This window comes from Triturus cristatus, chromosome 6 (assembly GCF_964204655.1).
Source record: "Triturus cristatus chromosome 6, aTriCri1.1, whole genome shotgun sequence".
Lineage (NCBI taxonomy): Eukaryota > Metazoa > Chordata > Amphibia > Caudata > Salamandridae > Triturus > Triturus cristatus.
The window spans coordinates 1,567,167,868-1,567,239,956 of record NC_140589.1 but is presented as its reverse complement, the minus strand read 5'-3'; the positions used below and the strand labels follow the sequence as shown (position 1 = coordinate 1,567,239,956).

General features: G+C 46.1%; 1 long non-coding RNA gene across 1 annotated transcript; it reads right to left on the bottom strand.

The window, feature by feature from the left end:
* Positions 1-41,835: 41,835 nt before the first annotated feature.
* LOC146821672 (uncharacterized) lies at positions 41,836-70,573 on the bottom strand. The gene is made up of 2 exons (XR_014962752.1): positions 70,209-70,573; positions 41,836-44,986 (listed from the first exon to the last, which is right to left on the bottom strand). It is a non-coding gene; the product is annotated as an uncharacterized LOC146821672 (long non-coding RNA).
* Positions 70,574-72,089: the final 1,516 nt, after the last annotated feature.

Below are 72,089 nucleotides of genomic sequence, written 5' to 3'. Positions count from 1 at the left end.
GCCACACTCCACTAGAGATGACTGTCAAGAAGGGTGACTATCATGTCATGGGAGTGATGCTACATGTTATATGCTCCATGGTGAGAAGACATGTATGCATGGTACCACATCATGCACAGAAGCAGGCCCACACATTCCCAACCCGTACCACCACCAAAAACCCTTGCTGCAATCCTTACCCAAACTGACATTTCTCATGTCCATGCATGTAACGCTGATTCAGCACACGTTGCAATCCTCATGAGGAATGGCAGGAGGACAACGATGACACGAGCAGACAACATGCGCAAAAACCTGGGAATGACAGACACAGAAGAAGTCACCTAAAACAATTCTCGCCGCACACATGGACATTTACAAAACATGAACAATGTTGGACACATGTAAATTTCAAAGAAAGTCTCTCTGCCAAACTGTGTGGCATGACATCATCACTAGATTGAACAACAACAAGAAGACACTGTTCCTATAACAGGGTGCAAAAAGTCACCCATGTTTTGGGGTGCAAAAGTCACCCATATAAAATTAGGGGAAGAAAAAGGAAGAGAAAAGGAAATCCTAGGGATGAAGAGTCCATAGAAAAGGAGAAAAGAAAATTCATTCTTTGTCCTTTAGTGCCCTCACACACCCCAAGGGGTGTCATGCTTCATCATCGGGCAATTGCTCCTCGTAGGGCCGGCGCTGCAATTCCCTACGGGTCCCCCGAAGGGTCACTTTGTCGGAGATCTTTTCAGGACTGCCGGATGGTGCATGAGGGTGTGTGAAGGAGGGGGTCTTCTGAGGGTAAGAGAGGTGCATGCAAAGTGCTACAAAAAATAAATAATAAAGGGTAAACTTGCAGCTTAGTTGTAGACATTTTACCCTTTGTAGTAAAAATATATCGCCCCAAAGGCACACTATGCCTAGGTGTCTGAGGTCATGGGTCAACATGTTTCGCGCCTGGATCGCCATAAAGGTCGGTGGCGCTTCTTCAGGACCAAAATCATAAAAAGTGTAGTGCACGTGAACCAATATACATCACATTAAAATACCCTCTTTTTTCTTCTTGAGTCAGGGCAGTGCAGAAATCTGTATACTCTCATTGTGACTACAGCTGTGTGGTAGAGACTGCTCCTGACCGTGCCTAGGAAAAAGAAAACGGAATCAACCACAGATGTGGGCATCAATAAATATTGATGCATTCATAATGTGCTACCACTGTGTGCACATCGATTAGACAAAGGAAAAGAACAGACACACAAGACAGATTAATTGTTGGTGCTCCAATGAGCCCCAATCATGTATGGTATCATAGGTACTGTGACGAGACCTTACTCCGTGCATAAGCTATTTTAGCCAAAAAGTACCATGCTCGGGTAGCGGTGCCGCCACTCTAATGTTGCTGAGTTGATAACACACAACTATCTATTGTAAAGGGAGTGCTTACCTAGCACTGTAAAAATGTAAATCCCCTTGGCAAGAGCAATGGATGCCCGCATATAACCGGGCTGTAGAGACAAACAAAGACATTTTATCGTCAAACCAAAATACTCAATGCACTGAGCAATTGCTCAGAATCTTACAACACATTTAAAAAGCTTTTATAAATACTTCACTTACAATTTCACAAGGGTGTTCCCTCCTCTGAACCTACCCCGTCCATGCGTATGCCGAAAATGCGCTCATCATGGCCAGGCGCGATATTAATGAGGTGGCGGGATCAGGTGTCTGGGCGGATTCCCTTTCCGGGGTGTGCTCTAGGCTTCCAAAACAGGGGGGCGCATGCGCGAGTGCACGGGTGAAATGCGCATGTGCATAAGGGGAGAACTACTCCCCAGTATCTAAATACCGGCTCTCGAGTTAACAATGCGTTGATGGGGCAATACTTAGGCGACAGGTGCTGCCGACAGGAATTCCCACAGTAAAAGACGGTAATGCGTTGTAAGGCTAACTCACGCTAAACAAACCCATATAAAGATTCTATTACTGAGCAAAATCCCATCCCGTATGAAATTCAGGGCAAGTCTGTGTTGTAGATAGTAGGTAAATTAATCAATGAAGTTGGTATTTTCTGTTGAATGAAAATAATGGGGCTATATCTAGGGCCACCAAGACACTGCGTACACCAGTGCCCCCCACCCCATAAATCACCCTAACAATTAAGTAAAAAGGAGGGCTGGAACTTTAGCCATAACAGGTGTTTTAGGGCAAAGTCCGGCCACCTTGTACTGTTAATATGATAATGTCTCGTGTGTCTAAGAAAGGTAAAAAGAGGAAAGAAGCAATAATCTGGTCCCTCGGCTGAGCCGCCGTGCATTATCTGTATCAAAAAGGAGAAGAGGGGGGACCTAGGAGCTAATGAAGGTCCAGTGTCCATGCTCCTAATGCTTATATGAACAACAACAAGAGGACACTGTTCCTATAACAGGGTGCAAAAAGTCACCCATATTTTGGGGTGCAAAAGTCACCCATATAAAATTAGGGGAAGAAAAAGGAAGAGAAAAGGAAATCCTAGGGATGAAGAGTCCATAGAAAAGGAGAAAAGAAAATTCATTCTTTGTCCTTTAGTGCCCTCATACACCCCAAGGGGTGTCATGCTTCATCATCGGGCAATTGCTCCTCGTAGGGCCGGCGCTGCAATTCCCAACGGGTCCCCCGAAGGGTCACTTTGTCGGAGATCTTTTCAGGACTGCCGGATGGTGCATGAGGGTGTGTGAAGGGGGGGTCTTCTGAGGGTAAGAGAGGAGCGTGCAAAGTGCTACAAAAAATAAATAATAAAGGGTAAACTTGCAGCTTAGTTGTAGACATTTTACCCTTTGTAGTAAAAATATATCGCCCCAAAGGCACACTATGCCTAGGTGTCAGAGGTCATGGGTCAACAGGTTTCGCGCCTGGATCGCCATAAAGGCCGGTGGCGCTTCTTCAGGACCAAAATCATAAAAAGTGTAGTGCACGCGAACCAATATACATCACATTAAAATACCCTCTTTTTTCTTCTTGAGTCAGGGCAGTGCAGAAATCTGTATACTCTCATTGTGGCTACAGCTGTGTGGTAGAGACTGCTCCTGACCGTGCCTAGGAAAAAGAAAACAGAATCAACCACAGATGTGGGCATCAATAAATATTGATGCATTCATAATGTGCTACCACTGTGTGCACATCGATTAGACAAAGGAAAAGAACAGACACACAAGACAGATTAATTGTTGGTGCTCCAATGAGCCCCAATCATGTATGGTATCATAGGTACTGTGACGAGACCTTACTCCGTGCATAAGCTATTTTAGCCAAAAAGTACCATGCTCGGGTAGCGGTGCCGCCACTCTAATGTTGCTGAGTTGATAACACACAACTATCTATTGTAAAGGGAGTGCTTACCTAGCACTGTAAAAATGTAAATCCCCTTGGCAAGAGCAATGGATGCCCGCATATAACCGGGCTGTAGAGACAAACAAAGACATTTTGTCGTCAAATCAAAATACTCAATGCACTGAGCAATTGCTCAGAATCTTACAACACATTTAAAAAGCTTTTATAAATACTTCACTTACAATTTCACAAGGGTGTTCCCTCCTCTGAACCTACCCCGTCCATTCGTATGCCGAAAATGCGCTCATCATGGCCAGGCGCGATATTAATGAGGTGGCGGGATCAGGTGTCTGGGCGAATTCCCTTTCCGGGGTGTGCTCTAGGCTTCCAAAACAGGGGGGCGCATGCGCGAGTGCACGGGTGAAATGCGCATGTGCATAAGGGGAGAACTACTCCCCAGTATCTAAATACCGGCTCTCGAGTTAACAATGCGTTGATGGGGCAATACTTAGGCGACAGGTGCTGCCGACAGGAATTCCCACAGTAAAAGACGGTAATGCGTTGTAAGGCTAACTCACGCTAAACAAACCCATATAAAGATTCTATTACTGAGCAAAATCCCATCCCGTATGAAATTCAGGGCAAGTCTGTGTTGTAGATAGTAGGTAAATTAATCAATGAAGTTGGTATTTTCTGTTGAATGAAAATAATGGGGCTATATCTAGGGCCACCAAGACACTGCGTACACCAGTGCCCCCCACCCCATAAATCACCCTAACAATTAAGTAAAAAGGAGGGCTGGAACTTTAGCCATAACAGGTGTTTTAGGGCAAAGTCCGGCCACCTTGTACTGTTAATATGATAATGTCTCGTGTGTCTAAGAAAGGTAAAAAGAGGAAAGAAGCAATAATCTGGTCCCTCGGCTGAGCCGCCGTGCATTATCTGTATCAAAAAGGAGAAGAGGGGGGACCTAGGAGCTAATGAAGGTCCAGTGTCCATGCTCCTAATGCTTATATGAACAACAACAAGAGGACACTGTTCCTATAACAGGGTGCAAAAAGTCACCCATGTTTTGGGGTGCAAAAGTCACCCATATAAAATTAGGGGAAGAAAAAGGAAGAGAAAAGGAAATCCTAGGGATGAAGAGTCCATAGAAAAGGAGAAAAGAAAATTTATTCTTTGTCCTTTAGTGCCCTCACACACCCCAAGGGGTGTCATGCTTCATCATCGGGCAATTGCTCCTCGTAGGGCCGGCGCTGCAATTCCCTACGGGTCCCCCGAAGGGTCACTTTGTCGGAGATCTTTTCAGGACTGCCGGATGGTGCATGAGGGTGTGTGAAGGAGGGGGTCTTCTGAGGGTAAGAGAGGTGCGTGCAAAGTGCTACAAAAAATAAATAATAAAGGGTGAACTTGCAGCTTAGTTGTAGACATTTTACCCTTTGTAGTAAAAATATATCGCCCCAAAGGCACACTATGCCTAGGTGTCAGAGGTCATGGGTCAACATGTTTCGCGCCTGGATCGCCATAAAGATCGGTGGCGCTTCTTCAGGACCAAAATCATAAAAAGTGTAGTGCACGTGAACCAATATACATCACATTAAAATACCCTCTTTTTTCTTCTTGAGTCAGGGCAGTGCAGAAATCTGTATACTCTCATTGTGGCTACAGCTGTGTGGTAGAGACTGCTCCTGACCGTGCCTAGGAAAAAGAAAACAGAATCAATCACAGATGTGGGCATCAATAAATATTGATGCATTCATAATGTGCTACCACTGTGTGCACATCGATTAGACAAAGGAAAAGAACAGACACACAAGACAGATTAATTGTTGGTGCTCCAATGAGCCCCAATCATGTATGGTATCATAGGTACTGTGACGAGACCTTACTCCGTGCATAAGCTATTTTAGCCAAAAAGTACCATGCTCGGGTAGCGGTGCCGCCACTCTAATGTTGCTGAGTTGATAACACACAACTATCTATTGTAAAGGGAGTGCTTACCTAGCACTGTAAAAATGTAAATCCCCTTGGCAAGAGCAATGGATGCCCGCATATAACCGGGCTGTAGAGACAAACAAAGACATTTTGTCGTCAAACCAAAATACTCAATGCACTGAGCAATTGCTCAGAATCTTACAACACATTTAAAAAGCTTTTATAAATACTTCACTTACAATTTCACAAGGGTGTTCCCTCCTCTGAACTTACCCCGTCCATGCGTATGCCGAAAATGCGCTCATCATGGCCAGGCGCGATATTAATGAGGTGGCGGGATCAGGTGTCTGGGCGGATTCCCTTTCCGGGGTGTGCTCTAGGCTTCCAAAACAGGGGGGCGCATGCGCGAGTGCACGGGTGAAATGCGCATGTGCATAAGGGGAGAACTACTCCCCAGTATCTAAATACCGGCTCTCGAGTTAACAATGCGTTGATGGGGCAATACTTAGGCGACAGGTGCTGCCGACAGGAATTCCCACAGTAAAAGACGGTAATGCGTTGTAAGGCTAACTCACGCTAAACGAACCCATATAAAGATTCTATTACTGAGCAAAATCCCATCCCGTATGAAATTCAGGGCAAGTCTGTGTTGTAGAGAGTAGGTAAATTAATCAATGAAGTTGGTATTTTCTGTTGAATGAAAATAATGGGGCTATATCTAGGGCCACCAAGACACTGCGTACACCGGTGCCCCCCACCCCATAAATCACCCTAACAATTAAGTAAAAAGGAGGGCTGGAACTTTAGCCATAACAGGTGTTTTAGGGCGAAGTCCGGCCACCTTGTACTGTTAATATGATAATGTCTCGTGTGTCTAAGAAAGGTAAAAAGAGGAAAGAAGCAATAATCTGGTCCCTCGGCTGAGCCGCCGTGCATTATCTGTATCAAAAAGGAGAAGAGGGGGGACCTAGGAGCTAATGAAGGTCCAGTGTCCATGCTCCTAATGCTTATATGAACAACAACAAGAGGACACTGTTCCTACTAACAGGGTGCAAAAAGTCACCCATGTTTTGGGGTGCAAAAGTCACCCATATAAAATTAGGGGAAGAAAAAGGAAGAGAAAAGGAAATCCTAGGGATGAAGAGTCCATAGAAAAGGAGAAAAGAAAATTCATTCTTTGTCCTTTAGTGCCCTCACACACCCCAAGGGGGGTCATGCTTCATCATCGGGCAATTGCTCCTCGTAGGGCCGGCGCTGCAATTCCCTACGGGTCCCCCGAAGGGTCACTTTGTCGGAGATCTTTTCAGGACTGCCGGATGGTGCATGAGGGTGTGTGAAGGAGGGGGTCTTCTGAGGGTAAGAGAGGTGCATGCAAAGTGCTACAAAAAATAAATAATAAAGGGTAAACTTGCAGCTTAGTTGTAGACATTTTACCCTTTGTAGTAAAAATATATCGCCCCAAAGGCACACTATGCCTAGGTGTCAGAGGTCATGGGTCAACATGTTTCGCGCCTGGATCGCCATAAAGGTCGGTGGCGCTTCTTCAGGACCAAAATCATAAAAAGTGTAGTGCACGTGAACCAATATACATCACATTAAAATACCCTCTTTTTTCTTCTTGAGTCAGGGCAGTGCAGAAATCTGTATACTCTCATTGTGGCTACAGCTGTGTGGTAGAGACTGCTCCTGACCGTGCCTAGGAAAAAGAAAACAGAATCAACAACAGATGTGGGCATCAATAAATATTGATGCATTCATAATGTGCTACCACTGTGTGCACATCGATTAGACAAAGGAAAAGAACAGACACACAAGACAGATTAATTGTTGGTGCTCCAATGAGCCCCAATCATGTATGGTATCATAGGTACTGTGACGAGACCTTACTCCGTGCATAAGCTATTTTAGCCAAAAAGTACCATGCTCGGGTAGCGGTGCCGCCACTCTAATGTTGCTGAGTTGATAACACACAACTATCTATTGTAAAGGGAGTGCTTACCTAGCACTGTAAAAATGTAAATCCCCTTGGCAAGAGCAATGGATGCCCGCATATAACCGGGCTGTAGAGACAAACAAAGACATTTTGTCGTCAAACCAAAATACTCAATGCACTGAGCAATTGCTCAGAATCTTACAACACATTTAAAAAGCTTTTATAAATACTTCACTTACAATTTCACAAGGGTGTTCCCTCCTCTGAACCTACCCCGTCCATGCGTATGCCGAAAATGCGCTCATCATGGCCAGGCGCGATATTAATGAGGTGGCGGGATCAGGTGTCTGGGCGGATTCCCTTTCCGGGGTGTGCTCTAGGCTTCCAAAACAGGGGGGCCCATGCGCGAGTGCACGGGTGAAATGCGCATGTGCATAAGGGGAGAACTACTCCCCAGTATATAAATACCGGCTCTCGAGTTAACAATGCGTTGATGGGGCAATACATAGGCGACAGGTGCTGCCGACAGGAATTCCCACAGTAAAAGACGGTAATGCGTTGTAAGGCTAACTCACGCTAAACGAACCCATATAAAGATTCTATTACTGAGCAAAATCCCATCCCGTATGAAATTCAGGGCAAGTCTGTGTTGTAGATAGTAGGTAAATTAATCAATGAAGTTGGTATTTTCTGTTGAATGAAAATAATGGGGCTATATCTAGGGCCACCAAGACACTGCGTACACCGGTTCCCCCCACCCCATAAATCACCCTAACAATTAAGTAAAAAGGAGGGCTGGAACTTTAGCCATAACAGGTGTTTTAGGGCGAAGTCCGGCCACCTTGTACTGTTAATATGATAATGTCTCGTGTGTCTAAGAAAGGTAAAAAGAGGAAAGAAGCAATAATCTGGTCCCTCGGCTGAGCCGCCGTGCATTATCTGTATCAAAAAGGAGAAGAGGGGGGACCTAGGAGCTAATGAAGGTCCAGTGTCCATGCTCCTAATGCTTATATGAACAACAACAAGAGGACACTGTTCCTATAACAGGGTGCAAAAAGTCACCCATGTTTTGGGGTGCAAAAGTCACCCATATAAAATTAGGGGAAGAAAAAGGAAGAGAAAAGGAAATCCTAGGGATGAAGAGTCCATAGAAAAGGAGAAAAGAAAATTCATTCTTTGTCCTTTAGTGCCCTCACACACCCCAAGGGGTGTCATGCTTCATCATCGGGCAATTGCTCCTCGTAGGGCCGGCGCTGCAATTCCCTACGGGTCCCCCGAAGGGTCACTTTGTCGGAGATCTTTTCAGGACTGCCGGATGGTGCATGAGGGTGTGTGAAGGAGGGGGTCTTCTGAGGGTAAGAGAGGTGCGTGCAAAGTGCTACAAAAAATAAATAATAAAGGGTAAACTTGCAGCTTAGTTGTAGACATTTTACCCTTTGTAGTAAAAATATATCGCCCCAAAGGCACACTATGCCTAGGTGTCAGAGGTCATGGGTCAACATGTTTCGCGCCTGGATCACCATAAAGGTCGGTGGCGCTTCTTCAGGACCAAAATCATAAAAAGTGTAGTGCACGTGAACCAATATGCATCACATTAAAATACCCTCTTTTTTCTTCTTGAGTCAGGGCAGTGCAGAAATCTGTATACTCTCATTGTGGCTACAGCTGTGTGGTAGAGACTGCTCCTGACCGTGCCTAGGAAAAAGAAAACGGAATCAACCAAAGATGTGGGCATCAATAAATATTGATGCAAGTTTACCCTTTATTATTTATTTTTTGTAGCACTTTGCACGCACCTCTCTTACCCTGAGAAGACCCCTCCTTCACACACCCTCATGCACCATCCGGCAGTCCTGAAAAGATCTCCGACAAAGTGACCCTTCGGGGGACCCGTAGGGAATTGCAGCGCCGGCCCTACGAGGAGCAATTGCCCGATGATGAAGCATGACACCCCTTGGGGTGTGTGAGGGCACTAAAGGACAAAGAATGAATTTTCTTTTCTCCTTTTCTATGGACTCTTCATCCCTAGGATTTCCTTTTCTCTTCCTTTTTCTTCACCTAATTTTATATGGGTGACTTTTGCACCCCAAAACATGGGTGACTTTTTGCACCCTGTTATAGGAACAGTGTCCTCTTGTTGTTGTTCATATAAGCATTAGGAGCATGGACACTGGACCTTCATTAGCTCCTAGGTCCCCCCTCTTCTCCTTTTTGATACAGATAATGCACGGCGGCTCAGCCGAGGGACCAGATTATTGCTTCTTTCCTCTTTTTACCTTTCTTAGACACACGAGACATTATCATATTAACAGTACAAGGTGGCCGGACTTCGCCCTAAAACACCTGTTATGGCTAAAGTTCCAGCCCTCCTTTTTACTTAATTGTTAGGGTGATTTATGGGGTGGGGGGCACCGGTGTACGCAGTGTCTTGGTGGCCCTAGATATAGCCCCATTATTTTCATTCAACAGAAAATACCAACTTCATTGATTAATTTACCTACTATCTACAACACAGACTTGCCCTGAATTTCATACGGGATGGGATTTTGCTCAGTAATAGAATCTTTATATGGGTTCGTTTAGCGTGAGTTAGCCTTACAACGCATTACCGTCTTTTACTGTGGGAATTCCTGTCGGCAGCACCTGTCGCCTAAGTATTGCCACATCAACGCATTGTTAACTCGAGAGCCGGTATTTAGATACTGGGGAGTAGTTCTCCCCTTATGCACATGCACATTTCACCCGTGCACTCACGCATGCGCCCCCCTGGTTTGGAAGCCTAGAACACACCCCGGAAAGGGAATCCGCCCAGACACCTGATCCCGCCACCTCATTAATATCGCGCCTGGCCATGATGAGCGCATTTTCCGCATACGCATGGACGGGGTAGGTTCAGAGGAGGGAACACCCTTGTGAAATTGTAAGTGAAGTATTTATAAAAGCTTTTTAAATGTGTTGTAAGATTCTGAGCAATTGCTCAGTGCATTGAGTATTTTGGTTTGACGACAAAATGTCTTTGTTTGTCTCTACAGCCCGGTTATATGCGGGCATCCATTTCTCTTGCCAAGGGGATTTACATTTTTACAGTGCTAGGTAAGCACTCCCTTTACAATAGATAGTTGTGTGTTATCAACTCAGCAACATTAGAGTGGCGGCACCGCTACCCGAGCATGGTACTTTTTGGCTAAAATAGCTTATGCACGGAGTAAGGTCTCGTCACAGTACCTATGATACCATACATGATTGGGGCTCATTGGAGCACCAACAATTAATCTGTCTTGTGTGTCTGTTCTTTTCCTTTGTCTAATCGATGTGCACACAGTGGTAGCACATTATGAATGCATCAATATTTATTGATGCCCACATCTGTGGTTGATTCCGTTTTCTTTTTCCTAGGCACGGTCAGGAGCAGTCTCTACCACACAGCTGTAGCCACAATGAGAGTATACAGATTTCTGGACTGCCCTGACTCAAGAAGAAAAAAGAGGGTATTTTAATGTGATGTATATTGGTTCACGTGCACTACACTTTTTATGATTTTGGTCCTGAAGAAGCGCCACCGACCTATATGGCGATCCAGGCGCGAAACATGTTGACCCATGACCTCTGACACCTAGGCATAGTGTGCCTTTGGGGCGATATATTTTTACTACAAAGGGTAAAATGTCTACAACTAAGCTGCAAGTTTACCCTTTATTATTTATTTTTTGTAGCACTTTGCACGCACCTCTCTTACCCTCAGAAGACCCCCTCCTTCACACACCCTCATGCACCATCCGGCAGTCCTGAAAAGATCTCCGACAAAGTGACCCTTCGGGGGACCCGTAGGGAATTGCAGCGCCGGCCCTACGAGGAGCAATTGCCCGATGATGAAGCATGACACCCCTTGGGGTGTGTGAGGGCACTAAAGGACAAAGAATGAATTTTCTTTTCTCCTTTTCTATGGACTCTTCATCCCTAGGATTTCCTTTTCTCTTCCTTTTTCTTCCCCTAATTTTATATGGGTGACTTTTGCACCCCAAAACATGGGTGACTTTTTGCACCCTGTTATAGGAACAGTGTCCTCTTGTTGTTGTTCATATAAGCATTAGGAGCATGGACACTGGACCTTCATTAGCTCATAGGTCCCCCCTCTTCTCCTTTTTGATACAGATAATGCACGGCGGCTCAGCCGAGGGACCGAATTATTGCTTCTTTCCTCTTTTTACCTTTCTTAGACACACGAGACATTATCATATTAACAGTACAAGGTGGCCGGACTTCGCCCTAAAACACCTGTTATGGCTAAAGTTCCAGCCCTCCTTTTTACTTAATTGTTAGGGTGATTTATGGGGTGGGGGGCACCGGTGTACGCAGTGTCTTGGTGGCCCTAGATATAGCCCCATTATTTTCATTCAACAGAAAATACCAACTTCATTGATTAATTTACCTACTATCTACAACACAGACTTGCCCTGAATTTCATACGGGATGGGATTTTGCTCAGTAATAGAATCTTTATATGGGTTCGTTTAGCGTGAGTTAGCCTTACAACGCATTACCGTCTTTTACTGTGGGAATTCCTGTCGGCAGCACCTGTCGCCTAAGTATTGCCCCATCAACGCATTGTTAACTCGAGAGCCGGTATTTAGATACTGGGGAGTAGTTCTCCCCTTATGCACATGCGCATTTCACCCGTGCACTCGCGCATGCGCCCCCCTGTTTTGGAAGCCTAGAGCACACCCCGGAAAGGGAATCCGCCCAGACACCTGATCCCGCCACCTCATTAATATCGCGCCTGGCCAAGATGAGCGCATTTTCGGCATACGCATGGACGGGGTAGGTTCAGAGGAGGGAACACCCTTGTGAAATTGTAAGTGAAGTATTTATAAAAGCTTTTTAAATGTGTTGTAAGATTCTGAGCAATTGCTCAGTGCATTGAGTATTTTGGTTTGACGACAAAATGTCTTTGTTTGTCTCTACAGCCCGGTTATATGCGGGCATCCATTGCTCTTGCCAAGGGGATTTACATTTTTACAGTGCTAGGTAAGCACTCCCTTTACAATAGATAGTTGTGTGTTATCAACTCAGCAACATTAGAGTGGCGGCACCGCTATCCGAGCATGGTACTTTTTGGCTAAAATAGCTTATGCACGGAGTAAGGTCTCGTCACAGTACCTATGATACCATACATGATTGGGGCTCATTGGAGCACCAACAATTAATCTGTCTTGTGTGTCTGTTCTTTTCCTTTGTCTAATCGATGTGCACACAGTGGTAGCACATTATGAATGCATCAATATTTATTGATGCCCACATCTGTGGTTGATTCCGTTTTCTTTTTCCTAGGCACGGTCAGGAGCAGTCTCTACCACACAACTGTAGCCACAATGAGAGCATACAGATTTCTGCACTGCCCTGACTCAAGAAGAAAAAAGAGGGTATTTTAATGTGATGTATATTGGTTCACGTGCACTACACTTTTTATGATTTTGGTCCTGAAGAAGCGCCACCGACCTTTATGGCGATCCAGGCGCGAAACATGTTGACCCATGACCTCTTACACCTAGGCATAGTGTGCCTTTGGGGCGATATATTTTTACTACAAAGGGTAAAATGTCTACAACTAAGCTGCAAGTTTACCCTTTATTATTTATTTTTTGCAGCACTTTGCACGCACCTCTCTTACCCTCAGAAGACCCCCTCCTTCACACACCCTCATGCACCATCCGGCAGTCCTGAAAAGATCTCCGACAAAGTGACCCTTCGGGGGACCCGTAGGGAATTGCAGCGCCGGCCCTACGACGAGCAATTGCCCGATGATGAAGCATGACACCCCTTGGGGTGTGTGAGGGCACTAAAGGACAAAGAATGAATTTTCTTTTCTCCTTTTCTATGGACTCTTCATCCCTAGGATTTCCTTTTCTCTTCCTTTTTCTTCCCCTAATTTTATATGGGTGACTTTTGCACCCCAAAACATGGGTGACTTTTTGCACCCTGTTATAGGAACAGTGTCCTCTTGTTGTTGTTCATATAAGCATTAGGAGCATGGACACTGGACCTTCATTAGCTCCTAGGTCCCCCCTCTTCTCCTTTTTGATACAGATAATGCACGGCGGCTCAGCCGAGGGACCAGATTATTGCTTCTTTCCTCTTTTTACCTTTCTTAGACACACGAGACATTATCATATTAACAGTACAAGGTGGCCGGACTTCGCCCTAAAACACCTGTTATGGCTAAAGTTCCAGCCCTCCTTTTTACTTAATTGTTAGGGTGATTTATGGGGTGGGGGGCACCGGTGTACGCAGTGTCTTGGTGGCCCTAGATATAGCCCCATTATTTTCATTCAACAGAAAATACCAACTTCATTGATTAATTTACCTACTATCTACAACACAGACTTGCCCTGAATTTCATACGGGATGGGATTTTGCTCAGTAATAGAATCTTTATATGGGTTCGTTTAGCGTGAGTTAGCCTTACAACGCATTACGGTCTTTTACTGTGGGAATTCCTGTCGGCAGCACCTGTCGCCTAAGTATTGCCCCATCAACGCATTGTTAACTCGAGAGCCGGTATTTAGATACTGGGGAGTAGTTCTCCCCTTATGCACATGCGCATTTCACCCGTGCACTCGCGCATGCGCCCCCCTGTTTTGGAAGCCTAGAGCACACCCCGGAAAGGGAATCCGCCCAGACACCTGATCCCGCCACCTCATTAATATCGCGCCTGACCATGATGAGCGCATTTTCGGCATACGCATGGACGGGGTAGGTTCAGAGGAGGGAACACCCTTGTGAAATTGTAAGTGAAGTATTTATAAAAGCTTTTTAAATGTGTTGTAAGATTCTGAGCAATTGCTCAGTGCATTGAGTATTTTGGTTTGACGACAAAATGTCTTTGTTTGTCTCTACAGCCCGGTTATATGCGGGCATCCATTGCTCTTGCCAAGGGGATTTACATTTTTACAGTGCTAGGTAAGCACTCCCTTTACAATAGATAGTTGTGTGTTATCAACTCAGCAACATTAGAGTGGCGGCACCGCTATCCGAGCATGGTACTTTTTGGCTAAAATAGCTTATGCACGGAGTAAGGTCTCGTCACAGTACCTATGATACCATACATGATTGGGGCTCATTGGAGCACCAACAATTAATCTGTCTTGTGTGTCTGTTCTTTTCCTTTGTCTAATCGATGTGCACACAGTGGTAGCACATTATGAATGCATCAATATTTATTGATGCCCACATCTGTGGTTGATTCCGTTTTCTTTTTCCTAGGCACGGTCAGGAGCAGTCTCTACCACACAACTGTAGCCACAATGAGAGCATACAGATTTCTGCACTGCCCTGACTCAAGAAGAAAAAAGAGGGTATTTTAATGTGATGTATATTGGTTCACGTGCACTACACTTTTTATGATTTTGGTCCTGAAGAAGCGCCACCGACCTTTATGGCGATCCAGGCGCGAAACATGTTGACCCATGACCTCTGACACCTAGGCATAGTGTGCCTTTGGGGCGATATATTTTTACTACAAAGGGTAAAATATCTACAACTAAGCTGCAAGTTTACCCTTTATTATTTATTTTTTGCAGCACTTTGCACGCACCTCTCTTACCCTCAGAAGACCCCCTCCTTCACACACCCTCATGCACCATCCGGCAGTCCTGAAAAGATCTCCGACAAAGTGACCCTTCGGGGGACCCGTAGGGAATTGCAGCGCCGGCCCTACGAGGAGCAATTGCCCGATGATGAAGCATGACACCCCTTGGGGTGTGTGAGGGCACTAAAGGACAAAGAATGAATTTTCTTTTCTCCTTTTCTATGGACTCTTCATCCCTAGGATTTCCTTTTCTCTTCCTTTTTCTTCCCCTAATTTTATATGGGTGACTTTTGCACCCCAAAACATGGGTGACTTTTTGCACCCTGTTATAGGAACAGTGTCCTCTTGTTGTTGTTCATATAAGCATTAGGAGCATGGACACTGGACCTTCATTAGCTCCTAGGTCCCCCCTCTTCTCCTTTTTGATACAGATAATGCACGGCGGCTCAGCCGAGGGACCAGATTATTGCTTCTTTCCTCTTTTTACCTTTCTTAGACACACGAGACATTATCATATTAACAGTACAAGGTGGCCGGACTTCGCCCTAAAACACCTGTTATGGCTAAAGTTCCAGCCCTCCTTTTTACTTAATTGTTAGGGTGATTTATGGGGTGGGGGGCACCGGTGTACGCAGTGTCTTGGTGGCCCTAGATATAGCCCCATTATTTTCATTCAACAGAAAATGCCAACTTCATTGATTAATTTACCTACTATCTACAACACAGACTTGCCCTGAATTTCATACGGGATGGGATTTTGCTCAGTAATAGTATCTTTATATGGGTTCGTTTAGCGTGAGTTAGCCTTACAACGCATTACCGTCTTTTACTGTGGGAATTCCTGTCGGCAGCACCTGTCGCCTAAGTATTGCCCCATCAACGCATTGTTAACTCGAGAGCCGGTATTTAGATACTGGGGAGTAGTTCTCCCCTTATGCAAATGCGCATTTCACCCGTGCACTCGCGCATGCGCCCCCCTGTTTTGGAAGCCTAGAGCACACCCCGGAAAGGGAATCCGCCCAGACACCTGATCCCGCCACCTCATTAATATTGCGCCTGGCCATGATGAGCGCATTTTCGGCATACGCATGGACGGGGTAGGTTCAGAGGAGGTAACACCCTTGTGAAATTGTAAGTGAAGTATTTATAAAAGCTTTTTAAATGTGTTGTAAGATTCTGAGCAATTGCTCAGTGCATTGAGTATTTTGGTTTGACGACAAAATGTCTTTGTTTGTCTCTACAGCCTGGTTATATGCGGGCATCCATTGCTCTTGCCAAGGGGATTTACATTTTTACAGTGCTAGGTAAGCACTCCCTTTACAATAGATAGTAGTGTGTTATCAACTCAGCAACATTAGAGTGGCGGCACCGCTACCCGAGCATGGTACTTTTTGGCTAAAATAGCTTATGCACGGAGTAAGGTCTCGTCACAGTACCTATGATACCATACATGATTGGGGCTCATCGGAGCACCAACAATTAATCTGTCTTGTGTGTCTGTTCTTTTCCTTTGTCTAATCGATGTGCACACAGTGGTAGCAAATTATGAATGCATCAATATTTATTGATGCCCACATCTGTGGTTGATTCCGTTTACTTTTTCCTAGGCACGGTCAGGAGCAGTCTCTACCACACAGCTGTAGCCACAATGAGAGTATACAGATTTCTGCACTGCCCTGACTCAAGAAGAAAAAAGAGGGTATTTTAATGTGATGTATATTGGTTCACGTTCACTACACTTTTTATGATTTTGGTCCTGAAGAAGCGCCACCGACCTTTATGGCGATCCAGGCGCGAAACATGTTGACCCATGACCTCTGACACCTACGTATAGTGTGCCTTTGGGGCGATATATTTTTACTACAAAGGGTAAAATGTCTACAACTAAGCTGCAAGTTTACCCTTTATTATTTATTTTTTGTAGCACTTTGCACGCACCTCTCTTACCCTCAGAAGACCCCCTCCTTCACACACCCTCATGCACCATCCGGCAGTCCTGAAAAGATCTCCGACAAAGTGACCCTTCGGGGGACCCATAGGGAATTGCAGCGCCGGCCCTACGAGGAGCAATTGCCCGATGATGAAGCATGACACCCCTTGGGGTGTGTGAGGGCACTAAAGGACAAAGAATGAATTTTCTTTTCTCCTTTTCTATGGACTCTTCATCCCTAGGATTTCCTTTTCTCTTCCTTTTTCTTCCCCTAATTTTATATGGGTGACTTTTGCACCCCAAAACATGGGTGACTTTTTGCACCCTGTTATAGGAACAGTGTCCTCTTGTTGTTGTTCATATAAGCATTAGGAGCATGGACACTGGACCTTCATTAGCTCCTAGGTCCCCCCTCTTCTCCTTTTTGATACATCATCACTAGATTGACACATCAGAACACACATCAAAGTCACTTTGCATTCAGTCAGCTGGACACACACATTGCAACACATGCCACTCAATGCTACAAGCGTGCACACTCATACCCAGTGACTCACCATTATGAGAAGAAGTTGTGTATGAGCTGACTCCGGATATCATCCTCCTCCTCCTCCTCATCACTAGCCTCGTGAGCAAGCCCTTGATCCTCCACGGGTGGATGTTCCTGCTCATCCGGATCCAGGATGAGTGGCACTGCCTTCTCAACTGCCATGTTGTACAGCATGCAGCACACGAGGAAGATTCGGCAGACCTTCTCTGGGGCATAAGGGAGGAACCCGCCTGTCTTGTCCAGGCACCGGAATCGGCTCTTCAGGAGTCCAAACGTCCTCTCAATCACACGCCTGGTCTGCCCGTGTGCATTGTTGTACCGGTGATCTGCAGCTGATCTTCGGTTGCGGAGAGGTGTCAGCAGCCATGGCATGTGGGGATAGCCAGAGTCCCCTACATGGAAACATCATGTAATAAAGTGGGTCAGGAGATGCCGTAAGAGCCAAAGATACTGCAACACACAGGACAAACAGAGTATACCCACCAACAAGACATGCTCGTTCGTTGTGCAGCCGCAGCATCATTTGTGGCACCCTGCTACGCCTCATGATGTAGGCATTGTGTGCTGATCCTGGAAAATGTGCACAGACATGGCAAATCAGCATGTTAGGAAGACACACCACAAGGGCATTTATCGAGTGGTAATGTTTTCTATTGCGATAGGCTTGTTCCTGTGCCTGTGGTGGTACCAAAGCCACATGTGTACCATCAATGGACCCAATTACATGGGGCATCCCTCCCAGGGCATAGAAATCACCCTTGTCAACTCCTCAGGAGAAGGAAATTGGATGAATTCATCAAGGTGCTCCAACATGGCTGCTAAAACATCACGCAGGACACGGCTGAACATTGTCTGTGACATGCCACCAACATCAGCTATGGTGAATTGAAACGTACCTGTGGCAAAAAAATGTAGGGCTGCCATCACCTTCATCTTGGGGGTCTGTGCAGTAGGATACCTGTGTCGCGGTTTCAGGTGTGGTGCCAGCTTGTCTGTCAAGTCCTCAATCAACTTGCATGTGAATCTGTAATGGCGGATGCAGGCACGTTCCCTCATGGCACCCAATTCTGGCATTGTTCTTGGGACAGGCTGTGCCCTGCAAGACATTGTTTGTAAGAATGAAGATTGAGAGTCTGCCAATATCAATGTCAATGAACATATTACATGCTACACTGCTAATACACATCAGGTAACTATGGAGTTGGGTGTGTGCAATACATACAGGACACATATGCCAGCTTGCTGGCATTCCTACGAAAAGCCAGATACACCTGTTGATTATCAAGTCTACATGACAGGCCCTGAAATGAGTTGGTGGCCAGTCTGAGTGAAGAGCCACAGATATCACCGGAGTGACTCACAACCACATAGCTGCATTGGAAGAATGTCATCTCATCCACACAGCTGACTGCAAGGCACACGCACAGGTCACATGGAATGTCAAATGTACATATCAAACACATTGCGATGAAGGGGTACACGTGACAAGAGAAAGACACAGCCATTGAGACAACGCAGACATTTATGACTGGGAAAATATGATGTCCGATGCACACAGACCCTACAGCGGTGGGAATCCACATGTGGTATGGTGTGCGTAGATGTGTTCCATGCCCATCTCCACACAGACCCATGTTGGATGCACCAACAGCAAATGCAGTGGACGGAACACTGACATCAAGCTCATGGGAACACATGACACACACCTGACATAGTCACAAAGGGGCACGCTGATCGTGACATGTCAATTGATAGAGTGTCCCTGTCCCTGGCATCAGGAGACAGGTGCGGGTGTTGATGACTGTGCCATCCCACTGCTGCTGTGCATGACACAGTTGGACTACAGACACACATGTGGCAAGTGTCACGGTGATGTGTGCCACATAGTGCCCCATCACACATGACATGTGTCCACAGGTCATCACACATCAATTGTGCAACTAGATGAGATGGCCTGTGCAATATCACTGGCTGCCACACCTAGGGCCTGCACATGACAGTATGCAATGACAAGTACTTGATGGACATTCTTGTGCGACTCGTAGCCCTCCATTCCTGGCATGTGTGCGCCTGTATTACCATTGTAAGCGTGTAAAATGCATACCCATACGTGTGAACTAGTGCGTACCCGTACGTGTCAAATGCACTGTACTACTAGTGCGTACCCGTACGTGTGAACTAGTGCGTACCCGTATGTGTCAAACGCACTTTACTACTAGTGCGTACCCGTACATGTGAACTAGTGCATACCCGTACATGTCAAACGCACTGTACTACTAGTGTGTACCCATACGTGTGAACTAGTGCGTACCCGTACGTGTCAAACGCACTGTACTACTAGTGTGTACCCGTATGTGTGCAACGCACCGTACACCCGCTATCATCGCGTGTGTACGCTTTGTTTCACCATTGTACTTGTGCCGTAGGGGTACGCGTGAAACACACCGTACACCCACTATCCTCTCGTGTGTACGCTTCGTTTCACCATTGTACTTGTGCCGTAGGGGTACGTGTGAAACGCACCGTACACCCGCTATCATCGCGTGTGTATGCTTCGTTTCACCATTGTACTTGTGCCGTAGGGGTACGTGTGAAATGCACCGTACACCCACTATCATCTCGTGTGTATGCTTCGTTTCACCATTGTACTTGTGCCGTAGGGGTACGTGTGAAACGCACCGTACACCCGCTATCATCGCGTGTGTACGCTTCATTTCACCATTGTACTTGTGCCGTAGGGGTACGTGTGAAACGCACCGTACCTGTGTGTGGATTTCAAAATTACATAGGGGACACATAAGGGACAAGTATTAGGCCCTAAATGCATGCTGGTTGTCATGGAGACAGAGTTTTCAGTTGAAAAGTGTCGATCATGTGTCCTGGAACAGTCAGTTGGCCACAAAATACAATGTTGCAAAGTGGTTGTTGACTTGACATGATGCTCAAAATTTGAACGATGCGAATGCTGTCATTGGTGTATGTTTAAAGTCATTGGTGTATGTTTAAAGGGATTGGAGTAAACGTAGGATGCGAATGAGTCTGACCAATCACTATGTACTCCTCTAAATGAATGCCCCTCAGCAAGACAGATATAAGGCCGCCAGAACCCGTGAGAGGGCACTTGCCTGCACAACTTTCCAGTCGACCACACTGCTGCTGTCTCTGCTTCCTCTGGACCATGTCACGTACTGTGGAGAGAGCCCAGCCATTCACCCAGGAGGCGAATAAGGCCTTGCTGGACTGCCTCCTCCCACAGTACACCAAGCTGTATGGGAGACCAGGGGAGCAGGTGAGTGCTGAGTCCACTACCTTTGCCTATGCACCTGTTGTGTGACTGTCAACATTGTGTCAAGGTGGGACAGACGTGCAATGTTGTTTAGAGTGGTTCCCAGGGGGGGGGACATGCGGATGTCTCTCATGCAGAGCATGATGTAGTTCCTGTGTGCACTCCTCACTTGCATTGTGCTTACTGTGACTTTCACTGCATAGTGCATGACACTTTCAGCCTGGCAAATCCTTGGTGGCTTTTTTCCTATTGTCCTGAGGTGATTCAGTGGTCCCCCCGGTGTGACAGGTGACTGTACCCACAGATGTGTATGAGTTGAGTGGACCTGTGGTGAGAGTGTCCAAATGATGTGGGTGAGTGTCTATATGAAGTGTTGCACCATAGCTGCATGGAGGAGGCAACAGATTAACCCATCTGATGTGACAAGTAAGCCGTGCTGTGTGTCTGACTTGCAGAGCTAACATGACACCTGTGACACCCCACTGGCAAGTGGCACATGTCCAGAGTAAGGGTTGTATCCGCTGTTGTCAATGACAGGCGAGTAATCTGTGCTTGGGTGTGTCTGTCTAGTATGCTAATGGTGCGTCAGTGGAGTGGGACATGTGACTGCTTGGCAGGTGCCTTCAGCCTGCTGTTGCATGTGCTGCACAGTGTGTGGCATGATCAGTGAGTGTGTCGCACCCCTCATGCCAACCTGTTGACTTTCAATGCCATGTAGTGCATTGGGGCTTGCACACAGGCCAATTTCTTATTGTGTATGATGTAATTCCTGTCTGCATCCTATGCCCTGTTCAACATTTCAATGATGTTCAAATGTGTGTCTCTGGGACATGGAGCAGGGGTATTGATGTTGTGTCACTTTGTCATCCTGACAGGTAACTGCCTACGAGAAGGGGGTGATCTGGAAAAACATCGTCAGGGCCATGAGATCTGAGGGGGAGCATAGTCGGCAGCTGCCACAGGTCTGCAAGAGGTGGCAGGACATCCGGTGCTGGACCCGGCGGATCGCCCGGGTCCAACTGGGGCATTCCTCGCCCCCACGGTGGCCGCCGACGCCTGACCCCCCACATGAGACGTGTCCTGGCGGTGGTATTCCCTGAGCTCGATAGGCAGTTACAGAAGAGACTGCAGCAAGGAGGGGGTAGGTACATGGCTGTTTGACGTGTTATGTGTTGCCAGCTTTTTGGAAGTGCTCTGTAGCCTTTGATACACTCCCAGAGTTTATATTTGCAGTGCATTTTCGGTTCCCCAATGTCACCTGGGGCTCTTTTTCATCCCTTCCCCTCCTTGACATGTGTCCCCTGGTCTGTGTGTAATCATATTTGCACATGGTCATCTAGGGTGCCAGTAAATCTAAGTGCACATTGCTTTCTGCATCATGTGGGAGGGTGGTCTGTGACTTGTGTTGGTACCTTGCCTGTGCCATGACCTGTTCACTATGTTGGGGGTCCATATTTGTTGTCACTGATGATGATTCTCAACATAGGAGTGTGAGCTGTCAACTGAACACCCTTGCAGCATGCATGACCAATGTTGTTGCCTCAGACATGATGTGCATGAGTGGGACATATGCATATTGCCATGGCGGTTGAACAAGGCACAGTCAGCTCATTCCAGGACCACGGAGCAGTGTGCCCACTACAGTCCCCTGAGACACCCTGGCCTCCTAATCATGTGTGTCATCCAACACTGTGCACATTCTCTGTGGGTTCAGCATTATTATTATTATTATTAAATTTGTTAGGCGCACAGCTACCCTATTAGGGTTTCCCGGCGCAAAGAGTCTAAAGTTAGACTAAGTAACTAGGCCAATTGCTGGATGAAGAGCCAGGTCTTAATGTCTCGACGGAATTTTAGATAGGAAGGTTCCAGTTTCACATGATTGGGAAGGGAATTCCATAATTTAGGTCCAAGGTACGAGAAGGAGCGTCCGCCCATTCTTGTCAGTTTAAATCTGGGAAGCGCCAAGTTTCCCTGAGTGGAAGAACGCAGGGCGCGAAGCGGCGTGTAAGGGCAAATGAGTTCACGTAGATACACTGGAGCAGCGCCTTGCTTTATTTTGAAAATATGACAGAGAGCTTTGAATTTGATGCGGCTATCAATGCGGAGCCAATGAAGATCATGAAGAAAAGGGGTGACAGAGGCTCTCCTTGCAATATGACAGAGAATGTGTGCTGCAGAGTTTTGGACCATTTGCAGCCTCTTCAAGAGTTCCTTATTGCAACCTAAATAGAGTATGTTCCCGTAGTCCAAACGGGAAATAACAAGAGATTGGACTACGGTTCTTTGTGTAGAGGAAGGGAGCATCCAGATTATTTTCCGTAACCATCTTAGTATGGAAAAACAGGTGCCAACGGTGCTCACAGCTTGTTGCCGCATAGAAAGTTGGCTGTCGATAATAAAACCTAAATTACGGGCTTGGGCTACCGGCTGAGGAAATGAACCCATTTCTTGAGGCCAGTGAAAGTGGTTCCAGAGATGTTTATCTTTGCCCAAGATGATGACTTCCGTTTTATCCCCGTTTAATTTTAGGCAGTTGGTACTCATCCATTCCGAGACTTGAAGCAGACCATTCCTTAAGGAAGATATCGTATTGTCTTTAGAAGAGGATAGCGAAAAAATTATTTGAGTGTCATCTGCATAGGAGTATAGGGTGAGCCCTGCGTCCTCAACGATGGTAGCAAGAGGACGCACATAGATGTTAAAGAGTAATGGACTCAAGGTAGAACCCTGTGGAACTCCATATGCAGATGCACAGGAAATGGAAGAGGAGCTGGAAGAAAAGACCTGAAATGAATGGTCACTAAGAAAGGAGGTCAGCCATAGCAGGGCTGGACCTTCCACACCTGCTAACTGAAGAGATTTCAATAGAATAGGGTGAGACACAGTATCAAACGCTGCGCTCAAATCTAATAAGATGAGCGCCATGGTCTCACCCTGATCTAAACAATGACGTAATTTTTCCGTTACTCCTAAAAGCGTAGTTTCAGTAGGGTGGTGTGTCCTAAAGCCCGATTGAGAAGGGTGCAGGTAACCAGACTTTTCAATATGAGCATTTAGATGGAAATTGACGTGTTTTTCCAGAATTTTGGAAAATACTGGTAGAAGTGAGATGGGGCGGAAATTAGTCAAGATCGAGGGATCAGCATTGGGTTTTTTCAATATAGGAACCACCATCGCGTGTTTCCAATCAATTGGAACATAAGACTCGCGTATCGAGGTGTTAAGGAGGCCTCTACAGAGTTCAATGAAAACCCTATTCACCACATTTCTCCCAACTAAGCATCTGTCAGCACATGCCTAGAAAGATTCCCATCATTAGCCTCCAAGGCTGATATCATCATCTGGGTTTAGTTTTATCACCTTCTTACCCGCACCAATTATAGGAAAAACTTCCCAAGGTGTCGGGTTGTGGTTACCCTTAGTATCAACATGTGCTTCCAGATGCACAGATGGTTTTAAGGTGGTTATAAATGATGGGTTGCAGTGCATAGATTTATTATTGTTGTGATACAGTGATCAGTTAAAAAGGGCTACAATGCTATATTAAAACTTTATTGAAACTAACATCGTGCCAAGATTAAAAATACCTCAGTGTAAGGGCTTTTAACAGAATAAGCCCCAATCCTATAGATAGAAAAAATGGTCTCCTCCATTATCATCTCCGCCCTCCCCGTTGCTCCCGTTCCTTCTGTCCGTGCAGAGGACCACCATGTCTCCTTCGGCCCAGGCACCGCACCCCCTGCCCCTGTCACCCCTGCTGCCCTCAGTGAAGAGTCTGTGGACATACTGCGGCAGTTGCAGGTTGGGAAGGCATCGGTGCTGAATGTCCTCCATGGACACACTAAACTGCTCACACAGATGGTGTCGTTCATGGAGGGCATGTCAGTAACAATGTCTGACCAACGCAGGTTTCTGCGGTCCATGGACTCTTCCCTGACGGCAGCAGTTTCTCTCCTGCAGCTCTCTGTCTCCCCCTCTACCCTGGACCCATCCACACTGTCCTCTCCCATGCCTGCCCAACGCACACCCAGACAGTCACGGGCACGCACCCCACCAGACACATCCAGCACACCCCCAAGTAAGGCGCAGCGCACACCTCCTGGCACACACACTCAGGGGGATGTAGGCACACCCACAGGGTCTGGGGGCAGACGACATACACGCAGCCACTGTCGCAGTCCGCAGTCCTCACAACCCTGTTCCTCCAAGACCACTCCCCTTAGCTCCCCTGCCAAACTCTCACCCAAGAAGATCTATATGTGTGGGCTGGACCTCGCCCCCACTAAGCCACCACCCCACAAGCAGGCGAGGAAGTCCCCAGGCACAGGAGTTGAGTCCCCCACCATGTCCACCCCCTCCCCCAAGAGCGCTGCACCCCATCCCTCACCCACCACACCCTCTGTTGACCCTGGGGAATCCTCAGGTGCAGGGGTTCGGATGGAGGCACTGGCAGTGGTGGTGGAGACATCCCCCCCTGCACCCGCAACACCTACCCTTCCCCTCCTGTCCCTGCGGTGCCTGGTACTGCCAGATGATCCCCCCCAGTCGCCAAACCTTGAGGTTCCTTTGAGCAGGCAAGGTAGGGGTCGACGCGGTCCCCTACGTCCACCCTTGGACTTGAGAAATGGACTGGCCATTGGCCTTTGTACATAGTCTCTTTTTAATTAATATTTTTTTGGTGCTGAATAAAGCCTTTTCTTTTACTTTCAACACTATTGCATTTCAGGTACTTGATGTTGGTGATGAGGCTCCTGGAGTTCGTGTTCTGGTAATGTGTTAGGGTTCTGAGAAATGTTTTTGTATGATGGTCATGAGGTGGACCATGGTATCTGTGTGCCATCACAATGTCTCTGCAAAGAATCATTGGTAGTGTGTGTTCTTTTTGTTTGGAGACATTGTCCCAAGGAGTGTTCCTTCCTCTGTGGCACCTGACATCTTCCCTGCAAACAGTTGCACAATTGTTGTGCTGACCTGTGTCACAATTTCCTTTGTTGGTGAGGGATACCTTCAACAATGGCCATGCCTGCTCACCGATGCCTCCTGCTGAATTGTCTGTGTCATCCTTGCTAGTCACTGTACTTGTGTTTTGGGTATGTAGGAATGCCTTCAGGGACAAATTGGCCCTTTTCAGCACTATGCATGTGTGTAATCACGGCCTACCACACAAATGGTACTTGTTATGCAGGGTATTTGGGCACCTGACTGACAATTGTGGGCATTGTATCTAGTGGAATTTAACCCTATTACTTCCATGAGAGACAACATCTTGGTGGCTGGACCAGCACCTGAACATTCCAATCACTCCTGGGATGTGCGTGACAGTGTGTGTTCCCTTTGGCTATCTTAGTTTTGTATGCAGTTACATGACTATACAGTCTGTTGGCATGAAATCTGGTGTGTGGATTGTGCTGCATCCGCCATGGGTGGGTATGCATGTGTTATATGTCCTCACACCCACATGTGGTGTGTCATGCAGTGTGTGAAAGACATCCATCCTCCTGGGAGTGGGACACTGCTGTCAGTGATGTGTTGTAATAGCACTTAAATCATAGTCCAAAGTTAGGGATGCGTCCATACCACCATTTAGGTGTGGTCATCTGATAATGATGTACACCCCCCCATATCTCTGTCCACTGCTGGGAGTCCTCTGCACCCACCCCTCACATCTCTGTCCACTGCTGGGAGTCCTCTGCATTCCCCCCTCATATTGCAGGCCACTGCTGGTAGTCATATGCACCCACCCCTCATATTGCAGGCCACTGCTGGGAGTCATATGCACCCACCCCTCATATTGCAGGCCACTGCTGGGAGTCATATGCACCCACCCCTCATATTGCAGGCCACTGCTGGTAGTCATATGCACCCACCCCTCATATTGCAGGCCACTGCTGGTAGTCATATGCACCCACCCCTCATATGTCTGGACACTGCTGGGAGTCATAGGCACCCACCCCTCACATGTCTGGACACTGCTGGTAGTCATATGCACACACCCCTCATATGTCTGGACACTGCTGGGAGTCCTCTGCACCCACCCCTCATATTGCAGGCCACTGCTGGTAGTCATATGCACCCACCCCTCATATGTCTGGACACTGCTGGTAGTCATATGCACCCACCCCTCATATGTCTGGACACTGTTGGGAGTCCTCTGCACCCACCCACGCACCCCTTGGAGCAGTACACTGCTGGCCTGGACCTACACACACACCAATATGAAGGTAACATGCTGGGCCAGTCCTCTAAGCCCACATTCCTGGCGTGTGTACGCCTCGAATCCCAAATGTACTGGTGCCGTAACGGGGTACGTGTGACACGCACCGTACCCACGCATTAATTGCGTGTGTACGGTCTGTATCACAGTTATACTGTGCCGTAGGTGTACGAGTGGTACGCACCGTACCCACGCATTCATTACGTGTGTACGGTCCGTATCACTGTTCTACTGTGCCGTAGGGGTACGTGTGGTACACACCGTACCCACGCATTCATTGCGTGTGTACACTACAGTCCGTATCACTGTTCTACTGTGCCGTAGGGGTACGTGTGGTATGCACCGTACCCACGCATTCATTGCGTGTGTACGGTCCGTATCACTGTTCTACTGTGCCGTAGGGGTACGTGTGGTACGCACTGTACCCACGCATTCATTGCATGTGTACGGTCCGTATCACTGTTCTAATGGTGCCGTAGGGGTACGTGTGCAACGCACGTACATGTCCACTTCCGTTGTTGGGGTACGCAGGGGTTGCTGGCCACGCCCCCCCAAGTGACCAGACCCTGGTGGTAATGTATGGCCTCCATATTATAGGTTTGGCTTTGAGTATGGGGTTTGTTTCCTGCTCCTCACCCCCACCCTGGCCCCTGGGTGTTGTTCTCACCTTCTGCGGCGTGTGCGTCGGGTGCGGTGCACCAGGTCGTAGGCCGAGAGGACCGGGATGACACGTACGACGGGGTTCATGGTGGACACCACGTACCGGGGCTCCGTTGCGTAGCAGTTCGCGTCGGATTCTGCTTTTCCGGCTGTGTTTGACTCCCATAAAAAAAGAGCCGTACGAAGTGACATAGGGACGAATCGTACTTGCTGGGCTGGAAACTGCTGCCTGAATACGTCCGGACGTCGCGTACAGGCTGTTCCGGATCAGAATCGTAGTTTTTTTTTACCCGTACGGCCTTTTTCCAGGATTGGAATCGGCCCCCTAATGTGACATACCTGTAAGTTATTTTTTATTATTATGGGTGGGAAATGTTTTTGGTAACATTTGGTTTGCTTGTTTCTTTCTTATTTTAATAATTATAATATGTTATATATTTTTATGTACATTTTAGGGGCTCATTACGATGATGGATGGAAGCCTATCTGTGCTGGTGGCGGTGGTGGAAAACCGTAATGTTTTCCACCCCAGGTGCGGTCATTGTGACCACCAAATCACAATGGACCTACAGAGGCCATTCACCGACGGAGCAAACAGAGCAGGACCGGCAGGTGGAAACACGTTCCATCCGCCAACCAGATCACAATGTTGCAGACAGCCCTTTCCACTGCTGTGTAAAAACCACCACGTTGCGGACGGTGGAAATATAACAACGGAGAGGAAGAGCCAAAACAGAAGCCATCTAAACCCCCGGAGCCAATATGGATCCTGCGCTACAGGCCTTTCCGGTGCACTACCTGCTGCTCCTTCAGCAGATAAGCCGCAGCCACGCTCAACAGCAGAGGTACGTACCAAACATCTCCACTCCTGCCAAATGCAAAGTGCAAGGCCCACCCAATCCCATGAGTGACCCTCAGTGCCCCTGAAGGCAATTGGGGCCAATGACGAGCCCCGCAGTTGCAGAGCGTGCATACCGCAATATCAAAATATGTACGCCGCCGAAGGCTCCCATTGGCTGATGGCTCATTCGAATAGTGTGTGCCACACCACAGCGGCCCGGAAGCTGTGACCGCAACCCTGCGTCATTCAATTGGGGCCAATGCCTGTCATCGCTGCGGATGCTAGCTAACGTGCATGCGAACACATACTGCATTTGCATTGACGCCCTGCGAATTACATCACACATCACCACTCATTTGCCTAAAGTGATTGGTGCACCCCATGTGTAATGTTGTGGGGCACAAGGCCCCCATGCATATAAAGCAACCACACAGACCCCGTACATGTATAGGAGAGCTGGCCCAGGGCACGTGCGTCCGGACCCATTTGCTAGCAGGGCCACATGTCCAGTGACGTCTGTGCTGGGTGGCTGTGGGGTGGGGGTAAGCCAGCCCTCTGGGAGTGGCTGGTACATCAGACCAACTAGAATAGTGACCAGATGCTAACTACACTGTGAAGGGATGAGAGAGTGTGACCTGTGAGCCAAATCTTCACACACATGGAATGTCCAAGGAAAGGAGAGTGAAATTACATATAAAGCCAAGCCTCATGGCCAGATGCACTTAAATGAGGGAAGGAGTCAAAAAGGACAAAGGTCTCTCAGACTGTACCAATGTTGTGTAATGAAACATCCAACCTGTGAACCCCGCTTGAATCTCCCTTGACATCTGACTGGCGTCTCTTGGCCAGGGGTCATCTTGTGAAGGGTCAGTGATGTAGGCGACAATCAGAGGTGTACACTACCTGCAAATCAGACATACGTGTAATCCCTAGCACTCCAACACATGTACTGGTGTGGTGTGCAGTGTGCCTAGCTGCCATTGCCTGTAAATGTTCTCACACACGTCCCGTGTCAGTGCTTCTCCCGACCAAACATCCTCAAAAATCCTGACCACCAGTATGGATGACGTGATTACCACACCTTGTAATCCTCATTGGCCTTCGTGACATTCCCTGTAGACTGTTGTACTTGCATACTTGCATGAGTGATTGTCTCTGTACAATGTGTGCGTGATCTAAAGTACTGTCACACCATACACTAATTTCAGTAGTGCCATACAACAAATGAAATGCACATAAGCGAGTGGGTATGGAGAGATGAGGGGCGCAGGACAAGGGTGGCAGAGAGGGAATCATAAGAGGAGTGCATGAGTTAGAGCATGAGAAGTGTCACTTGCCTGATACTCCCACCTCAGGAAACCTCCTCCTCCCATCAGGAGGACCTTTTATGGAAAAACACACTTCTTGGGAGTGATAACATCTAGAAAGAGGATTCTGAAGGAAATAATGCATCTCCCTGGCCCTTGTGAAACAGAGGAGAGATAAAGGAGGGCCCTGAAGCAGGCCTGGTGAGAGACACAAGTGACAAAGCGGGCACGCAGTGGCCCACCAGAATGCCTCAATGGACCACACAAATAAAGATTCATGGAGCCGGCCCTGCCTGGGAGGCATCCCAAATGTTGATGGGAGCCATTGATGGTACACACATTGGCCTCGTACCACCACAGGCAAGTGAACCCATCTATAGGAACCGCAAACACTACCACTTCATCAACGTGCAAGTGTCATGACAGGCGGAGCAGATCATCTCATATGTGTGTGCAGAGTATCTGGGGTCGGCACATGACTGCTACATCTGGCGGACCAGCAACATTACCCCAGCTCCCAACCCACACATTCCCAGTGACGATGACAGTGGGGAGGAAGAAGGCCTTGACCAGTGTCAACAGATCATCGTCAACAACTTCCGTTGAGTGTGATTCAACAATGAACGACTATGACTCTGTCTGTGTGCCTTGCTATTGTCTCACAGACTTTGACAAATATTCCTAAGATTCCGTACACATACTGGACTATGCACATGATTTGGGAACTTGTGCATATAGGGACTGAGCACCCCAAAGCACACCTACGCGCAGAACACTATTGCCATACTGCCTCACTTGCTTTCCTACTCACTCTGAGGCATTCAAGCGTCCGTACACAAGCAGACAAGTTGAAGACGAGAAAGTTTTCATTACAGTGTCAAAGCATGCAACATACGTGCCACAACAGGTTGAAAATGCATGAGTCCCTAACCAGTAATCACAGTGACATATCCATTCAACATGAAGCAAGATGTCGCATCAATAATCCCTTGGGACGTAGAATCACAAGCATATCCCCCCACCCATTGCAGGAAGAGTTGTATGTGAGGTACCTGGCACTCTTACCTGGGTTTTGAACTTTGCTTCTCTTGTTCTCTCCCCACGAGCCTGCCCGCCCCATCGCAGCCGACTGGGCGCTGCCGGGGACTAGAGCGAAGGCCGCCATCTTTGGTGAGGACGAGGCGAGCGGCACAGCGCTCGGCCCCTCCCACCCCTAATCCTTCAAAATCACCAATTTGGAGCGCGTGCACCGATTGACAGTTGCATGCGATTGCTGAGGTCCTGAGGCGGAAGCCGGGACTTGTGATTGTGTGAGAGAACGGATTTTAAATTACAACTTTTAACAGTATTTTAACTGCTTTTAAGGTTGTTTTAAGTGTTATTGTGTACTGTACGAGACCTGCCTTGGACACAGAATCGCTTATTTTGGGGCACTCTTACCTGGGTTTTGAACTTTGCTTCTCTTGTTCTCTCCCCACGAGCCTGCCCGCCCCATCGCAGCCGACCGGGCGCTGCCGGGGACTAGAGCGAAGGCCGCCATCTTTGGTGAGGACGAGGCGAGCGGCACAGCGCTCGGCACCTCCCACCCTTACGGCCATAAATGCTTCACCCCTGCAGGAAGTGCAGCGGACGAGCGCAGCGGGCGCGTCGATGGCGCGCCGAAGACGCGCCAAAGACAAGCCCGTCTGCGCCCGTCCGCGCCTGCACGGGGCTGGGGGCTACCAACTCTGCCGCACAGACCATCGACAAGTCAAACACATGGCGACTGATGTACACCAAAGACATTTTAATGTCACTTGATACTAAGCCCCTACAGGACCACTCACATTGTGCTAGAGTGGAACCCACTAACATCACGGGCTCATTTGTCTGCTGTACATGCAGCTGGAAAAACAAACCCAAAGACGATCTCTTCAAACTAAATTCTTCCATACTAGATATATCCTGTATCTATCTTAACACACGATCCCTTCCTAAACACGCCGTTGAACTGTGGGACACCCTATATCAATGGCAACCGGACCTAGTGTTCCTTACGGAGACCTGGCTCGACACGCACAGTACTCCTGATATTGCAACAGCACTCCCCACAGGCTATAAAATCCTTAACCTAAATAGACCCAAAAAAAAGGGTGGGGGGGTTGCCCTGCTATTCAAAGAAAAGTTTACCTGCACTCAAGAAGTGCCTGTCCAAGATAGTAAACACGAAGTAATGATTTACTCAGTCTCCTTAGGCACGTACCTACTGATGGGAGGAGCAATTATCTACAACCCTCCAGGAAGTACAGTAGAATTCAGTATGCAGCTTCTTTCTCAGATACTTCCCGTTTGTTTAAAACACAAAAATATTTTAGTACTAGGAGATTTTAATGTTCATTTCGAGTTACATACTAACTCACTTACCAAGCACCTTGCAGATAATATGGAAATCCTGCAATTAACCCAACTAGTCAACCAAGACACCCATAGAGCGGGACACATGTTGGACCTGATATTTACGAATATTAAGTCCGCAACTATCAACAACATTCTGCCTCTCACATGGACTGATCACTTCAGGATTGACTTCACCATCAGCGTCCCCATAAAAAACACGAGACCAATAATACAGGCCCAGGCCACATATAGAAACTGGAAAAAATTTTCATTGGAAAAATTCCAACAGCACTTCCACTTTAAGACCAACCCGGGCTCATCAACTGAGCAAGAAATTTACGGTCTACAAAAAAGCATCGAGGATGCTCTTGAACACTGCTCCATGAACGCTACCAAAACTAAATCTAGACGAACGATCTCAGAAAAGTGGTATAGCCCTGATCTTAAAACTCTTAAAAGAAAATGCACCTCGCTGGAGCACAAATGGAGGTTAAGCAAAACCATGATTGACAGAGACATTTATAAAAAGGAACTGAAAGCTTACAATACAGCCATACGAAAAGCAAAAAAAGATTACTTTTCACAACAAATTTTCGAACATAAACACTCTTCTAAAGCACTCTTTAAAATTGTTTGAGAACTTTGCATTCCCCCTGGCCTTACAACAAATTTGTCACCTTCACAGGAAAGATGCAACGAAATTAGTAACTTCTTTTTTGATAAAATCGATAAAATCTATTCATCCTTTTCAAGTACCGATCCGGTAACGCCAGAGCAGCACACCGATGCAGAGTCCTGCACATTGGCTAGCTGTCCTGCCTTCGGGCCTTTTTCAGAAGAGCAAGTAGCCAAGGTCATGTCTGAAATTAAATCAGGCTCTCCACTGGATCCATGTCCACACCACATATTCCTACAAATAATTCCTCTCATTTGCCCAATAGTAACACAAGTATTAAACATGTCTCTTGACCAGGCGGAATTTCCAATTATTTGGAAAACAGCAGTGGTTACGCCTTTACTAAAAAAAGTAGGTACAGATATAAAAAACCCAGCCAACTACCGACCCATATCACAGTTACCATACCTCTCAAAAGTTTTGGAGAAACTGGTGAACAAGCAACTCTCACAATTTTTGGAAGCTAACAACCTGCTTGACGTTTCACAGACGGGCTTCAGGTCCAACAACAGTACTGAAACAACCCTTTTGGCAGTACTTGACGACATCAGAAACCAGGTGGATAGGGGTAAAACGGTGGCCCTGATATTGTTAGACTTATCAGCGGCTTTTGATCCCGTATCCCACAACCTCCTGATAAAAACATTAGCTGCTAAAGGAATACAGGAAAAAGCCCTGCGGTGGTTGAATTCCTTTCTAACTGACAGACTGAAATCGGTTCGACTTGGCGGCTTTTCTTCCACTCCCCGAAAGATTAAATATGGTGTACCACAGGGGGCATCATTAAGCCCAACGCTATTTAATGTTTATGTCTCCTCACTAGCTGCGATCGGGAAGAAGTGGGGCGTAGACATCTGCTCCTACGCAGATGATACGCAACTTATGATTGCATTAAACGGTGAAGATGGCACTAAAAACAGATTGCATAACTGTCTTTCTGAATTATCCAGTTGGATGCAAAACCACTGTTTGAAGTTAAATGCCGACAAATCTGAGATTTTGCTATTCGGCGCTTCCCAGCAGCTTTGGGATGATACCTGGTGGCCCAACAGCCTTGGCACACCCCCCAAACCAACTCAGAAGGCGAAGAATCTGGGAGTCCACATTGACAATGCACTATCAATGAAAGACCATGTATCAATTACTTGCGGCAAAAGCTTTGCTCTTCTGAAAATGCTTTGAAGAGTATTTCCCTGGATTCCCTTGGAATGCAGAAAGATCCTAGTCCAGTCACTATTAATTAGTAGACTGGATTACGGGAACTCCCTATTCGTCGGCATGGCAGACTACCTATTTTCAAAACTACAGCTTGTTCAGAATGCGGCAGCGAAAGCCGTATGCAACAAGAGAAAATATGACTCAGCGACTAGCTGCCTGAGATCCCTACACTGGTTGCCAATGAGAGAAAGGGCCGCCTTCAAAATACTGTGCATTACTCACAGAGTCCTGCACGACACCGGCCCGAACATTCTAAAACATAGAGTCAATTTCTATTTACCAAACAGAAACCTCCGATCCCAAACCGCCGCAAGAGCAGTAACCACCCATATAAAAAAGGTCAGGACGGGAGGCCGTGCTTTCTCACACTTAGCCGCAAACCTGTGGAACAATTTATCAATAGACCTAAGACTCACTGATGATTACCTCACCTTTAGGAAAAAACTTAAAACCATGCTGTTCCCCAACACTTGCTAACTTTCCTGTCTACTCTCGGCAACACTCTGCACTCTGTCAATCTTAGCGCCATGATATCCTTTGGGATGAATGACAGCGCTTTAGAAATATTCTTACCATTACCACCATTACCATTACCATTACCATTACCATTACCTATGGGCTTTGTCATCAAAACCCATTACTCAGGCTATATATGGTGGAATTTACAGCACATTAGCTGTGTCCCTCTCATCACTGGATGGATCACCCTCCAAATGTGGGGCACCCAGCCCGCATTTCCATGTTATCTAAAGGGGATCTGTGTCCTCTTGCAGCTGTGAGACTTTGTTGAGTCGGGGTGCTAGGGCCTGAACAAAACAGAATGACAAGGGACAATGTTCCCCGACCACGGACAGAATGTACAGACAGTACTCCAGGATCGTGCAGAGAACAAGCTCTGCGGACACCTCTCATGTGACAGACATGTACTAAGGTACTTGCAGGGCACAAGTCCTAAAAGAAAAAGTGGTGTTACTGACCAAGTAAGACAAAATGCAAATGGCCCCACAATGTCACGACGTAGCGCTATGAAAGAAGTAAAATAGTGCGAATACTGGGACACACCAACCCATCTGACAGTCTTGCAGTGTCTGCTATGATATACAGGGACAGAACAAATGCAAAAGCATGCCTCCCTTAAGTATCTGTGAAGAGAAGGCAAGCTGTGTACCTATGTTTCCCTCTGTTGCATCTACATTCAAATGTAAGGTTCAATGCAGCCCCCAGTCAGCATGTACAAACAAAAGGAGGCCGGATGGCCCCTTCACTTCGGCTGGCTGAAGGTGAAAAAAGGCTCCCTCGCTGCCTGCACGTTGTTGCTGGGATTGGAAAGCAGTCAACGTGCAGGTGCTGCTGAACGTTTCCCGGTATCTGGAAAGTGCACCGGGACAAGTTCATCCTATTCCTGTGGGGACCAACGTCCTGGCAGGGGGGACGACGTCCACCCCATGCAAAGAGGGGTGGGACACTGTGTACCTGCGTGTACCCCCGACTCGAGCCCAGGGTACTTGCAAAACAACAACGCCATGAAATCAACGAGGTTGCAAGGAGCATTCCATCGCGGCCTGGGAGAGGTTCGATGTAGGTATTGCACAGGAGCCATTGATCAAACGCACAGGCGCAGCTGCCAGCCTGTCTGACACATTGGAAGGCATCCCATAAACGTGTCTCACCGAAGCAGTCTTGCACGTGGACCAACAAAGGAGTCACCCACAGCTCATAGTCCAGGTCAACAAGGTATGTGTTTGAAAGGCAGACATCCATGTCCCACTTAAACAGACATCTTCTGCAAGAAAAGACAGGTTGCACGCAGGTGAAATATGCATGGTGGAAAGCTAGCCTATAACTGATGCCCAATATCAGACCACAGGAGGTAGCCCGTAAACCGCAGTGAGACTGGGGCTGTACATTATATCAAACAACAATGTCTCAATGTGGGTTTCATTGTAGGGATCAATTATGCCAAGGCAAAAAATTAATAGAGAACGTGTTAGAGGAACAAATCCACGTAGGGAAAAACACAGGGAGACGGAAAGTGTAGAAATACTTGTATTAAGAATGCTCAGCACATGTTGGACATATTAAACATCATATGTACAAGTCACATGGACAAGAAGCACTGCGTGACATTTACTGGCAATGTAACCGACAAAATACTGTGCACAAGTGCGCGTGAGAGTTGTGACGGCGCAAGTGACACATGAAGTGGTATATACAGCGGTGAACAACGGGGCGCAACAGAAAGAACAATGGTTGAATAAGTCTGACAGAATTAGGGCATCCAAACAATTAATGCTGGAAAATTACAAGGAACAATAGATCGAATGCCCGTAGCATAAGGGCGCCAAAATTAACGCTGTTGGAGTCGACGGCGTTTCGGCCTGTAGAAATCTAGGCCATCATCAGGACTGGTTGCATATACTTTAGGGCAGTGTTGAAGCCACACAGAAAAAAGGAACAACCAAATGGGCACGGCCTCGGGTTGGTTCGAGAGGTCCGCATGTACAATCAGTAATGAGAAGGAAGGGCGGTTCGAAACCCAGTCAATCGGTAATGATTTGGAGGCGAATCAATCGAGCGCAGGAAATCCGTGGCGTGTGAGGAGCCGGCGCACGCCTGAATATGTTGGCGGGGGTAAATTGCATGCGGGCGGTGGATAAAGGCGGGCGGATCGCCACCGCCATACGGGCGGTGGCGATCCGCCCCCCATTATAATAGACCCCTAAATTTGAGATGACATGACTTTTACCTTGCATTACTAGGCATTCATGTCAGTATGTCATCAGTCGCACATGATGTTGAGGTGCATACAGGGCTTTAAGTGGGCCAGGTCTCACTGGTGCTGGGCACCGTCATTTATTTAAGGTGGCCCCGGTACGGGTCTCTATCGGGCTCTGTTTTGTGCCCTGCCACAGGCGGTCCGTTCTTTTTGCTGAAATGCATCAACAGCAGGCACATCGATGTGCGCATGGTCACACGCCTCACTTCTCACAGGTGGAGTAGTTACAGCATGACATCATGCCAGGTAAGCGTTGTGGGGAAGTGAAATCCTTAAAGAATTCATTTTGTCTCTGGAATTCTCTCCTTTGGAGACTCATAAGCAGCAACATCGTTCTGGTGTCATCAGGGCTTTAAGTGGAAGATTTTCCAATGTTGTAAGCCATAGTTGCTGCTTTTTTATCTCATGCAACTGACAAACAATGTCAAGGCCCGTAGTCTAGAGTTGTAGCAGGTATCATGCTACTTGTTGTATCATATATCTGGGTTCAATGGCAGTGAACGGAAAATGCTAGTCGGGAGCGTAATATGCTAACCCAGATTTATGTCTGAGGTTTTTAGGCCACACCCTTAATTACATTGGCCAGCCCCTTTGAGAGACCCCCCAGTTTTTTAATCCCACTTAAAGCCCTGGGTACCTACATTGCTCGTTAGCGATGTGACATGGCATGTGTTGTGTTGACCCGAGTCTTTCTGGTTTGAGGCAATGGGACTTGCACATTGGCTTTTTGTGGTCACGTTCTTGTATTCTGCTTTACAGTTGCATGTGACTTCATCAGTGACACTGTGAATCATGTGGTCTCTCAATGGTATTAGCTGTAAGTGCATGGCCTAAATACTTATGGGGGTTTCTGGAGTTGGCTACCAAGTGCGGGATATGGGGGTCATTTGGCTCCATGCTGTTTGTGAGGGGAGACAGAGGGCCTTGTGGGAGTTGTGGTCTTGCTATCAGGTTTCAATATCCACTCCCCAGTAAGATGGCTAGCTACCTGTTGGGAGGCACTATCGACGGAGTTAGCTGTCAGATGGCTCTGGGGTGGGGAGGGTAGCCTATGCTGTTTGGGTGGGTAGGCCAGGGTGCATGAGCTGACTCCCTACCTGTGAGGTGAAGCTGATTAAGGAGATGCTGTCCTTGTGATCCATTCATATTGTAAGTGTGCATTCCACATGAGTTTCGTATGGGTGGGCGATTGGAGCTCCTTTGTTGTGCACACCGGTGCATTGTATTGTGATGTGATCATTTTGTTGGTACTTACCAGCCTCCAGTCAGCCCCAGATTCATGTGAGACTCTCTGGATGCATTATGGCAGGCTCCTTTTCCTCCCATTCAGTGAAGGTTGGTGGTGGGATGGGAGGGCCACCACCAGTACTCGGGGCTGCCGCTTGGTTCCTCTGGGTCCGATGCTTGACCTGGCCCATGAGGTCTCCCCACCACTTCCTAATGTCACGCACAGTGCATTGGGTGGTCCCTACGGCATTGAATTTGCTGTGGATTTGTTGGACCAGGTGCCCAAACAAATGTGGTTCTACCCTGATTGTCTCGTCTACCATCACTTTCAACACTGAGTCGGTGGATTTGGGCATTGTTTTGGGGGGCATGGTGCAAATGAATGAGGGGTGCAGGGTGCAAGGTAGTGGTGGAGATATGTGAAGTGTGTGAGGTGTGTGGGTGAAAGTGGTATTGAGTGGAGATAGGTGGGTGTGATGTTGTGCAGTGTGAGTCAATGGTGTCCTATCTCTCTGTCTAGGCTTGTGGTGTGCAAAGGATGCTGGTCTAGGAAGGGGTTGTTTTCTACTGTGGTATGTGGGTGTGTTCACATGAGTGATGACCTTCTGATGTCTCTTCCATGCTGCACATGGCTTTCCTTTACCAGGTGCAAGTTGTGTTGTATCATTGTGGCGTGTATGTTGTGATTGAGGGTGGCAGGGAGTACAGGCACACTTTGGACGTTGTTGTGAAGTTGGTTCCGCCCACCAGTCATTTGGTCTATGTGCGTGCACGGTGGAAGGACGCAGTGCTTGGTCTGCCAGCTCCGCATTCTGATCATAGTTGGCCATGCGGTCATGCCGCGCCAGGATCGGCCTTTTCAAACAGTTGAACAGCTTTCCACAATCCCCACAATCAGATTTGCAGCTTTTCCGACCGTGGTGGACGGTCTTTTGTGACATCCGTCCGCCGCGGTCTGATTTTGTGTACATTGCATCGTAATTTGACCAACCGAATTGCCGCAGGTAATGTGGGGGGATTTTTCCCGATACCAATGCAGTCGAAGGGCTTTTCCATACGCCATCGTAATTGGGCTCTTAATTTTTAAATGACGTAGTTATAATTACTAATTTAAAAAAGAAGAGTAGAATTATTTTGTTTAAATGTTTTGTAATTTTAAAATGCTGCATGATGGATGCTATTGCTTTTTGTTTAAAGTATAGATTTGGCTATTGACTCTAGGTATTTTAGTCCTTTGGTGTGTGGGAAGAGTTGAATTTTGTGTTGTAGGTATTCATACATTGTTTTTGTTATATTACTAAGTTTAGGACCTATTTTAGCGAGGGATTGTTCTAGCCTTAGTTCTGTTCTTTTTTGATGGCTTCTATTAGTTTATTTAAAGTTGGTTGTCCTCTTCCTATTGTGGCTTGGAAGGGATTATGCCATCCTTCCACTTAATTATTTCATCTTGTGATACATGGATGATGGATGGTAAATTTAATGTGTGTCCCAAGCCTTGCACCTGGAAGACATTCAGCACTGCTGTCTGCCCCACAGAGATCTGCCTCAGGATATCTATGGCCTCCATACTCAGGGCAGCAGGGCAAACCGGGGCAGGGCTGAGGTGCCTGGTGCAAAGGAGACGGGTCCCCTTCTAGGGGAGCGTACACGGACAGTGGGATGGGGAGCAGCTGGGAGGGTGGAGATGATACGGGTGGTGATAAACTCAGATGCAGATGATTCAGTTCCTGGATCATCCACCACCACATGCGAATCCTCACTGGAGCTTGAGCTGGCTTATGTAATGTTAGACACACCCTCAGTGAAGCTCCCCACACCCTCTGTGCCACTGGTTCCCGCCTGCTCTGACTCAGCACTGGAACCAGTCTGGTGAACTGTTTCCCTGTGGTCTGTGGCACTGATTCCTCCACTGGCAAGAAGGAAAAAGAATCATGAGTCATCCGTATGTACTTGACACATAGGTATCATCACAAATCTTCACAGATCAATCAATTACATCATTTGTACTTGTGCTATTACATTGTAATATTTTTCCATATATGGCACTTATTAGTATGCCAGGTAACTATTGCTCACTCACACATGATGTTATCTGCAACATTGGGTGTATCAATAGCTAAAACCACAACCGCAATGTCAACTACTTCACTATGTAGCAGGTGATATATTGTCTTTTGCTCCTGATGACCTTGTATGATGACAGACCTGTCTCCTCTAATGCAAGGAAGTTTAGACCTCACAATTAAAAAAGAATTTGCACAATTGAATTGAGACATGGTATCCATTCTGCAATCCTTAGTCATCAAATTGGGAACCATTGGCTCTGATTTTATAAGTCATATAACGTTATTGTCATTCATCAAGCTGGCGTAGTCATTGCATAAGCCATATCACACAGTTAACAGTGATTGTACTCATTTGTCCTGTAACTTAGGGTCTTTACTGTCAGGTCACACATCTAACTCTTATTGTGGAGACACAAAGGTAGTAGGCATAGCTAGGGTGAGAGAATGTGGCCCACAGTCTTGTCATGTATGCACAATGTTATGAAGATGAATCAGAAAGTTGTGCACATTGGAAAAAGCTCACCAGTTTCAGATGTGAACAATGGTCAACACACTTCCAAGTCAAATGACTTCATCTTCACAATGCTTCAAGTGGATCTCTATGCCACTGGGCCGTCTGAGTGCATCGTCTTTACAGACTATTAGTATTGAACCTCTATTCTTTAAGAGTTCAGTCAACAATGTGTACAAATCCTGTCTAGACTGCAGAAGTCCCCGTTTGTAGAGGCCAAGTCTGAATGTCCTTCACTTCTTTTTGCCATTGTACACACTTTGTACAGCTTAAATTGTTCATGTTTACCATCTCATTTTGCTAACTTACTTCTAAATGATGCAAATTAGACATCTGTTCGATGCATCACTGTCAGATTGAGAGGAGTCCTAACTATACTACTACTAAACTGAGAAAAATCCTAATTTTAAGACTTTCGGTATCCACAGAAGGCATTTAGGAGTCCTAAAGTTAGGACTCCTAACTTCTGTGAATACCGAAATGAGTAAGTGCCTTCTGTGAATACCAAAATGAGTAAGTGCCTTCTGTGAATACCAAAATGGTAGTAAGTTTAGGATTTTGTCTTAAGTTAATTCTGTGAATCTGGCCCACAGTCTTTACCTAGTCACTGCATTACGGGACTGTGTGACCCAGTGTGCAATCTGTGTGACGTGAGACTGGGAAGGTAGTGTGCTTCACAAGTCCTGGATAATGCATTTATGAAGGAAAGACTTTGCCATGACATTAAGCAGCCACATAAGCTTATGATTGATATGTGTATTTCTAGCGGGTCTTTGTGTCTCACACTTAAGTGAATAACTGTATTTTATGGGACTCCTACATAGTGAACTATTTGTGTATGTGATTGTATGTGTAATGCAGACATGACAACATGACAGTGTCCACCTTGTGACAGTAGTGTGCGTATGCCATGCTAGCTGTACATGAACAGTGACAGACACTATTGAAGTTTACACTACTGCACTCTATTTTCTGCGTAATCTTTCCTTGGAAACATGTCGAGCAAGGGTCAGTATGCTGGGATATGTATGAGAGGACACTCTCATTCATTGAAATCTGCATTTCAATTGACATCAACTTATAGGTGTACTCATTTTTGATTTGCTGTTTGTGGAAGTGCATGTTCCTTGGGACATTGTAGAATAACACCAATTGTGTTTGCACTCTACACATAGGTATTGCGGACAGCCTCCAGTGTACAGGCCCTTCGCTGACCTACAAACAATGGAAGAACGGGACATCATCAAGAACTATTGTTTCATGAGGGGAACAATTGCAGAGTTGTGCCAGCAGTTGTCACCTCATTTGCAGGCTGGTCGCACTTATCAAACAGCTCTAACCCCTGAAGGACTGGGTTATTCTAAGACCCAGCGGTGCCAGGGGACAACACCTGAAACCTTCGTGGGTTACCTGTTCTGGCGTACAAAACACAGAGACACAGGACACTTCCAGCGACGTCAGAGATCAGCGTTTATTTACTGCAGGGATACAGAGATCACAAGAAGTACACAACGTGTAGGTTCTCGGAGACTGCTTCAAATTGCAAAAGTGGATCGCTCCTTTTATACACGTTTTTGCCATTGCACAGTATGGCGAACAAAAGTTACAACTCAGTTCCCACAATAAACTTCAAAAGAGTCGTGTTCATGTTTCAGGAGGCCGGAACATAATTACAGCAGCATTGCCGGTTCCCAACTGTAAAAACATATCTACCCCGTAGTAAAACACATTCCATTCTGACCGTAAACACATTAGGAGAGAGGACAAGAACAGATGCAAAGAAAGGACAAGGATGCACAACAGGTTAAAGAAGAGTGTCGGGAGTAATAAAGGAAACTTGATGACAGGATCAAAGACCTCGTGTCCAATGCATGCATGACTGAAACAATAGGCTAGCACGGCAAGATGAGTCCCGAGCGGGGCCATCTGCCTTCGCCGTGTCATTTCCCTTATCGTAAAAGTCACCCTCAAGGAAACACGTGTCCCTCATGTAAGCTTGGGAGTCCCAGGGTCACGAAGCGGGCAACGTCCGTTCGCTGGCTACTTGAGGGCAAGAAACAAAATGGATGTCGTATCTAAAATGGAACCCGAGGGTTCGGATGAACAAATCCAAAAATGAGCCGAACCATACGTGGTTGCGTAGCGAAACTGCGTACACCCACTATACTCGTCATTTGCGGTTCGTAGACACCAAACTCATCCATATTCGTCACCACTCAAAAAGTGTCGTTCCATTTCACACGGAACCTCAGATGCTCCTTTTGCCCTCAGGTAGGCAAGCACTAGTCAAGATCGGAATCGATTTCAATATTCATCAGATCGTTCATCTGCTGCTGGAACATCATTCTACTCATCAATGTCTCCTTGGTAACAGATGGCCGTCTTATACACGTTGTAGCACAAAGGCCACATAAGGCAGGACCACACTGTACACAAAGACAACACGTGAATAGAAATGTTACAACAACCCCTACGATCATCAGAATTTTCCAACCCCAAGTGGATATCAAACCCCAAAACCATCCTAGAAGTGTCCAATTACCTTCGTCCACGTGTATGGACTCGGAAATCTTGTGCAACTTTGAGATGGCTTGGTAGACAGTTGGAGCATTGTCAGGAATAAAAATGCAACAGCTCGAATGGATAACTTTACACACACCACCTCTATCTGCGAGAACGACGTCTAGAACCATCCGGTTCTGCAACGTCATGAGTCTATCCGCCTGAAGTTCAGCTGTTAAGTTACCAAGGGCACTCGCGGTAATATTAGCAGTCGACTCGACCACACGGGTCAACTGTCTTAGGTTCCTACTATTAACCATAGGTCCCCAAAACGGCAGGAAACCCTTAAAGAAATCTCCTGCTTCTTGACCGTCAGTATCCTCTTTGCTAATAATGCCTCTCACAACTCTAGTCTTGTGATAGTCTGAGGCAACTGTAAAAGTCGGTGGTAAAAGATTCGCAATATAACAGGTACCCGAAAAATCACGGGGTAGCCATGTATATGCACATTCATAACATATGAAATAAGTGCCCTTAGCAGTCAGGAAAACAGGGGAAGAGAGCATCGGTAGGACATACGTGTCAGTACAAGCACTGTTCCCAAGTTGTGCTCTCGGATTTTGACCCAAACCTTTCAAGCAGAAATTACCGAGGTGTGGTACAATCCATATTGGGGACGAGCTCTTAAGCTGTCTATCACCCACTGAAACACTATACTCAGCCTCACTCAGATCCTTATAGGCTTCCACCTCTTCATCTGGGATAAGCGATGCATCAAAAACCTCTCTATCTAAATCCGCTATCGCTATCGCCAAAGGCTTGTGGTACGGACCAGGACCAAAATTAACAGAGCGTGGCTGTCTACTGGGGTAGGAATCTAGTGCACTACGAAACATAGTTTGGAATGCTCGAGCGGAACCCTGGGAGCTGTAAGGAAGAACCAAATACGGAATACCCCTATCCATGGTATGTGGCATTAACCCACACACCCAACAGTTGGTAGTATTCATCACCAACTGATGCTGATGTAGGAGTTGAACGAAGGAGTTATTCATAAATTCCGCACGTCTAACCTGTTCGTGTTGAGGCAAAGGATGAAAAGAATGTGGGGAAACAGTGGTGATGGAGCTTAGTTTAGGAGAAAAGGTAGGTGAAACAGAAGGCAATAACAACTGTATTCCAAAATACACTCCGCCCACCAATAGCATAGATACAGTCAGAAACAGTAGGAATACCTGAAACCGAAAACATTTTGTTCGTACAACCCTATATAACTCTGATCTCTGCGCCGACATCCTTTCTACTTCCAACAGCTTAGAGAATGCCATCCTCTACAAACCGTCCGTGACGTACTTGACGCACTTCGTTCTGAGTAGCGATTATCAATCCCCAGGAGTTCCCAGGAATCAACAAAAGTAACCGACCTAGCGTCAGAAACCTGCTAAACAGAAAGGAGTACCCGCACGGCTCTACGGTAACCCGGATGGTAGGGTTTCCTCAAAACGTTCAGTTTTAATACAAATCTCTTTAGCAGTGAAAAACACATAAAAACTCAAAAAGAAAGGATGTAATTGTCCATAATGCTCATCGCACCGAAAAAGGAAAACAAATATACAACTTAATTTTTATTAGTCCTTGAACGAAGAAAGTATCGACTTCTTCCAGGTCGAGTTTGCTCTGTAAACAATTGTTCAGCTGGCGCAACAGTGTTCGATAAAGTGGACAACGAATCAGACCTTGGGTTCTCTGCTACTGATGACTCCACAAGTGGGTTTGGCAGCGACAGATCATCTCCTACAGGTTGAGCGTCACTAAACGGCACAAAGTTTAAAGGAGTCTCAGTTTCCGTTGCCGCAATCCCAGTTCTCACCCAACCGTCTGTTGGTGAGGGGGATCGGTACCTTTTTCGTGTGGCCGGCATGAACCCAGTTCTTCCGGCCCTCCAATCGAACCGCAGTCCTCGTTGTCAACAAGACTTGAAAAGGTCCTACGAATCTTGGCTCCAAGTTACGTTTCCGACCAACATTTCAGGTAACGACCCAATCGCCTGGCCGGAGCTGATGTCCAGGACCCTCTGTCTGCGCCGGTAGAGCTTCAAAGACCTGTTGATGAATCAACCGTAGTTTAGTGGTCATATCATGAAGGTAATCAATTAGCATTGGATACTCAAGACTCTCAAAGGCCTTAGGTCTCGGGACTCCCCAAATGTTTGCAGGGCGGCCGAACACAATCTCATATGGGCTAAGCCCTACTCGAGAGTGTACAGTCGCCCTGGTTGATAGGAGAGCCAGAGGCAAGGCATAAGGCCATGATAGACCAGTGGAAGCTTGTATTTTTGCAAGTTTCAGTTTCAGGGTACCATTGTACCCTTCAACCAAACCCGCTGCCTGAGGATGATTAGCGCTATGGAATTTTTGACGGATTCCAAGGCCCTTACACACACTCTGCATCACACTTCCTACAAACTCACTTCCATTATCCGACCACACGATCCGTGGCATTCCATACCTAGGAAAGTACTCCTTCAGCAAGATTTTTGCTGTGGACAGGGCAGTATTATCCTTAAGAGGATAGGCCTCAATCCATCTAGAGAACGCGCAAACCACAACCAAAACATACTTCAGGTTATTGCATCTGTCCATATGGATAAAGTCCAGTTGGATCACCTCAAAGGGACAAATAGGGGGAGCAAAATGACCAGGTGGAGTGGGGGTGCCCTTGCCAGGATTGTGCATCAAACACACCATGCAATTCTTAACCACTCTCTCAGCACACTTAGTAATACCCTCATTCTTCCATACAGGGGACAAGAACTTACACATCCCTTTTGCACTAATATGTGACAACCCATGAGCCATCGTCACGACAGCTAATACGTACGCATCTGGTAACATCCACCTCTGACATTCCGTCAAGTCAACCCAACATCCATGCCTATCCAACCTTCCCGTACTTTCTTTCCACTTGATCTTTTCAGCTTCAGTTGCCTCGTTCTGAATTGCCTTCACACTCTCAACAGTGTTTTCACACATACACGTTTCCGTCGGCCATCTCACTGAACTTGTCACATACATTCAAGTTGTTAGATTCTTAGCCGTTTCCTTAGCAATCTCATCCGCAAATGCATTACCACGACCAACATCATCCGTCACTTTCCGATGTGCACTACATTTAACAATCGCCACTTGTTTAGGCAAGGTAAGTGCATCCAAAAGATCATTCACTAGCTGCCCGTGTTGGATCTTCGTCCCATGCGATGTCATAAATCCTCTTTCTCTCCAAAGTCTTCCAAAACTGTGCGCAACGCCGAATGCGTACTGACTGTCGGTAAACACATTCCCTCGCTTTCCTTTAGACAAGACACATGCCCTTGTCAATGCAATCAACTCTGCCGCTTGTGCTGAATTCTGATTCAATCTCGCACTTTCCACAACCGTGCTCAACGTCACTACAGCATACGCAGTCGTCACATCGCCATTCGGCAATTTAAAGCAAGAACCATCAACATACAAAGTACCATCAGGATCTACCAAAGGAGTGTTTTTCAGGTCCACACGACCCTTTGTTTCTTCCTCAGTTCGTAAATAACAATCATGTGGTGGTACATCATCTGATTCCGTATTACTCGGCAACAATGTCGCCGGATTCAGTACATTACAACGCTTGATCTGTATATGACTTGCCAAAAGGGTCAGCTCGTACCCAGACAACCTTGCACTCGTCAGATGTTGAGTTTTTGTACGATTCAGAAGAGTATCAACTGCATGCGGAACCATCACTATGAGCATATTATCCATGACAAGGCCTGCGGATTGTCGAATAGACGCCGCAGCTGCCGCCGTCGCCCTCAAGCAACTCGGCAACGCTCTAGCTACCGGGTCTAAAGTCGAGGAAAAATATGCACATGGGTGCTGCTTGTCACCAAATTGTTGCGTTAAAACACTCAACGCACAACCTTCCCTCTCGTGGACGTATAGTGTAAATGGCTTGCTGTAATCAGGAGTACCTAACACAGGAGCCGAACACAACGCATCACGAAGATCAGAAAAACTTTTCTGACATTCCTCCGTCCATGGCAAAGGAGTCGAAACATCCTTGCACATAAGAGCTATCAATGGCTTCGCTAACAGTGAAAAATTTGGAATCCACTGTCTACAGTATGACGTGATACCTAAAAAGGCACGCACATCTATCTGAGTCGTCGGCACAGTCATTCGGGCAATTGCTGCGATTCTTTCAGGGGTCAACTTCCTTCCCGCCTTTGACAATAAGTGACCTAGATAGGTAACTTCTTGACAACAATATTGCAATTTAGAAGGTGACACCTTGTGGTGTAAGTCACATAGATGCTGCAACAGTGCCACAGTAGCAGTCTTGCAAATTTGTTCAGTGTCAGCAGCTACCAACAGATCGTCAACGTACTGAATCAAGGCCGCACCAGCTGGCAGCACGAATGCATCAAGTTGGCTCTTGAGAGCTTGGCTGTAGATCGATGGGCTCTCACAGTAGCCTTGAGGTGCGCGTTTGAACCGGAAACTACGACCACCTAATGAAAAACCTAACAAATCTCGACTTTCCTCAGCAATTGGAATGCTAAAGAACGCATTCTTCAAATCAATTACCGAGAACCATGATGCAGAGGCTGGAATCAGAGTCAGTAAAGCTGTAATGTCGGGCACCACAGGAAACTGCGGGACAACAATTTTGTTTACCTCCCGTAAGTCAATAACTAGACGGTACACAGGGGGCTTGGAGGGATCAGTTCGCTTCAGAATAGGCAACACAGGACAATTACACATGTTACCTCGTGTCTCCTCAATAACATCTTTATCGATCAAATCATAGATGATCGCTAATAGTGCCCGTTCACCATCAAGGGAGATACGATACTGGGGTATGCGCGGTAATCGCGCATCAACTTTCAATTGAACAACATAAGGTGGTATTTCCAGCAGGCCCACATCATTGGGACCTGTCGCCCACAAAGAAGCCGGAAGAGAACTCAATTCCGGTGGGAGCTTGTCGATCGATAGATACATAGGGGAAATCACTCTCTGACCCAAGGTAAGCTCTACTCCCGTAGGAGAGCAGTACAAAGTCGCATGTAACCTTTTCAACAAATCCAAGCCCAAAAGATTCTCACCACAACCAGTAGTCAAAATCAAAGGAGCTTCGAGACCCAATCGTAAGGGGCAAGGGGCTAGAAACTGGATTGCTAACGGGGGCGCCAGAGAATCCAACGGAAACATTCGTTAAGCCAGACAAAGGCGCGCCAGGGAGTTTCGAATGCATGATGGAACTTTTTGCTGCACCAGTGTCCAACAGAAAAGGCTCAACGACACCCAATGTGGCAACTGCGACATAAGGCCCTCTCTGATCTACCGGAACTGATACGTCTCCCTTCCTTTGTCTATGGCCGTCCTAGTAGATACCGTCCGTATCAACATCACGCTCGACATAATAGTCGTCCACATGATACTGTGCAGATCTACCAGACGAGAGATCGCGCCGATCGAAACAATTCTGCGAGTCTGACGAAGTTGCAAGACGCTCAGCCTGAGTCTGAGTAACACCGCAACTTCTACCACGTGAAGCTTGTTGAGGACCACTACGACCTCCTCGAGCCGACACACCATTGTTCCTATCACGTAGAACTGGGCAATTAAACTTCAAATGGCCCTCCCCTCGACAATATGCACATTGATTATACCCCAACACAAAGCGAGGTGCGGGAGAGTCATTGCGCACCTGTGATCTGGGAAACTGCGATTGTGAGCGATTTGGCTGTTGCGAGTCATTAAAATGTGAGCGCAGAGGATACGCTTGCTGCAAGAAGACCTTAGTTTTAAGATCCTTCGTTTTCTTATCTGCACGTTCACTTTCTTCCTTTTCTCTGTTTTCATAATATTGGGCCATAGCCAATATTTGAGCAGTGGTAGAAACAGCCCACGAACTCTCAGAATTCTTCAACTTGTTGCTGAGTTCGGGCAACAAGTTCGATACAAATTTATCAACGAACAACCGCTGACCACCCTCCGAACTCATGTCCTGACCACTATGATCAACAAATGCTTCCTCAAATCTCGTAAAGAAATCGGAGACACTCTCATCCCTCTTTTGCTTACACGCGGACAATTTGTCCCAATTGACGCGCATCGCTGGCATAAGCGTTTTCATAAGAGTAATTATCCTCTGGGGCAAATCCACAATAAGCTGTTCAGGTTTAGCCCCACCAACTTGCTGGGCGTCTGCCGCCGTAAGGGCAGCCCAGTCACCGTCTAACTCAGCCGCGTGATTCTCGTGACGAATTTTCGCCCAAATCGGCTGAGGCACTACATTGCCAAACAACATGTCGATATCAGCAAGATTCATAACAGTAGCATCCACTAGTTGGGACAACTCCTTATAATAACCTGCAGGATTTTTACGAGGATCGGGCAAAGTTTGCTTCACCTGTAAAACTTCCGATCGCTTCCAAGGGAGGTGTATCCACACTCTCTGAAAACGTCCTGGGACAGCAGGATTAGCATTAGGATCACCCGGTATCCACACTGGGGGAACTTCTCGCATAGGATATTGACCAGGTTTTGCCATCCACTCTTCGGTCTCGTCTTTAAACAACGCTCTAGGTTGCACTGTACATCGAAAGGATAACAGACGTTCTAGAGCAGCTCGAACCTTATCACCTACAATCACACCAGTTGTAAATTGATGCTGAAGCTCAGAAACCTCAGACGGTACATTGTCGACCACATTGTTGACCACATCATGATCCCATTCTTCCCTCAACGATTTACACATTTCCTCAAACACGAATCGTTGCGTGGGCGCATTAAACTGGGAAAATGTTTCAAACACTATACGCGAAGTGTACTTAACAGGATTACGAATCCATTTACGTGCCATTTTTACCAAGGATTCACGTTCCCTACCATCAGGAAGCTGGCTACGTCTCTGAGCAACATCAGAAAGAGTCGATCCAAGTATTGGCCCAAAAAGCGGAGAATAAAGAGTAGCAACAGCATTCAGGAGACGGCTACGAACAGAAGGAGAAGAAGAAGACGGCACAGGAGCAACAACAGTAGGAGTGGAAACAGTAGAGGTGGACGCGGCACCAGGAGTAGCGGGAACGACAGGCTGGACAATTTGCGGCACAAGAGGATTCGGGAGAGCGGGAGGAACGACGGGCTGACCAGCAGCCGCCAAAACAGCAGGTTGAGGAATAGGAAGAATCATAGGACCCACAGTATCGGGAGCATAGGGAGGTGGTGATTTCAACAAATAAGATAGGAGCGAATCTTCTATCACTTCTTCTCCCGTCTTATCAGCATTAGACGGTAACACCGGTTAACACTTATCCACCGCCATATGATGAAGTTGAGCACTAACTTCCTGCTCTTTCTCATCTTTTTCTCGCTGATACTGTTCAGCATTTCGCATCACCGTAATGACACCTTCTCTCTTATTTTTCTTACTCTGTTTGATTTCTTTCTGCTTGGCCTCTTTACGCCATAACCGGAAGGAATCAAACATGGCTGGCCTAGCCTTCTTTTTAAACAATTTAGCTTCCAAATTATCTAAAACGGCAGTTTCGAAACTACCATGTGATGGCCAACTAAGAACACCATCATTTTTAGTATAACGGACCCAATATTCGTTATATACGATAGGACCCACGCCATGGCGACTATAGAGCTCATAAATTGGAGTTCCAACCGGAGGTATCGGACATGAATCCTCCAACCGGGAATCCATTCTGCAACATTGAAGAAACCCAAACAAAGTACTACGGCCAGGCATCATGCACACTAACCGAGTTTACAGACTTCAAGGGCTATCGAATTATGATGTCCTCGCACAAAAATGCGAGACCCTTGGTTTTGGCAATTGCAATCGTCAAATAAAACCCAACAACTAAGAACCACAAATGCTATGGAACCATGCAAACAACAAAGGAACACTGGGAGCGACCCACAAATACTTAACTGAAAGAGCAATGGAGTCACCAGGAAGGCCCGGCTATCGTCTCGCCATACAAAGGACTACGCCAGGCGCCAAAACAGGTCAACAGGCAGGGCATCAGTCCGTCGCAGCCGTCAGGAGGTGGGGATCTTCGCGGGAAAAGACGTCGGGCCACTTATTTCGACAACTGGATCGATGAAGCGGGGTGCACCTTCCCTCGGAGATTTCACACGAAGTTCCTCACGATCGTCGGGCTTTGGACCGGTACCGCTGATGTCGCCCTACGTTGGGCGCCAACTGAAGGACTGGGTTATTCTAAGACCCAGCGGTGCCAGGGGACAACACCTGAAACCTTCGTGGGTTACCTGTTCTGGCGTACAAAACACAGAGACACAGGACACTTCCAGCGACGTCAGAGATCAGCGTTTATTTACTGCAGGGATACAGAGATCACAAGAAGTACACAACGTGTAGGTTCTCGGAGACTGCTTCAAATTGCAAAAGTGGATCGCTCCTTTTATACACGTTTTTGCCATTGCACAGTATGGCGAACAAAAGTTACAACTCAGTTCCCACAATAAACTTCAAAAGAGTCGTGTTCATGTTTCAGGAGGCCGGAACATAATTACAGCAGCATTGCCGGTTCCCAACTGTAAAAACATACCTACCCCGCAATAAAACACATTCCATTCTGACCGTAAACACATTAGGAGAGAGGACAAGAACAGATGCAAAGAAAGGACAAGGATGCACAACAGGTTAAAGAAGAGTGTCGGGAGTAATAAAGGAAACTTGATGACAGGATCAAAGACCTCGTGTCCAATGCATGCATGACTGAAACAATAGGCTAGCACGGCAAGATGAGTCCCGAGCGGGGCCATCTGCTTTCGCCGTGTCATTTCCCTTATCGTAAAAGTCACCCTCAAGGAAACACGTGTCCCTCATGTAAGCTTGGGAGTCCCAGGGTCACGAAGCGGGCAACGTCCGTTTGCTGGCTACTTGAGGACAAGAAACAAAATGGATGTCGTATCTAAAATGGAACCCGAGGGTTCGGATGAACAAATCCAAAAATGAGACGAACCATACGTGGTTGCGTAGCGAAACTGCGTACACCCACTATACTCGTCATTTGCGGTTCGTAGACACCAAACTCATCCATATTCGTCACCACTCAAAAAGTGTTGTTCCGTCTCACACGGAACCTCACCCCCAACGTGAAGGTGATGGTAGCATTGCATTCTTTTGCCATGGGAACATTCCAGTCCACAGTGGCAACAATGGGTGGGATGCCCCAGCCCATGTTCAACAATGTACTTTGGGATGTGTTGCAGGCATTGCTCCGTTACCTGGGCCACTACATACAGTTTACAAAGCCTGGAGAGATGTCTGACATCAAGGGTGACTTCTATGCTTTTGGACGGATACCCCATGTCATTGACTCCATTGATGGCACCCACGTTGCATTGATTCCACCACAGGCCACTGAATAGGTCTATTACAACCGTAAACATTACCACTTTATCAATGTACAGATGGTGTGTTTGGTGGGCATGTCTATCTCACACGTATGTGCCCATTTCCCAGGTTCAGCACATAAGGCACACATCTTGCGAAATAACGTCGTCCCCCATTTGATGTCTTATCTGCAACCAGATCGGGCCTGGCTTGTTGGTAGGTGATGTTTTATGTGTAATTGCAGTATGTGTTGGTTGTATGTCAGATAGTGATCTGTTGTCAGACAACTCAAGTATTTTCTGTGTTCAATGCAGGAGACTCTGGATACCACAACCAGCCCTGGTTCCTGACACCACTGCGCAATACAGGCATCCCAGCAGAAGTGCGCTTTAATGATGCCCATGGTAGGATCAGACGGGTCGTGGAGCGGACTTTTGGCCTACACAGCGAAATGTTTCGCTGTCTGAACAGGATGAGAGGAGCCCTCCAATATGCCCCATTGAAGGTGCACAATATCATCGCTGCTTGCTGCATGCTACACAACGTGGCACAACGTGGCAGTACGTAAGGCCATTCCTCTTATACTTGACGACAGACACCAGGAAGTGCCACCGAAGGAGGATACAGGATTGGGCCATGAGGACAGTGGTGATGATGATGATAGCGGGGATTTTAGACAACAGCTTATCTACAACTTCTTCACATGAGTGTAAGTATGCAATGAGAGGAGGTGAATATCCCCAATTGGTTGCTGTCGTATTGCTGGTGGACAGTACGTATGTATGCTTGTGAGTGTCTGATACTTTTCCTGAGGTTTTTCCTAAGATGGGTCTTTGAAATGGGAAGATTGACATGTACGCAGTGTTACCGTAAAGCCTAGCCAGTGTTTACCCTGACATTTTTGTGCTTAAGGTGACATGGTTTGCAGAATTGTGCTACCTTATTCCTGATTTCCTAACTCTATTCTTTGTGATTTTTTAACAGGGTACTTTGCCATGTAAACCACAGAGTGGACTTTGAAGTTGTTACCTCACCTGACACATGATGCTGTGACAGACTCCGACTTGGAACGGTTTCTGAACTCCCTTGCATGCACTTCCTTCAGTCCTGATAGCCATTTGATTTTGTTTTTAGTTACTTTAAGTACTGTGTAATGTGATTTGGCTTTGTGTTCAGGAACCATGTTGTATCTTGAGAATAAACCTCTGTTCCACATTGATGTGTGCATTGTCTGTTATTACACATCCAAGGAGTTTTTCAATCTATATTTGACAATGATGAGCTGGTTTGCTAAAATGATTGTTGATTGTGCAGGCAAATGGTGACAATAGTCTTCCATTGAATCTGTACCATGTACTACAGGTTGTGTGATAACCTGGTTATGTATATATATCATGCTGTGCCAAGTTACATTTACTCATGAGCCCTTAGTTTACTACTTGGAAGTGATTTGTTACCAATGTTGTTGACAATTTCTTCTTTGGTATTTTTGCGATCATTACAATATGTACATTTTGAATTCAAAGTCACGACATGAGCAATTATTTCAGTGTGAAGTGTTTTATTTTTGTGCATAAAGTTAGAAGATGATTCCACACAATGGTGCTAAGCTCACAACAAAAAATAAAATGTGCAGACAGGAGTTGATGGTGTTTGTAGATGAGCTCTTCCAAGGTAAAGCCCCAGTTATTTAAGTCCAAAGTCCAACTTTGACCCTTCATTCAATGTAGGACAGTTCTTGACGACAGTCAACAAAGTGAACGATTGGCACACAATGAAGGATGTCAGGGGCACATTGTCACTTCCTAGGAGTGGTGCATTGCCATCTGACTCGCAGGGATCCTTTCTCAGACAACCTTTCCCACGATTGGCAGGGGGACCCTCAGCTGCAGGCTCATGGGGTACTGAGGACTCTCATCCATTCTCCACGTCCCTCCCTGTGGCTTGTGCAGATGTTGATGCACCAGATGTTGTGGGCACACAGGGAGGTGTGGTCAGGTGATTTGCTGTCTAGTGGAGGTTGGTACCAATGTCCCGCAGCACCCCAGTGATATAATCCATTTTCTGGTTAAATATGTTCAAGTGTTGGTCTGCCCTGCCTGCAGCTGCTCCAGGGTGCGGAGGATCCCTCTCCCTGGTGAGCCTGGTAAGCATTGATCACCCGAGAGAGGTTTTGGTGATCTTCCTTGGTAGCACCAGCTGCATGACGGCGTGGATCCCCACAGCCCCTCCCACCACCCCTACCCACCTGAGCAGGCCCAGTTGTTGGTGCCACAGTCAACACTGAGCCTTCTTCCTTGTTGACAGGTGTGTTGTTGTCATCAACTCTAGAGTGCTCTGTGTTGCTGTGCTGTCGGTGGTGTCCCTGGCTGACGTGCTCATCATGATAGGGGTCAGCTGGGTGTTGTCAGCTAAGACAGGAGTGTTCTTAGTGGATCCTGCTGTAGCTGCTGCTGGTGCAGTGGGCTGACCCAAACCTGATGGACCAGGTTGGTCCACGAAGTCCGAGGATAGTGGAGAACTCCTTGTCAGCCAGAGTCTGGGACTGGCTCTCCAGATTTGTTCTGGGGGGATTGGTCTTGTTTCTGACCGACACAGTCGGGCGGAGTGCTTTCCGACTGACTTGGTCGGAGTTTTACATGGAATGCATCATAATATGGCAGTCAGAAAGCTCGTGGTCGAGTTGGTCGGAATCTTTCAGAGGATGAGTCGGTCGAACGGTCTTTCTGACCAACATCGTAATGAGGCCCTAAGTCAGGGAAGGTTCTGGACACTAAACATATATAATTTACTATTCCCACAACAAACTACATTAACTTAGAGAAGGTGCTGGACATTAAACACATGTAATTTCCTATTCCCACTCCAAACTACATAAACTCAGGGAAGGTGCTGGACACTAAACATATTTAATTTACAATTCCCACTCCAAACCACATTAAGTCAAGGAAGGTGCTGGACACTAAACATATATAATGCACTATACCCACTCAAAAATACATTAAGTCAGGGAAGGTACAGGACACTAAACATATATAATCTACAATTCCCATTCCAATTTACATATAATTCTAAACCATCCTACACATTTAACCGTTCCAAATCTATAACATCACACCAATATACTTTAAACTTAACCACAAACACACAAATATGTTAAAACAAATTAAATAATATTTGCAACATATATAGTAAATTCAATCAAATAATAAACATTACACATATATAAATGTAAAATCCTGTTAAAATTTGTAAAATATTCAATAATTAAAGCAATCAATTGAAATAATATTTTGTAAAATAAAACATGTTCTATACAAAATAACACAAAAATACAGAAACATATATATTTTTTCTAAATTTCAATTTTAAAAATAAATATCAACATTACTAAAATAAAGTAACACATGTATTTCCCATTAATTTTATAATTAAAATACAAACATAAATACATGTTTTGTTTCACTTTTTATGAAGAAAAAATCCAAATATAAAAAACAAATTAAGGCAAAAATCAAAACTCCCAAAATTTAAAAAATCAAAAATATAGCACTATTTTCTACAAAATATTAATTTTACATAAACCCAAATTATTCTAAAAAATATAATAAACAATAAAACATAACATCAAAGTGAATAATAAATAAATTACAATTAACAACATTTCTAAAATTTATAAAACATTTTCAAAAGAAATAAAAACAAATATAAAAAAAATTCAAATGTAAAATTACTTTTAAATAACAACCATCCCCCATAATTTTTACAACAAAATACAAACATTATACCCTATAAACCCCAATTAGGTTGCCGATTCCAATCCTGTAAAACCCGGGTACAGATGGTCGTACGGAGCGTTTTCTCCGTAAGACTCGTACCCAGGAATTCCACCGTACAAACCAGCAAGTACGATTCGTACAGAAATACCATTTCCGTACGAATCGTAAAAAACACCGTACGGCTAAAAAATACATACAATTCCGATCCTGGACAGTGCGTACGCGCAGTCCGCACGGAGTCAGGCAGCGTTTTACGGACCAGCAAGTAAGATTCGTACCCACAGCACTCCGCATGGCTATATTTTTACGGGAGCCAAAAAGTGCCGGAAAAACTAAGTACGCCACGATGCACTAGGAAAAGGGGGCCCGCTACGCGACGTACACACCATCACCCACATCGTACGTGTCATCATGTACGGTGCGTACCCCAACATTGCATATGTACGAACCGTACCCCCCACCCCCGTATGTACGGACTGTACCCCCCACCCCCCGTATGTACGCACCGTACCCCCACCCCAGCCCCGTATGTATGCACCATACCCCAACCCCAGCCCCGTATGTACGTGCCGTACCCCCACCCCAGCCCCATATGTATGCGCTGTACCACCACCCCAGCCCCGTATGTACGTGCCGTACCCCCACCCCAGCCCTGTATGTACGTGCCATACCACCACCCCAGCCCCGTATGTACGCTCCATACCCCCACCCCAGCCCCGTATGTACGCGCCGTACCCCCACCCCAGCCCCGTATGTACGTGCATACATACGGGGCTGGGGTGGGGGTATGGTGCGTACATACTGGGCTGGGGGTACAGCGCATAGATACGGGGCTGGGGGTACAGCGCATACATACGGGGCTGGGGTGGGGGTACGGCACGTACATACGGGGCTGGGGTGGGGGTACGGCAAGTACATACGGGGCTGGGGGTACGGCGCGTACATACGGGGCTTGAGTGGGGGTACAGCATGTGGGAAAGGTATGCCCAGACGTGGGTCCCTTGCTCTCCATGCCACTGGAATCAAGCTATCCTGGCTGAAGAGGGGTGAAACCCCGAAACCGGTCCTAGGATGCTTGTTTCCAATCCAGGGAGGACCTGGCTTGGCAGTTCGGGCTGGACTGTTCCCATGAGGCACAGGCTCAAGACTGATTTGCATATGGCTGGGTTCAAACTGGAACGGCATGGTGAGCAAAAAAACGATGGATTTAGGCCCAGATCTCTGTACTGGGGTGAATGTATGACATTGTTCTGCATTCTGTCCATCAATTGTTGTTTTTGCATTTGTCACCCGAGTAGGAAGGGTATGCCCAGACGTGGGTCCCTTGCTCTCCATGCCACTGAAATCAAGCTATCCTGGCTGAAGAGGGGTGAAACCCCGAAACCGGTCCTAGGATGCTTGTTTCCAGTCCAGGGAGGACCTGGCTTGGCAGTTCGGGCTGGACTGTTCCCATGAGGCACAGGGTCAAGACTGATTTGCATATGGCTGGGTTCAAACTGGAACGGCATGGTGAGCAAAAAAACGATGGATTTAGGCCCAGATCTCTGTACTGGGGTGAATGTATGACATTGTTCTGCATTCTGTCCATCAATTGTTGTTTTTGCATTTGTCACTCCGAGTGGGAAGGGTATGCCCAGACGTGGGTCCCTTGCTCTCCATGCCACTGCAATCAAGCTATCCTGGCTGAAGAGGGGTGAAACCCCGAAACCGGTCCTAGGATGCTTGTTTCCATTCCAGGGAGGACCTGGCTTGGCAGTTCGGGCTGGACTGTTCCCATGAGGCACAGGGTCAAGACTAGTTTGCATATGGCTGGGTTCAAACTGGAACGGCATGGTGAGCAAAAAAACGATGGATTTAGGCCCAGATCTCTGTACTAGGGTGAATGTATGACATTGTTCTGCATTCTGTCCATCAATTGTTGTTTTTGCATTTGTCACTCCGAGTGGGAAGGGTATGCCCAGACGTGGGTCCCTTGCTCTCCATGCCACTGGAATCAAGCTATCATGGCTGAAGAGGGGTGAAACCCCGAAACCGGTCCTAGGATGCTTGTTTCCAGTCCAGGGAGGACCTGGCTTGGCAGTTCGGGCTGGACTGATCCCATGAGGCACAGGGTCAAGACTGATTTGCATATGGCTGGGTTCAAACTGGAACGGCATGGTGAGCAAAAATACGATGGATTTAGGCCCAGATCTCTGTACTGGGGTGAATGTATGACATTGTTCTGCATTCTGTCCATCAATTGTTGTTTTTGCATTTGTCACCCCGAGTGGGAAGGGTATGCCCAGACGTGGGTCCCTTGCTCTCTATGCCACTGGAATCAAACTATCCTGGCTGAAGAGGGGTGAAACCCCGAAACCGGTCCTAGGATGCTTGTTTCCAGTCCAGGGAGGACCTGGTTTGGCAGTTCGGGCTGGACTGTTCCCATGAGGCACAGGGTCAAGACTAGTTTGCATATGGCTGGGTTCAAACTGGAACGGCATGGTGAGCAAAAAAACGATGGATTTAGGCCCAGATCTCTGTACTGGGGTGAATGTATGACATTGTTCTGCATTCTGTCCATCAATTGTTGTTTTTGCATTTGTCACCCGAGTGGGAAGGGTATGCCCAGACGTGGGTCCCTTGCTCTCCATGCCACTGAAATCAAGCTATCCTGGCTGAAGAGGGGTGAAACCCCGAAACCGGTCCTAGGATGCTTGTTTCCAGTCCAGGGAGGACCTGGCTTGGCAGTTCGGGCTGGACTGTTCCCATGAGGCACAGGGTCAAGACTGATTTGCATATGGCTGGGTTCAAACTGGAACGGCATGGTGAGCAAAAAAACGATGGATTTAGGCCCAGATCTCTGTACTGGAGTGAATGTATGACATTCACTATGCATTCTGTCCATCAATTGTTGTTTTTGCATTTCCAGTGAAAACTCAAGGCTGTTAAAGTAACCCCATGAAAAAGGAACTAGGGCTCATTGACCAATGGTGCACAGAAAACAATAACACTAGACAGCTCTCATATTTTAGCAAACATTATTAACAGCTTCATCTACATTCAAATCAATTGAAGTATGCTTTTCACCTAACTGTCTTTCTGACCACACGTGCATGGAATAATAAATTCAAATAGAGGAATAATGCATAAAACTCTTTTTATTGATAACCTGAGCATTAATCAATTAAAACACAATTACACCATATTTCATACAAAATAAGGCAAGAGCAGCTCAAGAGAACATCCGGAAAGCTTTCAAAGTTCAAGTTTTCAGCAAGAGGTGAACTTACCACACTTCAAATTCAGAAACAGAAACTGAGCAGACTAAAATATCAGGCTCCACACATCAGTTAAAAGAGATAGAAAACTCTTTGAGCTTCCAAATCACCATAACACATTTTTGAATGGGAGAAAGTCAAAGGGAAACTTCACAAGTATTTATTAGAAGAAAGATGTAATTCAACAACAGTGGGTCATCAGCTATATGATGAAGGCAAGGCGGCAGGCAAGGCATTGTCAGGGTGCACGAAAGTAGAAAATAACGTGAAATGCAATTTTATTGATATATGATGCTAAGAAGGTGGTAATCAATAATGATCTGGGGGAAATAGGACCTGTGTTTCTAGTCTATTTTAAGAAAGTCTGTCAATTTTCACATGCAGACTTACCAGAAATAAATTCGAACATGCTTGCAGTAATTAAATATTCCAACACTCACGAGGGGGAAGTAGCACACTCACTAGGAAGGCTGCACAAACACTAATAGCTCCTATCACTCAGGATGAAGTAGAGGTAGCAGTGAGCACTCAATGAAATGGCAATGCACCTGGATAGGGCGGTCTACCTGCTGAATTTGATACATTTTTTTTAGGAACTCAAGATGACACTGAGCCAACTATTCAATTGTATTTTAACAGATGGCTAGATCCTTGACTCTTTTCAAAGGGGCCTTTTGACATGGTTTTTGAACAAGGGACAAAATACTATAGATCCCAACACAGATCAACCCATTACAGTACCCAGAAGCAAATACAGCATTTTTACCAAAATCAAAACTCGATCCATTATAGGGCTTGTCCTATTTCATAGAGATCAAATTTGGTTTATACCCTAAGGCAATTATATACCAATACCCATTGTATAACAGAAGGAATTGACCATCTATTATTAATAAAATCCCTGCTACCATTTTTAATAGGCACAGAAACGTCATTCAATCTTGTCAGTTGGGAGTTTCTATTAAAGATCTTAACAAATATGGGATTTCCTCTGTAGACGGCAGGATGTATTGCATTATTGTACAAAAGCTTTACAATGGCGCTAATGTTTAATAAGAAAGTTGTAAGTTGTATAAATATTACTCAGAGGACACAGCAGGGTTGCCCCATGTCACTCATACTTTTAGTAATGTTTAAGAAACAACTGGCCACTGCACTCAGAAAAGATACTAAAGTAGCCTATGTCTATCCTTCTGCACCCACAGTTAAACAATATGAGGACGAGATTCTACTGTTGTTATAAGCTCTCTGAAGTACCATACAAGTAGCATTGGACATAATAACAACATTTATCAAACTTGGGGGCCATATAATAAACCTGCACAAAACTGAGGTATTATTGTTTCATGCTAGGAAGGAAGATGTACGTGGCAAGTTGTAAAAACCATTACAATAAAAATCCCAAGACCCATTACGTCATACGGATCTTTAAAAAAGTATCAGGGTCTCCATGAACTGAATTATGGACTTTCACAAAAAGAAAATCAAAAAAGATAGATGAAATCTACTCCTAGCTCACTCTTTAGAGAGGTAACATTGATAAAATATAAATATACTCCTCTCTGTCTGTTTCTCTTCTCTGCTTTGCCTCCCATCCGATACAAAAAAGCATTTTCCAAAAATGAGACAGCCTTGTTAGTTCCTCTGTCTGGAATAAAAACAACCTAGATTAAGCACGAAGAAGCAAAGTCTGTGTTGTGTCGACATATTCTACCTTGTCATCACGGGCAATGTCACCTTCATTGCAGCACCTCTTGTTCGTGGTGTTCCAACCTTTTCAATTAGAATTTAGTTGGTGCCTGGACTTTAAGATGCAGAGATGCTGGCTGCTGGGCTTGAATTGCAACTTGAAGTTTCGTAATAAATTTACCTTTCAGCATTCAACTCTGTCGTCACGTGTGGTTCATCCTAAGACATCGAATACCACTTATTGGATACGAGGGTGACAGTTACTCATAAATTGCGAGATGTACCTCTGCCCGTTCAAAAGGAACTCAAAAAACATTTGGACCAGTTATGCAAGGACAACATTATTGAACCTGTAAATGCTGCTGAATGGGTGAGTGCGGTAGTCATTGTCCAGAAGGAAAATGGACAATTCTGATTGTTTGCGGAGTGAAGGTCTTTGAACATTAATATAATAGCTAATTGCCACCTGCTGCCAAAGATCCAGGAACTATTAACCACCTTAGGTGGAGCAAATATTTTTTGCAATATTGACCTTAGGGCAGCATAACACCAAGACCGTTAGTCAAAGATTCACAAATTCACACCACTTTTATATATCCAATTTGTGCTTTTAAATACCTTCGATTGCCGTTCGATCTTGCCTTGTCTAGTGTTTTTCAAAAATGTATGTTTTGTCTTTTTAAAGCTGTTTCCAGAGTATTGGTATTTCAGGATTACCTACTTATTTTTGATAGCACTGTGGGGGAGCATAGTTGTATTTTAGATAGGAATCTGGATATATTGCATAAACATTATATGACGGTTGCTAAGGACAAGTGCAAATTTTTGGCTGACTCCGTGGAGTACCTGGGTCACATGATTACATTTGAAGGGATCAAACCTAAATATGATTCGCTGGAAGCTCTTAAGGAAGTGAGTAGGCCTAAAAACAAAGATGAATTAAGGTATTTAATTGGACTTTGTCATTATTATTCTAGATTTGTCCAAACGTGTGCCAGTATTATGGAACCATTAAAAACACTTTTGTGGAAAAACAAAAACTCTGTGTGGGAAGCTGAGCAACAGAACGTTTCTCAGCAGATAACGAAAATTCTTGTTCAAGTACCAGCTTTAAAAACTTTTATCTCTGGCCACGTATGTATTATTACAGCTGACGCCAATGCAGTAGGATTAGGGGCCGTACTGTGTCAGAACCTCAATGGTGTCAAGAACACTATAGCTTTTGCTTCTTGTGTTTAACGGAAGTTGAGAAGTAGTATAGTACTATAGAAAGGGAAGCCTTGGTGTGTACATGGACTATAAAAAAATGTAAGATCTATCTGTGGGGGCACACATTTTCCCCGTAGCATAGATCATAAGCTGTTGTTGTATTTGTTAGGACAAAAAGGGGCTTCAGCAGCATCCTCTAGAATAATACAGATATTATCCATATTGCAGGAGTATTGTCTTTCCATACAGTTTATTCCGGGGAGGTCCAATGTCAGAGCTGGTTGTTTTTCCAGACTTCCAGTATCTAGTGAAGCAGCGTTTAGCAGTGATGACATGTTTGGATCGGAGTGTGTAGTTGCAGGAATTGACAAAGTAGAAACATGCCAGGAGATTATTACAGAAGATGAATGGAGATCTTCTATAACTAATGTTGAGTGCATGTCAAAAATGGTATGTTACATGAATAAGGGATGGGCTTTACAGAACACTATGAGTGGGAAATGACTTTCCTTTGTCCATGTTGCAGCCCATTTGTCTTTGGACTCAAACATTTTGTTGAGAGCTGGGAAATGTGTGGCCCAATCCAAACTTAGATTTAAGATTGTAGGTCTTGCTCAGCAGGGTTACTTGGGGTCAACAGCAACATAACAACTCTTGGGAAATTCTTCCGGTGACCACACATGGATAGTGATGTAGATAATTTTGTGAACAGGTGTGAAGAGTGTTTTTTATCTAGTAAACTTTGCAAAATAAAAGAAACATCATTGTTACCCACACCTTTACTGGACATGCCATGGTGTGAAGTAGGTTTAGATTTTGCAGGACCTATAGCCACACTCCCAATTGATTCCAAGTATCTTATCGTAGTTGTTGACTATTTTTCGAAGTAGATTCATTACGACTTAAGCATTGATGTTATCATAAAGTTGTTGGAGAAAACAATTTCATTGGAAGGTTATCCCCAGGAAATTATCACTGACAATGGTTTACTACTTGTGTCAGAAAGTATGAAAGTTAAAAAGAAAGGGGGAATTGCTAATTATACTGTGGCTATAGTCCACAGTCTAATGGAGCTGTGGAGAGGGCTTACAAAATTTTAAATGAGGAGATTCAAACCGCTCTTACATGCAATGAAGATGTAAACAATTTTGTGAGAAGTACGGTGTGGGCGTATCATAATACACCACACAGTACTATTGGGGTAAGTCAATCAATCAAAATACTATCTTCAATTCTAGAGAGACCAAAAAGTTTAGATACAATCATATACATTTCCATGATACAGAACAAATTAACATTAAAAACAGTAATAATGCGCATTCATAGAAGGCTTTTTAAAAACACAGGCTAATATGTGCAATGAGTCTTAAACACTGACAAATATAGTTTAAAACTCCATATATAATATTTGTACTCCCCAAAGAGAGCAAGTAAGCCATCGCCAAATCATGAGCTCTAATCCCTGATGCTAGTAATAACGGGCGAAGAAAGTGTCTCGTCTGGGGGGGGGGGGGGGGGGTGTAAAAATTACAAAATAGATAAGGTGCTGAGTGCTCTGGGGTGTAGAGCGATCGCAAAGACAAACATGGAGTTAGAAAAATCATGTGCACCGAGTTGGAAAAGCAGCCAGTAGTATAGTTTTTATTCAAAACTATACAACAATATTTGTCTCTCACTCAGGTTTACCTACAAATAGAGGGCGGGCTCGAACTGTCCAGCAATATTAAATGCTGCATTTGGGCTCTCGAAACGTTGATAAATAAGTGTTTTAATTGCAGCAGATAAAACAATTCAAAGGGTGTCAGGGTTCGTTAAGTATTACGGTGTGCCCATCCTGGCAAAACTCATTTTGAGTAATCTAACCCTGGGTATATCTAAACAATTGTTCAGATTCGTAAAGTTAATATTGTCTACAAAAATGAGCCTCCGGGTTTTTCCAAATTCTTACCCAGAGCAATAGCGGCTGCAATTTTATATAATCATTTAAAAAGCTCAGTCCACTTCCTCGTGACAAAAATAAACAGAGGTAGTCTGGGGCACTGCAAGCAGTCTCCTTATAAACGTTTTTTCTACTACTTGCGACGAGTTACAATTTACATTTCCCCAGACACCTGCATCAAAAGTTGCTACTGAGAGGCATTTACTCTTAAAAACATCCTGGTCAGAAACCGTTCCTACTGACACGAACCGGGAATCCTTTCCGTCTGACACATACGCGCGGCCTCCGACCGGCGGACTATGATGCAATGCGTGCGAAATATCCGTGTGAGTGAATCGACCCGGAAAAAGGTCCGATGTGAACTAAGCGTACGCGAACGCTAGAACACAGCGTTGAGTCATTGGGAATGACTCGGACCACCCTGCCAATACCTGAACAAGCATCCGGTGCGGTCAACAGAACATTTCTGTGATACCCAAAAAATACCAAAAAATATACAGAACAAGTCCAAACAAGCATTGTCAATGTAAAAAAAATAGTTAAAAAAAATAAAAAATCGAAGAGATTCAAAATAAGCCACTCCCACAACTCCACCTATATAAAGGGCCTACAACATACCCATGATCCTTTGCTACCCCAACAGAACTGGCTGAACATACCACCATTACAATGCTTCTCAGACACACACTCACAACTCATATATCACACTACTAGCACCTCTTCACTACTACACTCACAAACTCACACACTTCAACTCATACACACTCACCCCCACCTTCACACTCCCCCACACATCCATCTCCACCACCACCCATCACCATGCCCCCAAAGAAGAATCCAAAGTTCATTGCGGATGAGCTGGAAGTCATCATAGATGAAATTCTCAGAGTTGAGCCCCAGTTATTTGGGACCTTAGTCCAACAGAACCCCCTGTCCCAGAAAACCAGAATGTGGGAGAGGATAGTCAACAAGGTGAACGCTCAAGCACCTTTCCTGTGCACAATGGAGGATATCAAGAAAAGGTACTATGACGTGCGAAGGAGGGTCAAGAAGCTGATTGGTAGAGACCATGCCCTGAGCCAGCGGACCGGCGGAGGCCCTCCTGCTACATCTGTCCAATTCACTTTCAGGGAGGAGAAGGTGCGTGCCATCCTTCCACCGGAGGGCATCCATGGATTATCAGGAGTACCAGAGCCTGGTAAGTACATAAACAACTATCTAATATCGTCAGCTACTAAACACCCCCAGACATCACTGTCAAGTGGACAGTGATACCAATCACTGCCAGCAAAGCAGAAAAATGCTAAGCCAATGAGCATGTGATGTACATGCCATTTAGACAAAAAAAATCCATGAAATTCAGAGTAACATGTAACTATTTCATGACAAGTACCAACTTTGCTAAATAAAAAAGCACGGCCTGGTGCCCAAAACAGCAGCCACCACTGTCAGCCTTCTTGCCAGCACTGTTGCACTTACTCACAGGGAAGCAGAGTCACAAGGAAGGCAGGATGAGCATGCAGGGAAGGTGGGTATAGCTGCAAGCATGATGGGAGTCGTAGTCACAGCCAACAGTCCTCCTCCCACATGGCCCAGCAAGCCCAGCTTGAACCAGGCCCATCTCACAGGGAATGGAAAAGTACTGGCAAGATGGCTGACTCTGGGCTCTGGTGTGTGAGGCACAAGGTCCGGTTAGGAGTCGTGCTCAAACAAACACCAAGCCACACTGTCAGACATCTTGAAAGTAAAGTTTGACTCACTGTCATGGAAGCATGGTTCATGGTGGCACATTTGGTCTGGGGGAGGAGGAGTGTTAGCTCTGACTACATCTACCAGCAGGCCCTCTCTCACACACACACAACCCCCACCAACACCAAATTACACACCTGGGACTATGCTCTCCTTGAGAGGTGAGGAAATTCTACTCCCAAGATGCCTCACACTGGGTTCTGGGGTGGGGAGCACAAGTCCATGCTGGGATATGTGCTCAAAAATAAATGTTCACTAACAACATACCTGCAATGTAACTGGAAAGCTCTCTATTCACAAAAATGTACTAACTCAGCACTAACCCACAGCAAGGCAATGGGATCCAAACACCAGTCACATACAGCAGCCATCCTGTTTGCATACATTCACTACCAGGAAAGCAGAGTCACAGGAAGGAAGCTTGGGTTGGCTGAGAAGGTGGGTGTAGCTGAAAGCATGATGGGAGTTGTAGTCACAGCCAAAAGTCTTCCTCCCACATGGCCCAACAATCCCACCTTGAACCAGGCCCATCTCACAGGGAGTGGAAAAGAACTGGCAAGATGGCTGAGAGAAGGTCCTTAGGTATGAATTGGCAACAAGTCACAAGTAGGCCTGGGGCCTCTCACACTACTCCCCACTCTCAGCCATCTTCAATGTACATTTCCAAACACTGTCTGGCGATGCATTGTTCCAGGTGTGCTCCCTGGGATGGCTGGGAAGGTGTGTGGAGTACAGGACATGGTGTGATTTGCAGTCATGCCACTCATCAACACCCATACACAAAGCAACATGTCCATCAGTGACAAGGGATACCTGACAGTGAATGGTAGGGCAACAGGTTCGCTGACACAGTAGCATGGTGACATGTACCCAAAGCACTGTTGGGCGTTGCATTCAACTCATACGTCATGCAGTGTTCTCAGCAGCCCTGACACTACACTCCCCTCACTGTCCTTGATAATCTGTCCACGAAAAGTGAGCTGGACTGGGTTGGGCGAGGGATATAACTTCCAGCAGCATCACTCAAGCACACAAACATCTGTACAGCACAGCTCTGAGCCAGATGAATTTGGAAAGCAGGCTTGGTTAACTCATTAGTCCATGGAGGACACAGACAATATACATGATGTGATCAGGCAGAAAGCTAAGCTGTCAAACTATTAGATACTGACAGACATTCACATGTGTGCAATGAGACAAGAACAAGGAACACATTCATCTAAATACCATTAACCAAACACAACATACATTTCGGCCTGTGATTGTGTAGGTAGCCACATTTCCCAGCATATCACATGCACAAACGCAAGCACACATGCACATATCTTGAGACAACTTGTAAGAGGAAGAGTACGTATATCCTTTGAAATGCACAGATGTGTGAAATACCTAAACAGCTGTGTCATGCACAGGGTGTCACTTGTCAGTCAATGCCTATGTACAGTCAAATGATCATAACATGCCCATTCATGCACACAGCTGGACATGCTCAGCAAAACACTTCTTGTCATGATCACTATGTGTGTTTACTGAGAACATAGGCCTGGGCCTGTGACGATACAGGACCATTCAATGTACTGACACTCATCATAATGTACCATAGCTTTTGTAATGTGTATGATATGATAAACTGTGCAAAGAGACAACAAACATTGTGTCTCTCATCTTACCACTGGGCCTGCTGTGGAGACTGCAGGAACAGAAGAGCAATCCCAGTCCCAGACTCTGGTTGACCCTGAGCTCTCCGGCTCGGATGTCTCTCAGTCCTCAACGGACGACGAGGAACTACCTGGCACCTCCGGCGTGGGTCAGCGTGCAGCACCAGCAGTTGTGCCACCAGCATCACCTGTGACCACTCTGTTGACACTCCGATGACCACTACCCACACGGACACCCTACCAACACGGGGACACAAAGAGTACGACACCCAGAGAGCACAGCATGTCAGGGCACTCCAGAGTTGGCGGACAACACCACTGCCAACTATGAAGGAGGCCCAGTGTTGGCTGTGCCTGCAAGAACCAGCCCTGCTCGTGTGGGTAGGGGTGGTGGGAGGGGTCATGGGGAAAGGTCGCATCAGGCAGCTGGTGCTGAAAAACAAGCTGACCCACAGTTGACAAGCGTTCTACATGCCAATAGAGATTGCACTGGATACTTTGGCCCGGTAGTTGGGATCCTCAGGGACATAAAACAACAGCAGGCTGCCCATCAGTCCAACATGGAACAGCACATGGCCAGGATGGAGGCAAAAATTGTCAACATTTACAACCTGACAGTGGTGCACAGGGACATACTCACCTGCCTCCACCAGATTGCAAACAACATGAGCCCCTCTCCCTGTGTGCCCAATACATCCTTTGCTTCAACATCTGCAACTGCCACAAGGAGGGATGAGGACGCTGGTGGAGAGTCCCATGCACCATGGCAGCCTGCACCTGAGGATCCCCCACCCAAATAAGGGGTCATCCGAAAAAGGGCAATTGAGAGACAGATGGCTTTGCATCCCCCCCAAGGGAGTGACAACCTGCTCCTGATACCCTCCATTGTGTGCTGAGCGTTCACTCAGTTGACAGTCCCTGAACTTTCCCACCTGGGATTGAGGGTCTAAGTTGGACCAATTATTCATATGACTGTGGACTTGACTCTGAGAATTTCATCTACTGGCACTACCAACTCCTCTTTGAACTTATGACTTCCAACCTTCGTACAGCACTAATCGGCACATGCATCAATGTAGGCTTTTGCGATTCCTTAAATGCGATTATTAAGGAATCGTAATTAAGGAATTGCAAAAACCTATGCATGTAGGAATCTCTATAAAATTTGCGATTACCAAACATTCCTTAATTGCGACTCGCAAATTGCGGGTCGTAATTAAGGAATGCCTTCCCATTCATTCCCATGGGCCTACAGGCCCATAGCAATGAATAGGAGATTGCATGCGCAATTTGCGAATACCAATAGGTACTCGCAAATTGCGCATGCAATTTCAAGGGTGCAAGGGTGTCAAAATGACTCCCTGTTGCACCCCTGAAATAGTGATGTGCACCCATGTTGCGCACACACATGCCCCAAGGGCATGTGTGTGGGCAACATGAAACTTTGAAAAATGCACTAAAGTGCATTTTTCAAAGTTTATGCAAATTACTATTAAGTTCAACTTCATGGTAATTTGCGCCCCCTATTAGCGAAATCGCTATTTTAAAAGGCATGTTACATTGTATTTAAGGAATCACAATTTGCGATTCCTTAAATGCAATCGCAACTTAAGAAATCACAAATAATTGCGATTTTTTAAATTGCAAGTGGCAAGTTGTTTCATGCATCGCAAAAGCTAATTTTGCGATCGCAAACAGACGATTTTTGCGCTTCGCACTGTTTGCGATCCTAAATTGCTTTGATGCCTGTGCCTGTATACCTTTAATTTTTTTTAAATCACACAGGCACTGCAATAAATTACATTCACCCAATACTTGCTTCTGCCGTGAATGTTGAACTGTTCCCTGACAGAAATGATTATACGAAAAGCTAGTAACGGAATGACAATTACATTGGCAGAAATACAAATACATCAGTCTAACCAACTGCCTTGTGAGTATATGTAACCTGACACATATGGGAGATACACACAAGGTCAGCACTACACACATAGTACATGGCATGGATCCTCAAAGCCTCCAGTAATGTAAAAATCATGCACCTACATGTGCACTAACCATAGTCATTGTTGGAGGAACTGCACATCTCTGAACATATACAGTATGTCAATGATTGTTGGATGTGTGGAACCAGACAAGGCACACCTCTATGTGGAGCACACGTTTATTACACAGGCACAACATGTTGCCTCCAAATTAGAAATATTCACAAATCACACTGTAACAATAAGTGCACATCATTCTAGACCTTGTTAAAAATTCAGATGTGGTACAGATTCCTCATACCACTAATACTTCCAATCTGCAATTGCATTGTGTGTCTGAGAGGTCACATGTCTCCATACAACAGGCAAATGACCCTGTCAAATAGAGACATGGAACAGTATTTACATGACAAATCAATAGCATACTACTCCAAGAGACATTTTAAACTTCAAATTGGGAACATGTGCACACTGCTCTGGAGAAATCTCACAACTGTACTGATCATACCAACAAAGTCAGACACTAAACTACTCGAAGGATCATGTAAAGTATTATACATCCACACAAATTCAAATATATTGGCCAAAATACACTTATCATGCTGACAAATAGCTCTTTCAATATCACTATTGCATACTCACAATCATGAGAAGAAGTTGTTGATGAGCCGTCTCCGGACATCCGCCTCCTCCTCCTCATCATCACTGTCAACATGCCCCAGGCCAGGATCCTCCCCTGCTGGCTGCTGCTGGTCCTCGTCATCTAAAATGAGAGGTACCTCATTCCTCACTGCCATGTTGTGTAGCATGCAGCACATGATGATGATCTTAAACACCTTCGCAGGTGCATATTGTAGGGCTCCTCCTGGATGGTCCATGCAGCGAAATCGGATTTTCAGTAGTCCGCCCAATCACTCGCCTGGTCCGCCCATGTGCCTTATTATACCAAAAATCTGCAGAGGTGACAGGGTTCCTGAGTGAGGTCAGCAACCACAGCATGTTGGAGTTTCCAGAGTCTCCTAAATCAGATCAGAAAATACTTTGTGTGTCTAAAAACAGGGTACAACCTGACATGCAATCAACACACAACATAGACAGATAACATTACCCACCAACAAGCCAGGCATGCTGATTTTGTAGATGGGTCATCATCTCTGGGATCCTACTGTTTCTCATGATGTATGTGTCGTGTGCTGATTTGGGAAAACACCCACAGACATATGAAATTGTCATGTCAGCAAGACATACCACCAGGGCATTAATAGAGTGGAAATGCTTCTGATTACTGTATGTGAGCTCAGTGGCATGTTTTGGGACCAAAGCCACATGGGTACCATCAATGGAGCAAATTACATGTGGCATTCTGCCCAAAGCATAAAAGTCACTCTTGATGTCGGCAAACTGCCCTGGTGTTGGGAACTTGATGTACATGTTCAGGAAATGTAACAGTGCCTCCAAAAAATCTCTAAGCACACGGCTAAACATTGTCTGTGACATCCCACCAACACTAGCCACAGTACACTGGAAGGTTCCCATGGTGAAGAAATGTATGGCTGCCAATACCTTCACCTTGGGGGTCAGCGCAGATGGATATGTGCACCCAGGCAACAGATGTGGGGCCAACTGCTCTGCCAAAACCTCAATGAGTGGTCTGGTGAAGCCGTAACGTCTGATGCAGTCACGTTCTACCACGGCCTCTAAGTCGGGGAAGGGTCTGTGGACAGCTGGCGCCCTGTGGTACATGGGTTACAAATACAAGTCAACTCATATTCTAATGTGGCAAATAACTAGGCCTGGGCGTAGTTCGCGAAGTAGCACTTCGCGGAGCTACGCAAAGTGAAGTTCGCACTACGCGAGCTACGCGTAGCACTTCGCGAACTGCGTAGTACCTTGTTCGCACTGTGCCAGATGTCGTTTTCAATGATTGCACAGTGCGGACAAGCAACCGGCACTGTGCAATCATTGAAAATGGCAGCTTGCACAGTGCGAGCTGTAGTTTTCTGCTGCTCGAGTAGATTTTTACTCGAGCTTCTGCTTTCTCAACGCGAACTGGTAGTTTCTCATCGCGAGCATACGCGACCACTCGCAATGAGAAACCTGACCTCCTCGCGTTGGAAATCTCGCCGGGAGGTTTATTTTCTATGCTCGCGATCGCCAACTTGAAGTTGCTGATCGCGAACAAGGAAAAAGTCTCGCCGGGATGTCATTTTGCTTGCTCGCGGTCGCCAACTTGACGTTGAGGACCGCGAGCAAGCAAAAAATGACCGCAGCACTACGCAACACTACGCTACGCATGTTCGCACTGTGCTACGTGCAGTTCGCATAGTGCGAAGTAGCGCGAACTTCGCAAACTACGCTTCGCCCAGGCTTACAAATAACATGCAACATATCATATGCTACAGCTGTGGTCATGTGTGTAATGTTGAGCAGTGACACAAATGCCAGCCATGTGAACCTCAGACTACATTCCAATTCATGATGGTTCATGCACAATTGCAAGGCTGGGCTGCCAAGGAACAATGG